At 35.3% G+C, this 72,089-nt stretch overlaps 1 non-coding gene and 1 pseudogene across 1 annotated transcript; both read left to right on the forward strand.

Annotated features, from left to right (window-relative positions):
• Nucleotides 1-10,073: 10,073 nt before the first annotated feature.
• On the forward strand, nt 10,074-23,017 carry LOC122687094 (annotated as a pseudogene).
• An 11,516-nt stretch (nt 23,018-34,533) lies between these two features.
• On the forward strand, nt 34,534-34,697 carry LOC122687157. The gene has a single exon (XR_006339057.1). It is a non-coding gene; the product is annotated as a U1 spliceosomal RNA (small nuclear RNA).
• Nucleotides 34,698-72,089: the final 37,392 nt, after the last annotated feature.

Raw genomic sequence — 72,089 nt, forward strand, 5'->3', positions numbered from 1 at the left:
TGATAGTTCATCAGGCACTCTATCAAATCTAGTCCCTTGAATCTGTTTCTCACTTCCACTGTATAATCATAAGGGATTTGCTTTAAGTCATATCTGAATGGTCTAGTCGTTTTCCCCACTTTCTTCAATTTAAGTCTGAATTTGGCCCACCAAAAAAGAAAAAAAAAAGTGCACCACATCCAAGGACAGAGGAGAAGCTATAAGAAGATGTTAGAAGGTGCACAATAATTCTTAAAATCAACCTTATACTCACCAGAGACCCTTGGAGGGCACAAGCAAAACCTTGGGTGCACCAACAAACAGTGAAAGGAGAGACGGAGCCAAACCTTCCTGTGAGTGTTTGAGGGTCTCCTGCGGAGGCGTGGGTCAGCAGGGGTCTGCCACACAGACGGGAGCATGGGCAGCGGCAATCCTGGGAGGCAAGGTGTCTGCCATAACCACTCTTGGAGGAGGTCACCATCATCTCTACCACATAATCGAAGGAGCACAGCCTCAGTTTTCAGCAGAATAGTGGATTAAAAACACTGGTTGAAATCTTCACTATTTACTAGTTATACAAACTAGGGCAATTTCCTCTTTAGTGCAGTATGTACATCAGTATTAAGCGACTTCAGTTGTGTCTGACTCTTAGCAATCATGTGAACTATAACCTATCAGGCTCCTTTGTCCAGGGGATTCTCCACGCGAGTACACTGGAGTGGGTTGTCATGCCCACCTCCAGGGCATCTTCCCTGAAGGAGTCTTTTGGGCCTAGAAAAGAGAACAACAGTCTCAAAGGCCCCTTGCTGAATCATCTAACTTCGGAGGAAACAAAGCATAACTTTAGTTCCATCCTGATGCTCCAGGCCAGCTGCATCTATCTGAAACTTATCACCCCCTGTCCAAAAACCTACCACCCCCTACACCCGCCCAAAAGACTTATCACCCCCTGCCCACCTACAAGTGTCATCTCAACAAAAGAATACTCAAAATATCCCGCCTGATTGACGCTTCCCTTATCGCTTCCACAAACCTCCCTATAAGTATGAAGCCTCCCTGATCCCTTTCGGTGCTCAGCCTGGTCATTAGGCCGACTGTCGCCCCTCCTTGCCTGAATAAAGGTAACCTACTTCTGTTGAGGTCATCTTTCCTTTTCTGCCTTGCTGGAACTGTACCTTACATTCCCGACTCAGGGGTTGGACCTGCATCTCTTCTGTCTCCTGCATTGGCAGGCAGGTTCTTCACCACTAGTGTCACCCAGGAAGCCCCCTAGTTCAGTACATTCCTCTCTAATATGAAGTTAGATATGTAGAATTCATGGAGACTTAAGAATAAATGTAAGAGGTCTAAAAGGTTCTTTGTTAATAAAGGTCCTATCAATATGTTCATGAACACATCAATATCTTCAATATTCAAAAAAATTTTTTTTCTTTGCTTTGAGATTCATTTTTCCATTTCTTTCTTTTTAATCCCTTAAATATCTTTATCCTGTAGCAGTTGTTTATAAATGTTGTCTAATTGCAACAGTCATACTTCATTTAGAATTTGCTGCTTTCTGCTTTATACTGGCTATACAAATTACCTAAGGTACAGGTATATGTTTTTAAGAAATGGCTGAGAATGTTTTTGTTGAATTGCAATAGGGGTTTTTGCAAAACATATTGTCTTCTATATTATTACAGTAGTTAATGATATGCTATCTAGCTTTTATGTTTTATGCATATTATAAAAACCATACATACTTTCTTCTGCTATCCAATGAGTCTGTCTTTATGCTAATTTTTAGATATTTGCAGAGAAATGATAGAAATTATAGACAAAAACACACAGGAAAGAATCTATTCATGGTGGTGATATTTATGGACTTCTAAATATGTCTATAGCGTGGAATTTCTGAAAGTCAAATTGTAAGGTATCTCCTGTGAGGGGAAGGATGTTGAAATCAGCAATGGATCCAAAATGCCTGAGGCAGGTCACTGAATGTTACAGTGACTTTTGCTGCATGGTTGGCACTGATAGTCTATCTTTTTCTCCTTGTCCTAGCTGTCTTTATAGTCTCAGCTTTGCTGGTCTGTGGGTGGGGTAAAATTTGTGTGGTGCTTCCAAAGTCTGGGAAAATTGTCAGACTCTTTTTGTGTGTGAGATGTATCATTTTTAGCAGGGAAGTTCCCTCTTCAAGTCAAATGATTATGCTAGCAAAACAAAACCATTCTCCCTTCTCCAGTGTGTTTATCCTCAAGTTTTTGTTCCATTGTGTTGTTGAAATTTCTTATGGATTCCAAGGTTCTCCTAGAGCTAATTTTGCTTGTGGATCTAATTGTTAACCTAATTTTATTGTTGTCTAATTTTTTGTCTTCTTGTAGGAATGGAGTCTGGTGTCTCTCACTGAGCTACCTTACTGATATCACACTGCAGATCCCAAATGTGTATATTTTTTTAACAACAACAACAAAACAGACAAATATGCTTTTGGTGATCTAAATCATATAGTTGTCATTCTGCCTAAACCTGAATGTAAACCTCCTATCCAATAAGTTCAAACTGTTTTAAAAATATGTGGCCATGTGAATAGCTCTTCTAATTCACCTTGTGAGGGATGTGCCTAAAAATGGAGGACCCCCAAGATAAAACTCTCAGAATTTAATGCACGGAATTTTAAGGCCAAATTTAAAGCCAAAATTTTAAGGCCCCTCGAAGATAATGCTATTTTATAGAAGCTAAAACTTTATCTCTTTCAGTTGTTCCAGATTAGCTACTTCCTCCCATATAGTAAAAGGAAAAAAAAAAAAAAATGAGAAAAACATTGTCTGAAATCTAGGGCAACTTTCTTCTATATGCAGTCTTTTTCCACACAGCAATTGCAATATGTTGGGTAAATTAAATAATTCCAATTTGCTAGAGGTCTTGTTTAAGATATGTATTACTATTTGGTGTCTATCTATAACAAACAACTTTTCTTCAAAACTTGAAAATTGTCCTTCCCATGGTTGCAATAATTGGAACAGCTTTTTATCTAAACTAACGATGAATTCATCTATCTTCATAGCTCCTAACTAAACTGACTGACTCAGTTACTCAATAGTTAGCCCTTTGTGACCTTTTCTTTCTCTTTGCTCTATGTAGAACATCCCCCTTCCCACCCAATGAAAACGTAATTTATGTATACAGCAGAATCATTTCCTAAAAGCAGTTGTGCCTTTCTTCTTTCTTACGAAGCATTAGCCTGTGTTGAGGTTTGTTTGTCCACCCTTAAATACTTATCAATTACATAACATATTTTTGAAAATTGAACAAAATGGCACATGTGAAAATATTTAGCACATTGCCAGGAATAAGTTATAGTCATGAAATTTGAATGCCTTCACTTATATCCCACTTTTTCACCTCCACGTCATCCACACTTTTTATTTACAAAAGGAGTTTTCTTACTGAAGTTTCTATTTTACATTTTTCTTCATATGTTTACTATTCTTTTTGATTATTTCAGTCAAATTAGGATATTATTGAATTCTGCCAAAAGATAATTCTTTGTGTTCATATAAGATAATTCTATAACACTATTTTTTACCGAAATGGCTATGCTAAATAATGTGTGTTTTCAACCTAGTGTGTTTACTTTCCCTAATTTGTCATTTCAGCCAATTGTTAAGGAAACAAAGGTAATTAACTGAGATACTAGGCTTGTTTGGGATTCCACTGCGAGTTGATGGAAAGATTAAAATTTCAAAGTCTCAGAAATTCAATGTGGAGTTCAGCACATTCTGTTACAATTGCACCAGAAAAGAGAATGGGGAAAATTCTTAAAATAACAAAAAAGGCCTCTGTCCATTATTTACTAAGATTTCAATCATAGCCTTGCAGACTGCAGGTTTAAACCTCCCCACTCTGTCAATCAGAATGATAGAAGCTGATCCTCTCAGAGTGTTTTTTCCGCCTCTTGACTCTTGGGAGAAGCTCTTCCTTATCTCATCAGTAAAACCTACAGATGTTAAGAAAATATATTGTCTGGAGGCATATCCTAACCCAGAAGGGAGATTTACCCTTTCCTACTTCAGCTCAAAGCCTACTCTGAAGCTCCCTTTGGGTGGATTTCTGCCCTGGAGTGTAGGGATTGAAAAAAACAAATAAAAAGGAAAATTTAGTTTCTCAGGAATTTGGCTACCACCCATCAGACTGCATGATTAAGATTAAGAAAACTAAGCAATATGCCAAAGAAAAATTGAGGGAAGGAAAAAAGAAATCAGAAAAAAGTAGCATTCATTTTTCATAGGTTAGACAGAGGCTGCATCTTCAATAATATATCAGCAGAGTAAAAATATCAATAATGTTAGTGGCAACTGCTCTTTGCTAGTCAGAAAATGGGTTGTCTCAAATTGTCATTGAAAGTTAACTATTCCTTTATGAAGTGAAAACTTTACAGTTGAAAAGATAACTCAAGAAAAAATATGAAAACTATCCACCACAACTCTTTAGGTATATTGTAGACTTTTCAAAAACATTAACATACTACAAGTCATAACAAAATAATTCAGAATACAGTTCAATTAACAAAAACAAACAAAGCCTTCTGCTATGAGGATTAACACATGCCAATATAAATATTTGAACTCTTTCCAGCCAGGATGACATTTTCACGTAGTTTCCTAGGAGACAAAAAATGAAAAGAAAGTGAAAATTTTGGTTAATTTTAAGAAAGGGTAAATTGCACAAGGGAAACACCAGAGAGCAATTTAAAAGATATTAATGTGATGAAGTGTATTAAGTGATCAACAGAATCTAATTAGAAGGTGGAAAGAGCTCTCTCAACTAGTATCTGAATAGAGTTCAAAATGACTCATAATACACAGCCTATAAGATCTCAACTAGAATAACAAAGTCCTAATGCATAGCACAGGGAACTATACTCAATATCCTATGACAAGCTATAAAGGAAAAGAATATTTAAAAAAGAATCCTTCCATGTGTATGACTGAATCATTTTGCTGTACAACAGAGGTTGACACAACATTGTAAATCAACTATACTTCAAGAAAAAAGGAAAAAAAAAAAAGAAAGATATTATTTAGAAAGTGATAAACAGTAAAACAAATAGTTTAATAGCATTCTTTATGAACTCCATGCATGTTGAGTAACTTTGGTCATGTCTGACTCTTTGCCACTCTATGGACTGTAGCCTGCCAAGCACCTCTGTCCATGGAATTTTCCAGGCAAGAATACTAGAGTGGGCTGTCATGCTCTGCTCCAGGGGATATCCCTGACCCAGGGATCAAACTCATGTCTCTCACGTCTCCAGCATTGGCAGGTTGGTCCTTTACTGGTAATATCACCCCCAAAGCCCATTCTTTATAAACTACAATGTCGTTATTGGCTTCTTTGTGATGCAGAAATTACTTTTAACTTGGGTCCAAAGAAAATCATTTTAAACACATACTGAAGTACATGAGCAAATAGAAAGAGAAATTAAAGTTCTCAGAGATAATGGAAATAAAAAGCCACTAAGAGAAATGAGTTTTGTAATAATGATTATTGACTTAGAAAACAGACTGCTGAATATTTTCCCAGCAAAGATGGGTTTATTTGGGATTAGCAGAGAATTGCAATTCACATTGTGCAACCATAACAGCCCCATGCAAGTTCTGCCAGAGTGAGGGAAAAAGCATGCTACTAAGGAGGGGAAAAACAAAAAAAAGTTTGGGAGGGCTGTGATAAAGAGTCCAAAACCTGTCATTGGTTGAATTTTTGCCAGGAAAGAACAGAAGTCTTTTTCTTCCTACTGGACTACCATTAAAGGGCATGGGAACTCTCTCTTCTTTCCTCCCAACACTATGTAACTGAAATTCCTGTTTTGTTTTGTTTTTTAACATGACCTCCTTCTGATAGAGATATTAATTTGAAAACATGGCTGATCAGCTTTCCATGACTTTCTGTCCCTCAAGGCCAGAAAAGGCCTTCCTTGCATGTAGTGTCTCATGTTAGAGGGCAAGTGCACAGATTGGAAACACATTGGAGTCACAAGAAGAAGTAAGAGGGAAAACTCTCAGCCCTGTTTTATTTGAAGTCCATATATTATCAAAATCAGAGACATTGGAGATTATCTGAACCATTCTGTCATCATGAAAGATAGGTGACACATTTCCAATAGGGCTGGTCTGGATACCTTGGGAAAACTGTCTTATCATATGTCATGTGTTTCAATTTGGGGAAATCTTGCCCTCAGGTTTGATGCTCTCTTTAGAGATGTCACATAAATCTAAGTCTATTCCCTGGAGTTTAGCTGAGCAACAGTTGCTAGCAGTAGAGTTTAGGGCTCTTTCCATAGAGATTGGAAAGGATTTTCCTGGAGGTGTCTTTTCTAATAGCAAAATCTCCAGTTGCAGGGTGAGATGCTGAAAGTTTTAGTCTTGAGAGTGCAAAATAGAAACATTATGGACATTTTTAATGACAGTAGTTAGGCTTTTACAATATTGGAATATCTCTTCTTTTATCTTCTCAAGAAGTAGGAGGCAAACATATTGGATGCCCTGTAACTCTCTTACAGGGTAAGAATTTAGGGGCTCCAGAAGGTGTGGATCTGAGATTTAGAAGAATCAACAGCAAAAATTTTGTTCAAACTATTTGGAAAGCCTCTATGAATTTTGCTAATACAGCTTTAATAAGGCTGTTAGTTTGACTAACCCAGAAGATCAAGGGTAGTAAGCACAGTGAAGTTGTGGTGAAACAAACCAAACAGCACAAACTTGTTGAAATATTGTTCAATACAATGGTTTTCTCAATCACTATGAAATTCAAGAGGAGTGCCCTAGGTATGAATAAACTTTTTCAAAAGAACTTTAGCCACAGAAGAGGCAGTAGCCTATCTGCAAAGAAAGACTTCAGTCCAGTGTGAAAACATAGAACGTGACTGAAACATTTACCTCAACTAGACAGAGGAAGCTGTATTAAATCTATTGTCCTATGACCCACCTCCCAGAATATTGGAAATAAAAGCAAAAATAAACAAATGGGACCTAATGAAACTTAAAAGCTTTTGCACTACAAAGGAAACTATAAGTAAGGTGAAAAGACAGCCCTCAGATTGGGAGAAAATAATAGCAAATGAAGAAACAGACAAAGGGTTAATCTCAAAAATATACAAGCAACTCCTGCAGCTCAATTCCAGAAAAATAAATGACCCAATCAAAAAATGGGCCAGAGAACTAAACAGACATTTCTCCAAAGAAGACATACAGATGGCTAACAAACACATGAAAAGATGCTCAACATCACTCATTATTAGAGAAATGCAAATCAAAACCACAATGAGGTACCATGACACGCCAGTCAGGATGGCTGCTTTCCAAAAGTCTACAACTAATAAATGCTGGAGAGGGTGTGGAGAAAAGGGAACCCTCTTACACTGTTGGTGGGAATGCAAACTAGTACAGCCGCTATGGAAAACAGTGTGGAGATTTCTTAAAAAACTGGAAATAGAACTGCCATATGACCCAGCAATCCCACTTCTGGGCATACACACTGAGGAAACCAGATCTGAAAGAGACACGTGCACCCCAATGTTCATCGCAGCACTGTTTATAATAGCCAGGACATGGAAGCAACCTAGATGCCCATCAGCAGATGAATGGATAAGGAAGCTGTGGTACATATACACCATGGAATATTACTCAGCCATTAAAAAGAATTCATTTGAATCAGTCCTAATGAGATGGATGAAGCTGGAGCCCCTTATACAGAGTGAAGTAAGCCAGAAAGATAAAGAACATTACAGCATACTAACACATATATATGGAATTTAGAAAGATGGTAACGATAACCCTATATGCAAAACAAAAAAAGAGACACAGAAATACAGAACAGACTTTTGAACTCTGTGGGAGAATGTGAGGGTGGGATGTTTCAAAAGAACAGCATGTATACTATCTGTGGTGAAACAGATCACCAGCCCAGGTGGGATGCATGAGACAAGTGCTCGGGCCTGGTGCACTGGGAAGACCCAGAGGAATCGGGTGGAGAGGGAGGTGGGAGGGGGGATCGGGATGGGGAATACGTGTAAATCTATGGCTGATTCATATCAATGTATGACAAAACCCACTGAAATGTTGTGAAGTAATTAGCCTCCAACTAATAAAAAAAATAAATAAATAAAAATAAATCTATTGTCAAGCTTGAAATGGTCCATTAGGCAGTTTAAAACTGTGGGAGGAGTATGAATAAGCTTTCTTAGGTTGTACTTTGGACAAGTGATACAAGAATGGTAGGCAAATTTGAAGTTTTCTTAATGTTTCCCCACCAATATTGATTTTTGTATGTTATCATTTTCTTAGTAGATCAATGGTTTAATGCAGGCATAGTGGTGAGAAGTGGAAATTTTGAGATCTCTGATAGGACTGAGTTGTTATTTGGTACAAACTAGAGCTTTCTCTTTTCATTAAACCAACAATTGCTAAACTTCCAAACTTTTTTTTTCCCTATTCTAAGGCCTATTGTTGGGTTTTACTGGCAAGTTTTTCTAATTATCACTTGAGGAAATAGCCTTTGTACCATGATTGTGGTTTAGTTGCTGTTGGTTTTCTTAAGTGCACTATTCTTCACAGAAATATTAGCAATATGAGTTCCCTTACCTTCCAGAGAGTCAAGTTTATAATGGCCTAAAATCTTAACAATAGCTAAAGCAGAAGGTATGGTGTTGTATCCAGTAATTCCTGAATATAGGAACTATTTTAATCTTATTTCCATTGGAAGTAAGGAAGTCATGTGTTGCTTACAGAAGATTTCAGAATCATGAGCGACTCAAAATCACGTATAAATATTGCTAGTTTTGCCCTTGGCTGAAGTACAAACCTGTGTACTTCAAACCTACCTGTTGGGCTGAAGTAGCTAAAGCTAAAAATGTAGCCTCAACAGTTTCAAAAAAAGTTGTAATAACATACCCAACATGATACTTGCTATTGCCACTTTTAATTAATAACCGTCAGTGAACTATGAGAAGTAAATTATATCCAATGGAATTTCATGTAGATCATTTAGGAGACAACAGGAGATGAGCTGTCAGCCTTAATCAGACATGAGCAATCAGTCAGTTGACAGAAAGAGTAGTCAGGTTCAAGTTATTACCATATAAGAGAGTTATGTGAGGGGCAGTTAACAAAAGGACTTATAGGAGGTGGGGCAGCTGACTAAGAAAGGTGGAGTTTGATGAGAATTCAGTAGAGCTTCTACTGCCTGAAGTTAAAAAAAAAAATTGTTAAAGTGGGTCCCACAGTGATTTTCTCAATGGTCTTAAGCACCAGGGCAATAGCAGTAACAGGTAAAAGGCAGTGGTGTTATCTCTACTTCACAGGGTCCAGTTATTGCCTTAATAAATTATGGGGTAATAATGACCTCCATAATTTTGGGGGAGTACCCAAAGGGCATTCCTTTCTTCTTCACAGAAGGAAAGGGAATCTGATAATTGGGCTGCCTAAGGGCAGCTGTGTTCTTAGTCACACGGTTGAGTCAGACTCTTTGTGACCCCAGGGAGTGGAGCCCGCCAGGCTCCTCTGTCCATGGAATTTTCCAGGCAAGAATACTGGAATGGGTTGTCATTCCCTTCTCCAGGAGATCTTCCTGACCCAGGGATAGAACTCAGGTCTCCTGCACTGCATGCAGATTCTTTACCATCTGAGGCTTCAGGGAAGCTCAAGAGCAGCAGGGTTCATCAGACTCTTCTTTAAGGCCTTGAAGACAGTTGTTTTTGTCCAGTTCTTCCCATAAAACTGAGTTATGGTTGTCATTATTGAATGACATTGAATAAAATGTAGAGACAGATTTGGACATAAGACAGGTATTTGGAACACAATTTTGGCAGTAATTCAGAGCCCAAGAAAACCTCACAGTTGGCACTTAGTTTGGGTTTTAGGAAATTTAGTATACTGTGATATCTATCTGAATCTAGGTATAGCCTTTTTTTCTGACATCATATGCCCTAAATATCAAACCTGGGTTTGAAAAACCTGTAATTTTTCTTTGCCAAACTTACATCCCTTTAAGGCTATAAGCATTAGTAAGTTGCTGTTTTCCTGTGAGGAGGAGCGCTAAAAAAGCAAATCATTGATACAATGCAACAGAGCATAGCCTTTAGTAAAGTTTATATCAGTCTTCAGAGTTTGGGAGAAATTAAGAAGGATTCTCAGCAAACTCAGAGGTATTACTCTCATGGTAAACTGTTTTTCCAAGTGAAGGCAGAAAATTGGTTAGCTTTATGCACTAAATATTAAAGAATGGACTGCATAACTCAATGACAGTAAAGAGTTTGCTTCCTGTGAAAGTGGATATTAATAGTGTGTGATGGTTAAGAACAACAAAGTGTCAAGGGAAAACAATGTTTTCTGACTGCTGGTCTTGGTTTAACTCTCACCCTTGGCTTGTAGGTTTTCTCACTGGTAAAATGGGAGTGTTAAATATGTTATTGTTGTTGTTCAGTCACTAAGTCATGTCCGACTATTTGTGACCCCACGGACTGTAACCTGCCAGGATTCTCTGTCCATGGGATTTCCCAGGCAAGGATACTGGAGTGAGTGGTCATTTCTTCTCCAGGGAATCTTCCCAACTTAGGGATCGAACCTACATCTCTTGTGTCTCCTGTACTGGCAGGCAGATTCTTACCACTGGGCCACTAGGGAAGGTATGTTACATGGGCTAGTGAAAGGAATAGTGAGACTTTGATCATTATAATCTTTTATTGTATCTTTATATCATGAAGGCCTTCTTTACTTATAGAGCACAGGCTCATTTTGAGAAAATATGTTGAGAGATCTCTTTAAATCTTTATGGGATGTGCATTGTGAAGTTATCAATATCTATTGGCAACCCACTCCAGTGTTCTTGCCTGGAGAATCCCAGAGATGGGGGAGCCTGGTGGGCTGCCACCTCTGGGGTCACACAGAGTCAGACACGACTGAAGCGACTTAGCAGCAGCAGCATTGGAAACTTTTCATAGGAAAAGTGAGAGTGGTACTGATTCAGTTGGGAAAATTGATCAGTGTCTCAGGATCAGTTTTGGCACGTTAGGAGACAGAATGAATGAAAGATATCAGGTTATTTAATTCACCTGATGATTTTCTTTGATCACTATACTCAGTTTCTAAATTATTTTCCTCTTGTGGTACAAAGGGATTCTGGCCTGGGACTGCTGTGTGGTTTGTTGTTGTTGTTCAGTCACTAAATTGTGTCTGATTCTTTGCAACTCCAATGTCACAGTATAATAAATGAATGGAGGTGGAGAAACTGAGGAGAAAAAAGTAGGGATGTCTTGAAGAGCCTTAACAAAATGAAATGGCTTCAGAGAAAGGAGCCTCTTGGGGTTCATTAGAGACCTCTACTATTTGAACTCTTTTAGTGTTCTGAGTCAGGGCCTGCTTAATATCAGTGGGGTTGAACAGCGAGAGTGTGATCTGGTTTCAGTTAAGGCTGGAAGAGACTTGCCCCCAATCTGGAGAAATGTTTCTTCAAGCTGATTAAAAGAAGAATTGAGAAGAGTTTCTGTAGTTTCTTGGAACCCTGCCATTGAGAGTTCAGAAAACCTTGGAAAGGCTGATCAGAAAGTTAAAGTTACCTGGAGCACTTACATGTGTAACTATTTTTTTTTTTACCCAATGCCTTTGCAATAATAGCATAAATTAGAAGAGTTTTAATTTTATTTGGGGCCTTCAGTTGGTGGAGTTGAAGACTACAAATTTTGGTGGTCTTCCTTACAGATGACTCTTAAGTGTGCAACACTGACTTGATGGACATGAGTTTGAGCAAGTTCTGGGAGCTGGTGATGGACAGGGGAGCCTGGCGTGCTGCAGCCCATGGGGTCACAAAGAGTTGGACACAACTGAGTGATAGAACTGAACTGTAAGTGTGCTAAGGGGTGATTTTCCAGATTATCTAAATCTAGTATGGTCATAGCTTCCAATTTCATCTTGGTTCTTTTTACTAGAAGGGAAAAGTCCTGATTTAGTCAATTAAAAAGCATAAACTTAAAAAGCTATTCAATGGGATAAACATCCGAAGGAAGACCAGAATTTTCTCTAAAAATTTTCTGACATTGACAGTTCCTTGGTTGCCTAGCGGTTAGATTCTGGGCTTTCATTGCCAGATTCAATTTTTTTGATAGAGAACTGAGATCCCTCAAGCCTCTTGATGTGATTTAAAAAAAAAAAAAAAAAAAGATCCTGAAGTCAATTGCAATAATCATGCACAGGTGAGCCAGATTTTTATGTAAGAGTCTGACATTTGTTCTAAGCAACAGGTTTTGTTAAAGTCCTAGCAATTACTCAGTAAAGTGCCCAGCAATTTCCCAAGCCTCATCATATAATAAGTTAGCAGGCTGGCTGGCCTTCTTGTTGTGATTCTAGTCATTTTTCAAGATTTTCTCAATTAGTATTATTTATCCAACGTTGGCCCAGGCCTTCACTGACAAGCATATGAACTTGCTGACATATGTCAGAGAAACAAGGTAAAATGTTTGAATAACTATTAAATTCTTCTTCACCAAATCTGTGAGGAAACTTGGTTACTTTGGAAAACAGCTTCACTATGGCTCACAGTTCAGCTTTAGACCAGAGAATATAAGAAATTAAATATTTATACTCTAGATCCTCAATCTTAATTTTAAAAGGACTGGCTATGACAAGTTCAGGGGAAAAGAATGTGTGCCAAGTTTGAGGGAAAACTAGAAATTTAACGAGCAAATTATTAAGGGGGACTAAGTGTAGAGTTGAGGTGCAGGTGGTTCAGAAGGGAATAAGGAAGCTGGAGCTGGAGCCGCAGTCTGGCCATGAGGAGCCAACACAGAGACATGATGGGTTCAGAGGTGGAGCCTGAGGAAGAGAAGGCAAGGAAGAGCTTGAGTTTTTGTGAACAATTTTATCTTTCTACAATTGTTTATTTGGATCAGTTCATCTATTTATTTATTTTTATTTTGCAATGTGGCGATTTTATGCTCTTGATGAAGTTGGGAAGCCTCAAAATGCCAAACAAAATAAGCATTCCACCAAGTTTTGTAAAATTTTGAGCTATTGTATTGCAATTTTGTTTCAAGAAAATTAAGTTTGTGGATATCAAAAGTTCTCCATAACAGCCATTGACATTCCAAAAGATCTGGTATGTCCTTTAAGTTAGAAATCTTTAAACATAAAATCATCCAGAGTCCTTATAGTTATCTAAGAAATATTTAGGTAACTGGGATCCCATTTTTCATGAATTTTCCTCTGGAGCAAAAGAATAATTTGCATGAAGTTCAAACAGCTCAGTTCAACATCTTACGACTCAAACATCCTGCAGCTCAAATAATCTGTGAGCTACTATCAGACAGTTCTAAGGACACAGCTTGGTCCTGGGGCAGCCAGGTAAAAGACTTTTCACCTATTTTCCAGAGAACAGCCCCTATTGCAAATGAATAGGCCAAGGCTAAACTGACATGGTTTCAATAAAGCAGCTGCTATTTCTAAAGGAATTTGTCAATGGCAGCTCAGCCAGCACTTGTGGAAACAGGTTGATCTCTAATTCAGACCAAAATGGCAAACGACTACTTCCAAACAGAACAAGACCTTAACTATAAAGAATAAAACCTTAAGGGAGATCCCAAATAAAGCCTGAAGAACTTAAAAGGCAAAGAGGTTATGAGTTTGAATCCAGAAGGGAGACATAGCTTCAAACTCTAGGATTGGCAAGAAAAGCAGTGAACACAATGGGTTCAATTGTAGTATTGCCGTTGCCTGCTCACCATTCCAGGAGCCTAATGAGATCATCTCTAGTCCCTGCATAAGCCATCAAATGTTTACATAAACAAAAAGATTGTCAGATACTTCTTTAGCAAAGATGGGTTTATCCAGGATCAGCAGGGAATAGCTATTTGCAATGTGCAATCATGGCAAAACATGAGCAACTTCCCACAGGGCAAAGGGAGAATACTTTTATAGAAAGGAAAGGGCGGTTGGCAGGGCTATAATGAACAGAATGCCATGGCTTTTCACTGGCTGAGCTTATCTCAGAAAAGAGGAGGTGTCTTTATTCCTCATGCTGGCTTTGCTATCATGGCGGTGCTTAAGAGTTCCCTATTTTGATCTATTTATTTGAGTTTTTGGTTTATTGGCTTTTTTCCAGACAAGGGCAAGATAGGCATAGAAGAATATAGATGTCTGTCTCAGAAAGCCAAGACAGAAGATGTCAGCCTTGGGGCTACGGTAATTCCAGCAATTCCACATAAAGTAGAAACTAGAAATTTACATATAAAACAAGTGACAATTATTTTATCCTATGAACACATAATTTAAGCTTTAATGACTCTAGATATAGTTGATTATATCATCCCTTATTGTGGATTTTGTTCTTCTCAACTACATATTTTGCCCTTTCATTTTAAAGAGACAATTTCTGCGATTATTGTTATTTGCAAAAGTACTTAGAATGATTTAATGTGCATTTAATGCAATCGCTATTTTTGTTTTACTTTTTGTTTCTTGCAGCAAGTTTTCTAAGCATTTTAACTGGGAAAATGATGGAATATAATGTAAAACATAGGATGCTAGTAGGTAAAGGAGACAAACAAACAAAACCCATAAATTAAACACACACTTTCCTGGTTAGAGAGAAAAAGGATTGGAAATGTAATTACCTATTGATTTTACTTTTAGCTTTTTTAATGCACAGAATTACCAATGGGTTAAATAAATAGTACTTTATTTTCACTATGAACTAGATATAAGTAATTTATATTGGGAATAATGCAAATAAATCCTTGTGCCTCTCCTCCAATTAGGATTTAACCAAAATCAAACAAGATGATAGCTTTATAGAGGGATGTTATTATTCACATTATCTCCAAATAATAGTAATTTCAAGGACTGAAATATCCCTGATTTTGTGACTGTGATAAAGTTTAGATAATTAACACTTGCTGAAAACGAGTCTAATATTTTAACATCACACATTTCTTTCATTTATTCTTAATGATTAGTACTGAAATTGAGTATTAATGAAAAAAGAAAACCACTGACATATTCATATAAAATTAATTTTGAAATCAATTACAGTTATTCAAGCCAACTACATTATGTTTTTTAGTCAGCAGAAACAGACCTCCATCTCAACCCCTTGCTTTCTCTGTGTATATCTATGAGGTAGTTATACTTAGAAGCTTATGTGTAATTTTTTCATGGTAATAATGGACTTTATTGCATTTTCCTCTCTTGCTTCTGAAAAATAAATAGTTGCTATATTCCAATAATCAAATATTTTCTTGACTATCACCATATATGTTTGGAGGAGAAAAACATCCCTCCAGGACACTCTGAAACAAGACAAAAAAAGAGAATTATCATCTCTGAGATTTTTATGACTTGAAGGAAATATGTAGGAAAAAAAATGTATTTCTTAATGCAAATGTCATACTCAGAAGGGAAAATGATTAATCAGAAAAAAGTACATGGTATTTATGAAACCTTTATGAAATGTTATTGAGTATATTTATATGTCTTCATTTTTTTACAGAAGTGGGTAAGAAAAAGTACATTATTTTATTCCACATCATAGTTTTAAAGCTTAAATATATTTAGCAAGTAAAGTATAGAGAAAATGAATATTTCCATTTTAAAGCAAAGATAAATCACATTTGCAAGAATTTGATTCCTAACTAAACTGTAAAGATATAGATGTCTGTATTAACCTTTAGTATATATTTTTAAACTCCACATCATCTAAATAAATATCTTCATATGTCTTAAATATTTTCATAAACATCATTCTTGATATTGAATGATGGCAATAAACTTCAGAGATTACTGAATATCAATAATACTTTGGTTAATTATCTTAGTAATTTCCCCAGATTAAAGAACTTAAAATAAGCTCACAAAAGTTCATTGTATCTTCCATAAACTTTTTTGGAAAAAGTTTTGAAAGTGAGAACAAAAATATAAAATTCTTATTAAGTTCTCAAGATTAAATTAAGCACTTGAATAAAAGAGCATTAAATGTTATATACTCTATACTGTGCATTATTTGGAAATATTTAAGTCATTGATCATAACTATTTTAACTTTACACAATCACTATTTTAAGAAATAAAATATCACTCAGTTAAAATGTGTATTTTTATATACAGGTAAATACATCTTTTATTCATTTTATACTATTAAAATATTGTTGTGGGAGAGAAAGCAAGACTAAAAGGGAATTTTTTTCTGAAAAGGAAAAGGACAGCAGAGAAAAGAGTATAAAGAAAAAGAATGAAAGCTTAAAAAAGAACAAAAAGGTTATATTAAGTTTCTGTCATAAGCCAAGAGCTCTACTAATCACTATTGACACAATATGACAGGAAGGAGATATAAGAGAGAACACAGATATAAAGTGCTTCTCGGGTGGAGCTGGTGGTAAAGAAGCCACCTGTCAGTGCGGGTAGATTTAAGAGACCCAGTTTCAATCCTTGGGTCAGGAAGATCCCCTGGAGGAGGGCATGGCAACCCACTCCAGTATTCTTGCCTGGAGAATCCATGGACAGAGGTGTGTGGTGGGCTACATTCCTGGGGTAACGAAGAGTTGGACATGACTGAAGCAGCTTAGCACATATGCACTCACATAGATATAAACTAATATTATTAGGCTGGCAAATGAAAATACACTATTCTGTACACGTGTGAAGCAAAATAAGAAAAAGAATGAATAACTTTGCTAAAAGAAGCTTCATAGTATGGGTGACATATCTTGCTTTGGAGAAAGAAAAACTTACTGGGTAAACAACTAAAGAAAACTAATTCTGGACAGCAGGGAAAGTATAGTACAGCATGTTCAGGGTTATATAGCAATAATAAATTATAGTAGAAGCATGAAGATTTAGAATTGGAAAGGTATACAGGGGCTTGTTAGGAATGACATTTATTCCAAACTGGACAGCTGGTTTAGTATCTTTCAGATTATGAAGAAATGTTTAATGACTTAAAACTGTGAAAGGAGAGATTCAATTTGTATTTTGAAATGGGTACAATTCCTTGACAGCTGATTACAGGACTGAGAATAGAAAATAAGTCCAGATCTTTTAAAATGGGTAAATTCACTTTGACAAGGGCTTGAATTAAGCTACAGCAATAGAAATAGAGGTTAGAATTGGCACGACTTGATGACTGATCAGCATGGATAGTAATGAGAAACAGAATGTATACAGAAAGATCACCAAAATAATTGGCTTGGGTGATTAGGAGAATGGGGGGCCACCAATAAAGACAGAGAATTGCAAATAATGAGTTCAGCTTTATTTGCTTGCTGTGTTTTAGAGCAAGTTCAATGTGATGGTAAATCTTCAGCAAAATTCAAGGTCAAAGATAAAATTTGTCAGAAATCACCTAGAAAATATTCATAACAAGAAATTAATATGAGAAAAGGAATGAAGTCTAGGCAATGTAACCATTTAAAGCTAATAATAAGAAAGAATAATAATAGTAGAACCAGCGAAAACACATTTGAAAGATTGGAGGAAAAAGTGATATTTCACAAGTCATATAAGTAGAATGGGATGTTTGAAAGAAATAAATAGCCAACAGTGGCAGTTATAGCCAAAAAGATTCAGGAAATAATAATAAAAAAAAGAGCACTAGATGGATATAATATACAGACACTAACTGGTGATTTCTCTCAGTCTAATTTCAGTTAAATGATCTAATTGCAATGAGCTGAGAATGGGAGCTAAAAGCTTTTGAGGAGACACTGCTCAAAATGTTCTCAAATTTGTTGAAAACATACCAGACTCAAGAAGTTTTGCAAAACTCGGCAGAATAAAAAAAGGAAAAACCATATCTAGACATACTATAGTCAAATTGCTGAAAATTAAAATGGAAAAAAAATGAGTGCAGGGGGAAGGGGAAAAACTTACATTAAACAAAAAGGAGAAATAATATGAAAGATGACTTCTTAGCAAAACAACAGGGCAAAGAAAATGTAATAAAAACTAAGATTTTTTTTACAAAAACCTGTAAGTTCACAATTCTACATGTAGCAATATATTTTAAATCAGGAAATAAAGTAAAGATACTTCAACATAAATGAAAGCTTAATGGATTCCTAGCAGATTTACACTACAAGAAATGCTAAAAAAGAATTTTTAGTATGTAAAGGAATGCCATAAAATAAAGCATCAGATCCATAATATGAAACTAATGTCACCTAAAATAGTATTAATCAAAATGTCAACAGGGGAGTGTTCTTTTCTGGAGGGTCCAGAGGAGCATCTGTTTCCTTGCCTTTACCAACTTCTAGTGGCCTGTTGACATTTTGATTATTCCCAGAAGCCTCTATGTTGAAACCCTACCTATAGAATAAAATGATCAATTTATTCTATTTTCAGCCATTAAGTTTGTGTTAATTTATTATAACATTAGGTAGAAAAAAGAAAAAAAAAGTGGAAAGGAAAGGATGAGTAAGGTGAGGAGGAACTAGAGCAAAAGGCAGAAAGATTTGCATATAAAAAAGCTTAATCGAGAAGATGAGATGAGCAAAAACTTGAAGATCTGAAGAGGTAAGTGACTCGTTAAGTAATTATCTGGAGAAGAGGCAAAAAAAAAGCATCCACAAAGGCTTTAAAGCAGGGCTGTTCCTGGCAGATTGGAAAACATCACAGCAGTCAATGTGACTGGAAAAGTGTGGACAAAGCAGAGAATAGTAGGAGAGGATTGGTTGGCTTGTGTTTTAAAGTTGCAAGGTATGAAATGGAAAGAAGAAATCATGTGAGTGTGTATTAATTAAAGGGTTATAAGACAAATGCATTGGATTTCTTAATGGATTGAAAGAATGTTGAATTCGGGAATAGTAGAGTGAATGGGCTTCAAAACTGGGAAAAGGTAGTCAGAATAGGGTGGCACTGGACTTATGAAAATATTGCCCTAACTAGTAATGCCATGGAGAAGGCAATGGCAACTGATTCCAGTACTCTTGCCTGGAAAATCCCATGGTCGGAGGAGCCTGGTGGGCGGCAGTCCATGGGGTCGCTAAGAGTCGGACATGACTGAGCGACGTCACTTTCACTTTTCACTTTCATGCACTGGAGAAGGAAATGGCAACCCACTCCAGTGTTCTTGCCTGGAGAATCCCAGGGACGGGGGAGCCTGGTGGGCTGCCGTCTATGGGGTCGCACAGAGTCGGACACGACTGATGCGACTTAGCAGCAGCAGCAGCAGCAGCATCAGTAATGCCAAGTTATGCTTCCAGGTATAACTAGAAGAGTGAATGTTTGAGATAGGGTTGACACCATCATAAGAGAGTTGTGGATAGAATGGAAAGACCTATGAATTAGGGAGATTGTTTTTTAATGTGTTAGCCAGTCAATTCAATTGCTCAGTCGTGTCCGACTCTGCAATCCCACGGACTGCAACACTCCAGGCTTCCATGCCCGTTACCAACTCCCGGAGCTTGCTCAAACTCAAGTCCATTGAGTCAGTGATGCCATCCAACCATCTCATCCTCTGTTGTCCCCTTCTCCTCCTGCCTGCAACCTTTCCCAGCCTCAGGATCTTTTCCAGTAAGTCAGTTCTTCTCATCAGCTGGTCAAAGAACTGGAGCTTCAACATTAGTCCTTCTAATGAATATTCAGGACTCATTTCCTTTAGGATGAACTGGTTGGATCTCCTTGCTGTCCAAGGGATTCTCAAGAGTCTTCTCCAATACCACAGTTCAAAAGCACCAATTCTTTGGTGCTCATCTTTCTTTATAGTTAAACACTCACATCCATATATGACTACTTGAAAAGACATAACTTTTACTAGATGGACCTTTGTTGGCAAAGTAACATCTCTATTTTTAATTTGCTGTTCAGGTTGGTCATAGCTTTTCTTCCAAGTAGCAAGTGTTTTTTAATTTTATGGCTGCAGTTACTATCTGTAGTGATTTTGGAGTCCAGGAAAATAAAGTGATATTTATGTGTACGTTGGTGTAACCATGCCAGATATGGAATGGATTGGTAGATGCTGGGGAGTAAATAGGGTTTATTAAATGACGAGAGCAAGCAAGGTTATAAAACATATAAGTAAACAACTATCAAAACTGGGGATATAAAGAGCCAGTGAGACTATCTCAAAGCAACAGTGGTAAGTCCAATTATACCAAGCCCAGTGATTACAATTTGAGCTGAAAAAACAGATACCAAGGATACACTGAAGGCAGAGTGTAGCCAGTTCTATATTAAGACGAGAAAATTGATGAATTTGTGGTTGGTACTTTCTAAATGTCACACAAATTCCTTTAGTTTTGAAACTTTTCATATGTAATCTTACCTGTGATCTTATATGGAGTATGTAATTTTCAGCTAAGTTTTGCCACACAGAAAAATTTCTGAGGAGGTGGGAATTATGGCAATAAATTATTTTCAACCTAATTAGGCTATTCTTTTGAGTCTTGCAAGCTTGCTGAATTTAAAGGGACTTAAGCTCTTTCCATCATCTGTTTCACATTTGTGAAATGTTATTTCTATCCTCAAACTCAATCCATAATCTAAGATAGTTGGTACAGCTATCATTGACATGTGCTCATTTTATGAAGAAGGGAAAGGGAAAAGTAGGAAATAGCCCTATTTATACTTCCTAACCAACTGAGCAGACTTCTATCAGATAATGTCTATTTTAAATATCACTGACCACAATTTAGTTAACATGACCATGTTTAGCTACAATGGGGGCTAGGGAGTATACTCTTCTGGCTGGGATTATTGCTTTATTAAATAAAATTAGAAGTTTATTTCTAAAATGGAAGGAATAGAAGATATTTAGAAGGCACCTACATTTCTGCTACTTCAGGGATAGCAGTCAAGCTTTAGGAGGGTTCACATGAAATCATCCTTAAGATCTACATGTTTCTAGGGAGAAATGAGATTGAATAAAGCCATAGTATTATACTTTCCCTTGAAGGGCTTAACATTAGATAATTACATAAGAATACTGGGAAAAAAATGTAACTCACATTGATCAAAAATTAAGAAACATAGATATAAACTAAAAAAAAAAAAAAGATAAACAGATAAATGTGTTAAATATATCAATACTAATAATTCTTCCCAAGTGGTTATGTGTACTTATCTTGCATATATTAATTATTAATTCTCATATCTCCAATTTCAACATTTTCAAAAGTAAGTCATTTATTTTGTGGTTGTTCTTAGATCATTATTCTGTGGTATTAGTAGTAAATTAACCTTCATTAACAATATAATAGAAGCACCTATAATATGTGAAGTATTAGTTTATGTGGTAAAGATACAGTGTTGATCAAGATGAATAGGTCTATATGTTCAAGAAACTTACCCTCCAGTGGTAAGAAGACACCTTTGAAAGTGAGAGGGGATGTGCCCAGTGTTACATAATCTTACCATGGAGGTATCTATGGAGTGAAATATAGGGTACTTATCTATGGAGTGAAATATACAAGCTACTGCTTGTCTCTCTAAAAGATCTGATGGTTAAGTTTAGTTTTAAAGGACAAATTTGAACTAGGGAAGCAAAGATAAATCAAAACAGAATAATAGATATGCTGCTGCTGCTGCTTCTAAGTCACTCAGTCGTGTCCGACTATTCGCAACCCCATGGACTGCAGCCTACCAGGCTCCTCTGTCCATGGGATTTTCCAGGCAAGAGTACTGGAGTGGGTTGCCATTGCCTTCTCCAGTAATAGATATGGGTAGGTACAAACAAAAAGGGCTTGAGGACAAAGAAAGAAATGAAGAAAGTCAACTGCAAAAGATACATCTGCAAGGTTAATGATGTTCTGGTCACAAAGGTATTTTTAGGCCACATAAAATTCTAAACTTTATGCTAAAAGTGATAAAAAAGACATTAATGAGTTTTAAGTAGGAAGAAAAAATGTGATCAGATTTGCATTTCACAATAATTAATATTGTTATTCTAATTCTATTAGAAGAGGAAAATTAGAACCGGAGAAGTTCTGAGGCAAGACACCCTTAGAAGCCTGTTGACTGGTACTTGAATTCAATCAGGTATCCAGGTGAATAGGATGGGTAAATAATGAGCAGGAGACTTGGGGCCATTGATAAGATTTTGTTAAAATTATAGATCATAGGTAGGCAAGTGAAGAGGTGACTGAGCAATAGGAAAAAGTAGAATGGTCCATCTGGTGGAAATTGTAATGATATGAAAGGATATATTTGATGAAAGTACTGAAGTATTTAGAGTGGAAAAGCCTACATTATCTGACTCAGTGATTTCAAAAATAGATTTTCAGGTGATAGCAAGGTAGGTGGAGAAGGGTGCTGAAAAGTGTGCAGAGGGGAAAAAAAAATTGGCGATATATGGGTTATAAAGTAGGGAGGCCAGGATATCAAATGGATAATAAAACCTTTTTGATGTGCAAAGGAAGACTTGAACCAAGTGACAAGTCTTCAAGGAACTGGGGTAGCTAGTTAGTTGAAAATCAACAGAAATAAAGATAGAACAAATAAGAAGCTGGATCTCACTAAACAGTGTAAAAGGCAGAGATTTTTATACATATAATTTTATAAAAATATGGAGTGGCAAAATCACTGAGGATCAAGGAGGTCCTTTTTAACTCTTCACACTTAAATAGGATGAGTGATTGAGAAAGGCGAGAGCTAACAGTGACAGGTTTCAATTAAGTTCAAAGAAAGGAAGGTTTAATGAAATGTTTGAAAGTGTAGTGGCAGGGTCCTTTCCAGTGTGGACCTGGCAGAACAGCTCCTGCCAAGAAGGGTGGTGTGAAGGACCTTCCTGCCATCAGTGAGGTGGGGACCAGAGAACATACCATCAGAGTCCCCAGGCACATCCATGGAGTGAGCTTCAAGTGTGCCCCTTGCACACTCAAAGAGATTTGGAAATTCGCCATGAGGGAGATGGGAATGTTAGATGTGCCCAATAACACCAGGCTGGGTTAATGGAGTAAGCGATATCTCCTAGGCATCTGTATGTAATTGTCCAGAAATGAAGATGGAGATTCAGCAAACTTCCTTACCTATGTGCATGTCACCAACTTAAAAAAGCTAAAGACAGTCAATGTGGATGAGAACTAACTACTGATTGTGAATAAAATTATAGAATTGCACACACAAAAAAAGTGTAGAGGGTATTGTTGATCATATACATGAGGTCTATAATGGGAAGTCTAGCAAGGATCTTGAAAACTGGGTTTTGAGTGAATTTGCATCAATGCAATATGGCAATAACTTGAAGGAAAAACAAGTTATCAAAGGAATTTGCATATTGAATGGTTTAAAAGAAACATAAGGAAATATGTATTATATTTTGCTTTCACAAGCTTGTGAGAGAATTATTTCCAGTTGGAAGTATGTTAAATCATTTAAGTCACTTTAAAACTTAATTCTATGCAATATAATGTGCAGACTCCAATTAATATTGTTTATGATCCTGAAATTTTATTAGGACTTTTTTGGTCATATATTCAGCAAAACTCAAGAAGTTTTTATTCACATTTGCTAAACCACTATATTTAATGAAAAGCCACAAGTTATTTTAATCTGAGAAGATAGCAATACCTTCTTATAGTATCTGTTGAAGCTTAGATCTAAACTAAACCCATCACAGGGTTTTTCTTTTTTCTGGCAGGGGAGAGGGATAGCAAGATCAATCTTTCTTTTCCTATAAATCTGTGAAAAAGTTTTGTCAAGTGCTCTCAGTTTTTAAATCTTGCCCTAGCATGAAGCAGTTTGCCATTTTTTTGATAAATTATAGTGAATAAATTTTTTCAGTTCATACTTTAAATTCTTATTTTGTTAGTAAATAAGGCTTTATTGAGGCACTGCTACATATGTAACAAGTGAAGGGTTTGGGGAATAATGATAGCATATACCCTCTAGGAGAGTAAAGCTTCATTGGCTTTGCATGATCCGTATACATGCATCAGTTTAAAGACAACATGTTGCATTATGAAAAGTTAGTCATATGCTACAGATTATATGCCATTCTTGAAAAGCAGTGAAAACTGAATCACATAATCAAAGTAGATATTTTAGGAAGGAAAATTTGAGAATGATTTTTAAATGTTATTTACAGCTCTTTTTGAAAAGCAGAACTTCTTCATGAGAATATCTCTCATGTTCACATTGAGTTGCAATAACATTCTTTGGTTACTAACACAAGCTTAGTAAGAAAATTAGGTGAATAAACTTTCTATGTTGACCAGGTTGAGACCTCAGTTTATATGTCAGCTCTATTTTTGTCAGCTTGTTAGCTTTTGGCAGCTTCATTCTGTATGAAAATGGGGGTGGTAACTCACTAGTGTAAATGCAAGAATTAAATACTGTGCATTGCTATTAAATGTATGTTAACAAACACATTGCTGAGAATATGAAGATGTGATTCTCATCTCCAGAGTCCGAGGGGCAGCGACATTTTCCACTGTTGTTTGTATTCCAAGTGTGTGTGCTGTTGAATAACTATGTAAAGCAAACTGTCATAGCTGCTTGGAAAAGTAAATGGTGGGAACCATTTTACTGCAAAATCGAGGAGCTGATACCTTTTAATTTGTTTTTATTCATGAACACCTGTTATAAGTATATGTTACCTGCACTATTGCATCTAAAAATATGGAACACCATACGTGAAATACATGAGGAAGTATAAAAGATTGGAAAACAAATGGAGACACAAAAATGGCGGCATGACTTTTGCATTTCTCCTGTTTCCCAGCTTAGGTGAGAAAAAAGGTTATTCAGTTTTGAAAACACACACCAAAATATGGTGTGTCCCTAAATTGCACTCTTAAATGTAGGGCCCACCGGAATGACTACATTTCTGACTTACACTTACACCAGTAAAAATTGGTATCTAAAGTCAGACACCAGTTAAATCAATTTCTTAAATATTTGGTGTGTTCATACAACATTTAAAGATTATTGCTTTAACTGTAGTAATTTCTAATAAGTTCAAGATGGTGTTTATCAAAAATAAAATAAAGGAGTTCCTCATATTCTGAATCGAAATCCAAAAATTTAGCCACAAAATTAAAAGACTCTTGCTCCTTGGAAAAATATCCATGACTAGCCTAGACAGTGCAATAAAAAGCAGAGACATCACTTTGCTAACAAAGGTACATGTAGTCAAAGCCATGGTTTTACCAGTAGTCATGTGTGGGTATGAGAGTTGGACCGTAAGAAGACTGAGCATCAAAGAATCGATGCTTTTGAACTGTGGTGCTGGAGAAGACTTTTTGAGAGTCCCTTGGACAGCAAGGAGATCAAACCAGTCCATCCTAAAAGAAATCAACCCTAAATCTTCATCAGAAGGACTGAAACTGAAGCTCCAATACTTTGGCCACCTGATGTGGAGAGCTGACTCATTGGGAAAGACCCTGATGCTGGGATAGATTGAGGGCAGGAGGAGAGGGGGGCGACAGAGGATGAGATGGTTGGATGGCATCACCGAATCAATATTCATGAGTTTGAGCAAACTCCAGGAGACAGTGAAGGACAGGGAAGCCTGACATGCTATAATCGATGGCATCACAAAGAGTCAGACACAACTTAGTGACTGAACAACAACAGATATAAATGTTCTCTGACCTCCTTGTAAAGTTTAGGTGACATATACCTGATCTGCTACTAAGGGTTCAGTAAGGCTGCCAAGTAGAAGGGCTGCTTGTTAGTTGCCCAATGCCAGCCTCAAGAGTCTGCAGAAATTTGCTATGGCCCACCCACCCTGCACTAAATATCTTCCTGTGGCAATGGAGAAACCTGTATTTTTCTCTTCCAAAAATACACATCTTTCTCTGGAGTCATATTTCTTTACAAAGGCCATATAGTAGATTGGGGGGAAAAGGCCTCTTTTTTTAACTGCAGAGATTTATAGCTTGACCACTTTTGGGTGGACACTACAGTTCTTAATGTGGTGCAGTGGTAAAGAATCTACATGCCAATGCAGAAGAAGTAAGAGATGTGGGTTTGATCCCTGGGTAGGGAAGATGACTTGGAGTAGGAAATTACAACCCACTTTAGTACTTTTACCTGGAAAATTCCATGGACAGGAGAATCTGGTGGGCTACAGTCCATGGGGTCGCAAAGAGTCAGATAGGACTGAGCACGCAGGCAGGCAGGAAAGCTCTTACCTTCTCAGCAACAACCGGTTGGACTTATCACAAAAGAGCAAAACTCATGCACAATCTCTTGGAAACACAGGAACAAACTCTATGTGCTGTCTTACATCCTGTTTCCATTGTATAATCTTGTATACTTTGTGTACAACTGTATACATTGCATAATCTTATATATCTGCAGATATACTTGACTTTGCCAATTCCTTCAATTTATGTCATTACTTTCATTCAGGAAATTCTGAATTTAGGATTTTCCTTGTGGTCAGATGGCTAAGACTCTGTGTTCCCAATGCAGGGGGCCCAGTTTTGATCCCTGGTCAGAGAACTGGTTCCCGCATGCTGCAACTAAAGAGCCTGCCTGCCACAAGGAATGTCAAAATTCCTCATGCTGAAGGTCACAAGGAAGATGGAAGGTCTCACTTGCTGCAACTGACTCAGCCCAGCCAAATAGATAAATAAATATTTTAAAAAAGAGAAATTCTGAATTAAATAGCCAATCATCTTGATAGACTAACCTTTCCTGATTTTAAACATTTGAAAATGTTTTTACATTTTTAAATGAAAGTCATCTTGTATTTGTTGTACAAATTTCATTTCATGTGCCAATAGGAAAATATAAGTGCATGAATTCCTAGCCTAAAACTATTTCTCAATACTCTTCTTTGTATTACTTCTTTGTTTTTTCACTCTGCAATATCTCAATTAGAAACATCTTAGTTTCTTAAGAAAAAGTCTATGCTTTGTGTGTAACATATGATTCCTGATCCATATGATTCAAACTTATTTCACAGCATTATATTTAAGTCTTTTTTGTTGTTGTTTTCTGTTTTTAGGTCTCCAACCAAGGATCTAACTTATGCACCCCCTTCCCCATGCAAATCCTTAACCACTGGACTGCCAGGGAATTCCCTTTAATTCCTTTGTTAAAGCCACAATATGTTATATGCTTTTGTTTACATTTGTAAACTTATGTGACTATTATATGCTTTTACATATGATTAAAACATTATTTGGACACCACAAAGTGTGACTATAACTTTCACTTTCAAAACATTATTCTAGTTTTTAGATTTCAAAAATATGGAGCCATATTTTTGGAATATGGAACCAAAAATATGGAACCAGAAACAATAGAATAGATAAAAATATTTTATTTACATATAGGATTCATATTTTGTCTATATGATATTCTTTCTATATCTTGATAAAGTATGTAATAAATTTATGTTTTACTGTCATATAAAGAACTGGAAAGTAAAGTAAGCATAAAACAAACTGATAAAAATCTGGAAGCATATGATTTCTGGACCCTTGTGATGGGGTTATTTTGTCTCAACTTTCATACTCCCTGAAGTTAAAAGTGAATTATTATCAGCTAAGAAGAAAACAGTTATTCACGGTTAGGCTCAGTCCCTTTCCAGTACTTTTTAGGTTGTAATGTTCAGAAAGGGAAATGATTGCATGCCATAGGACATGGCAATCTTTCCCAGTAAGTGTTGCTTTCTTCTTCTTCTTCTTTTTTTTTTAAGTGTTGCTTTCTTATGTCAATGTTATTATAATGTAGGAAAGACTAATTAAACTGTATCCCAATAATTTAAGCATGGTAATTCAACTTCAATATAAGAAATTAAGCTAAATATAAAAAATAAAGGAACACATTTCATCTTAATAATTAGCCATGTATTTGATAGAACTAGCTCAGGGAAAATTTGTAAATTAAGTGGAATTTGTAAAATAAGTGAATTTTTTTGTAAAATAAGTTTGGTTTGGAAACTTCCCATAATCTCCATTCTAATGCTTTTATTTAGACGTTCATTTACATCTTGAGGCCCTTCTGTTTAGGCTTTATTCTCCCAGGATTTACATCCATATTATTCTATTTACCCTGAAGATTTTTTAGTGCTATTTGCTAGACAATAGTATTGACTTTACAGAGACTCTGGAAGAGTCTAGGGGATGTTAGGAGAAAATACCAGAAAATACTTCCAGGGTGAATATCAAGTCAAAACTACTTTTACAAGATTTTTTGTATTGTTGAGTTTTCCAAAGGATCAATTATTAGAACAGTTTGAATGAAGAGTTGATATGATAATCCAGTTACCTTTTATTAACCCAGGTTTTAAAGACATTTACAAAACTGCAGGCAATGACACTCTTCCCACCAATTCTTTTTGTTTGGGAAAATACAGTTGACCCTTGTGCCACACAAGTTTTGACGCTTGAACCTCACAAGTTAGGCATGTCCACTGTCCAAGAAGTCAAAAATCTCTGTGCAACTTTGCAGTTGGTTTTCCATATCTGAAGTTTCTCATCTGAGGATTCAACCAACCACCAACTGTAATGAAGCATTTGGTTTTCAAAAGATTCTTCAAAAAGAAGACCCTCACAGTTGAAACTTGTATTGCTCAAGTGTCACCTGCATGCTTATAGTGTAAGCACCCAATCATTGGTTTGTTTGATTGCAATATAATGCCTGGCATTAAGCTTTTGATTGTCAAAGCATCCATTCCAAAGATATCCATCTGAAATGAGTATATCACCAACTACACAGCTAGACAAAGTGCCTCGTTGCCCAAGCATACATTTCCCCTTTTGGAAAGCCCTGGTTAATCTAGGTAACTGATCGCTTCAGTGACCCTTTTCTCCTCCTGTACTTTAATTCCTATGCTTATGCTTTAAATTTGGCAATAAAGGATGGGCCTGCTAAATCCTTGGCACCTCACCCTTCACATCCATAAAGGCAGAACTCCAGGGCTACTCTCTCTCATTCTCCCTATGACCTCAGTGTGTGTCCCTGGGTGTGCATGTTTAAGACTTCTGAGTAATAAATCTTGCTTTTCAAAATTTTCTAATGATGGTTGCTAATGGGCCTCTTGGTACTCATAAGGACTACAAGAACTGGTCCAGCCACAATATTGGCTCTGGTTAGGAAACTGCCTGTTTGGGCCCTAGAAGTAGTACAAACCCAGGAGAGTGTTCCAAGCATTCCTATTCCATAGCTTCACTATCAAAATGGTGAGACCAATGCAAAACACGCTTTTTCATTACAAAATGGTATTTATGTTAATAAGGGGTTCTTTTATTATTGCTTTTTGTAAGCTAATCAGTGAATGTTTATGAGACAAAAGTTTCCTGGAGGCCTTAGTAAGTTTTAAGAATGAAAAGGGGTCCTGAGGCTAAAAGTTTGAGAATCACACATGCTAGACAGTCTGAAACACTGAGTAGTAACAAGTGAGTTAACATGTCTAATAATAAATCTGTATTTTACAGGAACCTCCTAGAATGCTGATGTTTTTACCCTAATATAATAAACAAGTATGACTTGTTGTTTGTTTGTTTATAAATTAGGGTAAGGTATTAAAATATTTTTATATTAAAACATTTATAATTGGGGCAAAGTATTAAAACATAGAACTTCCCTCTTGGCTCAGATGGTAAAGCATCTGCCTACAATGCGGGAGACCAGGGTTTGATCCTTGGGTTGGGAAGATCCACTGGAGAAGGAAATGGCAATCCACTCCAGTACTCTTGCCTAGAAAATCCCAAGGACGGAGGAGCCTGGTAAGCTATAGTCCACAGGGTTGCAAAGAGTCGGACATGACTGAGTGACTTCACTTTCATTAAAATATTTCATTGTTAAAGTGCGGGAGAAAGGTGATAAGGAAAGAAAATTCTCATTCTGTAGAGGAATATGTTTACTTTTGTGGGGATGGTAGTGACGGATTTTCAGATTATGAATGCAGCTTACTGACTCTACCATGATATGGGTTTTGCACTTTAAAAGTAGAGCAGGTAGCAGATGGAAACCCATGTGTCTCAAACCATTTTCTGAACTTGTGAATTTTTTTTTTTTTCCTGTTCCTAAAGGATCACTATAATTACATATGCTATTTTGGTTAGTTCTATGAAAAAAAAATTGCAAGTTACATCAAAAAATCTTGTTCTAATTTTGTTCAGTCAGTTATTAAAACCCTATAACATTACTGAAGATACCTGTATACTCACATTTTTAAGTAATTAATTTTTTTATGTCTGAACATTTATTTTCTTGAACTTAAATATTATATCAGTTGAACTGTAAAAACATTAATATCCAATTTAGTTATATTGGATTTTTGTTGAAAATCATGCTGATTATTCATTGAAAATGGCCTTTGAACTGCCCAGATGGAAATATTTAAATACAACATAAACAGGAGAAAAAAATAACATTAGATGAAACTAAGAGGATATTTATACAAATAGCATAAATGTTGACAATTTTAGTTGAAATATGGTTAGCTCATTTTTGCTCAATATTTTTATTTACTTTAATATAGCATGCAAATAGTTCACACAAATTGCCAATGTATTTAGTTTGGCACATTTGGCCCAAATAAATAAAATTAAAATAGCTGAAAATTTATGTAAGTTTAAAGCTATTTTAAATTTATTTATTTCAATATGTTATGTATATGTTATGTATGTTATATTTACATTTAACTAGTATATACATATTTTATATATATCTATGCTGAAACATAAGAAGAATTAAAATGAAGTATTCTAAGTTCTTTAAGGGAGTAAGGTAATATATTTCGTTAGTTTTACCAAATATTTGTTCAGATAAAGTGTTCACATGGAATTTCATACAGGTTCAGCTAAAGAACATTTTTATGAAGTAATTTTGGGAAAACATTGCATACTTGACCTCTCTTGGACATGTACAATGTACATTGCCTTTTTAAATACTCAGAAGTGTTCCAGTAAAGATACATGTTTGTTTTCTGTGTGTGTGTATATGTGTGTTTTTGTATAATTTGATCTTGGAGATACTTGTTTTGGAACATCAGTTTATAATGACAGATTTAAGCATCCAAGAAAGCTGAATTCGAAATGCTCTTTGAAATTATTTCAGTTGCTTTTAATTTCTGTGAAACAAATTCACCATTTCTAAATTTCTTCTTCCTGGAAATTAAAAAAAGAAAAATTGTTTACCTTGTTTAAATGAGAAAAAACTTGATCTTTCAAGTTTCAAGACAAAAAACTTTCATCTAGACAAATATAAAGTATATCAGATACTAGAAATATAAAGTTTATGCATTAAGTATTAATCTATAGCACTTAAACCTTAGCACCTTTATTGCATTTATTTGTTTTTTACCCAGATAAGTTTAGATACAGAACCCATTCACACCCATATTCTATATCTAGCTATCCTTTCAAAACCTGAAATGTTATTACTTGTTTTGATGTTCTATTTCAGTTATCTCTTAGAGATGGATTTTCAGGATCGATTTACATTTTCAAAATGGTAAATGTATATAAGTAGATAATGAGTGAAGGAAGCTGAGTTGAAAATGCTTTATAAGTACAGCGGACCCTTGAAGAACCCCAGGGTTAGGGGCGCCCATCTCCTGCAGTGTTGAAATTATATATATAACTTTTGACTCCCCTAAAACTAAACTATTAATAGCTTAGTGTTGACTGGAAGTCTTACTAATAGCATAGAGTAAATTAATAGATATTTTGTATTTTTATGTGTATTTTCTTACCATAAAGCTCGAGAAAATAAATGTTAATAAGAAAATCACAAGGAACATATATTTACAGTTCTGTACAATATGTATTGGCACCACAAGTTCCCTTCTCTGTTTGCAAGATGAATCATCTGTCTCTCAATACCTACCTCAATAATGTCTTATATGATACAGAACACTGTAGATGTTATATGTATCACTAACACTAGCCATCAAAAATGAAAAGATATTGTGAGAAAGAAATTCATCTTTACTTACAGGTAGAAATATTTGCACACTGATAATGAAGAAGATGTAATGTGATTATTTTATGGTAGCCTAATGTAATCAGTATGATTGCTTCACAGTGGCCTTGTCTATACACTAATGAATGCATCATTATACAATTTTTTTTATGGCATACAGTGTTGCAGTGATATTCATGACACAGTATTGGAAACACTGTTACATCAAAAAGAACACCTATGATGTTACCTATGATGATAAACTGATAGGCAGATTATCAATTACAAGAGAGAAACATACTGTACAGTAATGCAATTCTTTGAATGCTAAATTATAAAACAGAAAGAAAATGAACACATTATTAATTTTATAGTAAATATCACTGACCTTAGGCCTATGTAATCTTTTCACACTGTGTTTTAAATAACAGATACTGAGGCAATGATGATGCTGAGGGCACAAAAATGTCTAGTACATTTTGTGCCTTACTGTTAGATTTTCACATGAAGACATATATATGCATGACAGATTTCTGTACAACATGGTGATTGTTTATTATTCATTGAGTAGAAATGGGTCATCATTAAAGTCTTCATCCTCATCATCTCCAAATTGAGTAGGCTGAGGAGGACGAGAGAGAGGAGGGGTTGATCTTTTTGAAGGATGCAGAGGAGAAGACAGAATAGGCAAGCATACCCACTGTAATCACAGAAAATATTTCTTCACGCCTGCATGTTAGGTCGACCCAGTCATGTCTGACTCTTTGCGACCTCATGGACTGCAGTCTGCCAGGTTCCTCTGTCCATGGGATTCTCCAGACAAGAATAGTGGAGGGGGAGTGCCGCACCCTTCTCCAAGGGATCGTCCTCACCCAGGAGCTAGCCCACATCTCTTGCATCTCCTGCACTGGCAGGCGGGCTTCTACCACTGCCACCTGGGAAGCCAGAAATATTTCTATACAGTACAGATCCTTCCTCCAATTACTTTAGTTGCAACACACATATCACAGAAGAGTCCCGGTCATAAAAGAAGTTAAAAGCAATCTCAAATAATGTTAACCCTTCTGCCTTTTGTCTAATATCAATTTGCTTTCTGTTAAGTACTGCTTCTTCTATGTCTTTTTCCTCTTTCTCATTGGTTTGGAAGTGCTCAGCTCCATCAAGCAGTCTTCTGTTGATTCCTCTGAGAGGGTATCTCTTAGTTTTTTAATTTCCTCAAGATCCACATTTTGAAACTCTTCACCTCATGCCTTATTGTTTTTTGCAATATCCATAAGTCTTTCATAATTTATTAATTGACTCTGTAGTGAATTGTGTGAAGTCATGAGCAGTATCATGCACAGTTTTGTCAGCAGGCATTTAATATCTCAAGCTTGATGACTTTCACAGTTTTTTCTGTAACAATAATGGCATCTTCAATGGTGTAGTCCTTCCAAGCTTTCATAATGTTCTCCCTATGGGAGTTCTCTTCCTTAGAGTCTACAATCCTTTTCTTAGAGTATCACATGTAATGAGCCATAAAGTCCCTTGCGATGCCTGATTGTGAAGCAGAATTTTACAAAGCTGTGTTTCAGGACAAGGGGACCACTTTGGTGCCTTCAGGTTTGAACTCATAGGATTCTGGGTGGCCAGGGACATTGTCCAATATCAAAAGAATTTTAAAAGGCACTTCTAGACAGGCAAGGTACTTCCTGACATCAGGGACAAAGCAGTGATGGGACTAATGTTCTCCTTGTTCAGGCATTGGCAATCCACTCCAGTATTCTTTCCTGAAGGATCCCATAGACCGAGGAGCCTGGTGGGCTATGGTTCATAGGGTCTCAAGGAGTTGGACACAACTGAAGAGATTTAGCACGCATGCACATACTGTTGGTCCTTTAATGGGCCGGAAGCTGGTGGCCCGGAGAGTAAGAGAGAGAAAGAGGCTGACATCCCCTGGTTTCCGCGGAAAGCCAAGAGAGTCCTGTTGTTAGGGCTCGCGCTGCTGCATGTGGGCACGAGGTGCCCTCTGGAGTGGGTGAAGGACCAGTGCGCCTTCTCGAGAGGGGCTCAGAAGCCCGGGCAGGAAAGTGAGCTCAGCGGGCCTCCGCGCTCCAAGGAATTAGCCAGAAATAGAGAGAGAAGGAGAGAATAGAAAGAAAGACACGGGGACCAAAACTCTGATGGAGCAAAGGTGTTTTAATCAACATGGCGTGGGCATATATACTGTCTTACAAGGTGGTTATTCTCAGCAAAGACCACGATTAAAATTCCAGACTTACAACACATCCGATGATCCCTATCAAAGAAAGAGTTGCAAACAATCACCTTTTACTGTTTGGCTCATAAAAAGGAAGAGAGTACTTATCACTGTAATGAGAAATGCCTAGATTCCTCAGCCCCGGGAAAGGCGTGCCTCTCCTCTTAATTCCTGAATATTCAGGAATCAATGAGGGCCAGAGGGTTCCTGATAGATCCAAAACAGCACACAGGAAGCCTCTTGTTAAATGCTTCCTGACACAGACAACCAAAAGACAGGCAGTTGGTTATCATTTCCCTTCAAGGGCTGAAAGTTAGCAGCTTTACAGATAAGGGCAGTTCTTATCATATACTGGACTGCCTTGGCTCAACACTCTAGATTTACCTTCTTTCTTTAAATCATGGTGTTTGTTCACTACTCTTCTTTACTAATAAATGTCCTTCATGACATTTTTCTCTCTGGATAGGGCAATTTCCTCTACATTAAAAACCTGTTCATACTTACCTGGCAGGGGAGATACCATGATCACGAAGGTGGTTTTCCCAGGGCGAGGCTTATCCATTGCACTCCGAATGTGCTGACCCCTGCGATTTCCTCAAATGTGGGAAACTCGACTGCATAATTTGTGGTAGTGGGGGACTGCGTTCGCGCTTTCCCCTGAAAAAAAAAAAAAAAAACCTGTTCATGTAGATATCCTTCCTCCACAGTGATGTTTTTAATGGTGTCTGTGAACACCTCTGCTCTTCTTGGTCAGCAGAAGCTGCTCGCCTATTACCTTAACATTTTTAAAGTCAAACCTCTTTATCAAAGTATCCTTAGTTGGCATTAAATTTCCCTACATCATATTTTTCATTCTGTTTTTTGTAAGTTCTCATATAATGATTTTGATTCTTCTTAAAGCATATTAAATTCAGTAGGTATGCCTTTCTTATGACAATCCTTCATCCACATAAAGGTTGCATTTTCAACACAAGACATAAAGATATTTTCCAAAAAGCATAGGGCTTTTGTGTCTGCTGCCATAGCTGCATTGAAGGCTCCACATATTTCCTTTCCCCTCTTTGTAATGATCATTATAGTGGATTTATTTTTCTTGAAATGGCGGGCAACCACAGCTGCTACAGCCATAGACCCCAATCTATGGTACATTTCAAGCAATCAAACATTTTCTTGCAATGTTGTGACTTTTTTTCTGCTTCTTGGGAGCACTTTCAACATTCCTAGTGGCAATTCACTGTTGTTATTCAAGGTTTGTGCTATTGCACTGAATACAATGAAAAATACAAGAGAACTGAGAGAGATCACTTTTTACTTCCATATGCAACTTACTGGTAAGACAAACTCCTCATCTGAGCTCACCACAGTAGCAAGAGGACGTGGCTATGTGATCATTACAGTACTGCAGTATGTACTACAGCTAATTTTATATAATTATGGTTTGATACTGCCTCTTTATGCTTGCTTACATTTTTTAGGCTGCAAATAGCACAAAGTACAGTTTGTAAGTGTGTGAAAGTCTGATAAATTTTAACTTTAGATAACAATAGATTTGTGTGTATTTTATAGTAGTAGTTATAAAGTGGGCCTCCCTTGTGGCTCAGCTGATAAAGAATCGGCCTGCAATGCAGGAGACCTGGGTTCAATCCCTGGGTTGGCAATATCCCCTGGAGAAGGGAAAGGAATTCCATGGACTGGAAGTCCATGGGGTTGCAAAGAGTTACAGATGACTGAGCATATCATCTGCATATATATATCACTCATGTATGACATGCCTAAATTTTTCTTAAATTTTTGATATTTCTAAACCACGGGTTCATCTTCAAGATTTTTTTTAATTGTCACAGGTGTATTGAATATCCAGTATATTTTTTGAAAAAAATCTATGTATAAATAGAGCCATGCAGTAAATTTGTGTTTTTCAAAAGCCCACTGCATTATTATCTCACCTAGCGTTTTTGTTCACTGATGGCTAAATTGGTAAAGAGTCTGCCCATAATGCTAGAGACCCTAGTTTGATCCCTGGGTCAGGAGCATCCGCTGAAGAAGGGAATGGCTATCTACTGCAGCATTCTTGCCTGGGAAATCCCATAGACAGAGTAGCCTGGCCATCTGTAGCCCATGGGGTCGCAAAGAGTCAGACACAACTGAGCAACTCACACTTTTACTCCACTTCAATCTTTTAACCACATTGTTTAATAGATTCAACATAAAGTCAGAGGAGTCTATAAATCTTTTATCTCATTGATCCACAATTAAAGGTATTTTTTTGAAGTATCATATGATTACTCTATTGCTCTAGAATTTTCCATTTAGATCTGTTAATACTTGCTTTATGTATTTAGATACTTCTATGTTGAGTGAATAAACATTTACAAATGTTATATCTTCTCACTGAATTGAATACCTTATCCTTATGTGGTGCTCATCTTTGTCTTTTATTACCATTTTTGTTTCAAAGTCTATTTTGTCTAATACAAGTGTAGCTACCCCAGCTTCCTTTTGCTGTCTGTTTGCAGGAAACATTCTTTAGTTTTCAGTGTATATCCTTACATCTGAAACAACTCTGTCATAGGCAGTATATAAATGAGTATTGTTTTTTATTCATGAAGCCACTCTATGTCTTTTAAATAGAGAATTTAGTGCATCTTCATGTAAAGCAATTACTGAAAGGTATGCATTTTTACCATTTTGTTGATTGCTTTCTGGTTCATTTCCAGTGTAGCTCTGTTTCTTTTCTTCCTTTGCTCCGCATCCTTGTGGTTTGATGATTTTGAGTTTATTCTTAGATTCAGTCTCATTATTTTTTATGCATCCATCAAAGATTTTTGCTTTGTGCTTAACCATGAGGGTTACTTACATCAGCCTATATGTGTATATAAGTATACAAACACTTGGGTCTATTTTAAATTGATAGCAAGATACTAAACTTTCTTCATTAAATTCTTTTTCATTATGTGATATCTTATTTCCTGCTTTCTGCTTATGATGCTTTTTAAAAAATTAATTTCACATACAAAATGATACATAATTAATGTATAAAGTTTGGTGAACTTGAAGATAAATGTATATGTATATATATATATATACCATAAAACCATTACCACTATCTATGCATTAATCCTATTCATCACTTCTAAAATTTTCCCACTGCTTGCTTCTCTATTATTACTATTATTATTGTGGTTATTTTGTCATAAGGACACATAACATAAGATTTACCTATGTCACAAATTTTTAAGTATATGATGCAATATCATTAATTATATGAGCTGTGCTGTACAGAGGGTCATTAGAATTTATTCATCTTCTATAATTGAGAATGTGTACACTTTGACTAATACCTCTTTATTTTTCCTCATTTGGCAACCATCATTCTACTCATAGAAGAGTTTGACAAGTTTAGACTCATCACGTAAGTGGTATATTGGAGTATTTGTCTTTCTGTGTCTAGCTTAATGCCCTAGACACTTAATATAACATCTTTCAGTTTTATTTGTGTTGTCCTGAATGACAATATTCCCTTCCTTTTTAAAGGATACATACTATCTCTCATGTATATGATACATTTTCTTCAGTCATTCACCCATCAGTGGACATTTAGATTGTTTCTTTGCCTTAACTATTCTGAATACTGCTGCAGTGAACATGAGAGTGTAAGTATTTATTCCAGATTCTGATTTCAATTTCTTTGAATATATAGTGTAAGGGATTTGTTTCTCCACATCCTCGTCAACAATTGTTACCCTTTGGATTTTTGTTAGTAGCCATCCAATTATAAGATAATATCTTCTTGTGATGGTTTTGATTTGCATTCCCCTAATGATTTTAAAATCTTTCATAATCCAGTTAGCCTTTCTTAGTCCTTCTTGGAGATGGTCTATTCAGTTTCTTTGCACTTTTTGAAAATCACGTTGTTTATAGCTATGGAGCTGTATGAATCCCTTATATAATTTGAATATTTGCCCTTTATAAGACATCTAATTTGCAAACGTTTTCTTCCATCTTTCAGGTTTCCTTCTCACTGCAATGATTGCTTTCTGTGTTGTGATGAAGATTTTTGGCTTGAAATAGTCCTACTTGACTATTTTTACTTTATGCTTTTGATGTCATAACAAGCAAATCATTGCCAATACCAATACCATGAAGTTTTTTATCTATGTTTTCTTCTAGGAGTTTAAATTTACAGCTTACATTTATGACTTTAATTCATTTTGAATTGATTTGTACATAGTGCAAGATAATCCAATTTCAATTTTTTGTATGTGAATATCAGTTTTCTCAGTACCAGTTTTTAAAGAGACTATCCCATGTTTATTTTATTTTGTTGGCACTCTTGTCAAAGATTATTTGACTATATACATGTGAAATTGTTTTGGGTCTCTCTACTCTTCCATTGACCTGCATACCAGTTTTAATGCCAGTGTTTTACTGTTTCAATTATTGTAGCTTAGTGATAAAATTTAAAACCGCAAATGTGATGACTCCAACTTCGTTATCTTTTCTAAAGTTTGCTTTGGCTATTAGGGATCTTTTGGGACTTCATGTGCATCTTAACGGTGTTTTCTATTGTTATAAAAAATGCCACTGAGATTTTGATAAGGATTACACTGAATCTGTAGATCACTTTGGGAAATATGTACATTTTAATATTACAAATTATTCTAGTTTATGAGCACTGACTGTCTTTGTATTTATATATTTGCTTTAATTTCTCTTGTCAATATTTTCTATTTTTCAGTATATAAATTTTAACCTCCTTGGTTAAGATTATTCCTAAGCATTTATTATTTTTGATGATGTTGTAAATTGAATTGATTCTTAATAGCTAAGCTTTTAAAGGTGGAATTGAATATTAAATATTTATATCATTTGTTACATAAGGATTCAAAGATGTAAATTTTTTTAAGTAGCATGTGAGTTGTATATAACACATTTTGATACACTGTATTATCAGTATCATTCAATCACACATTTTTGACACATCTTGAGTGATTTTTCTTTGACCTGTGTGAAATTTGCCAGTGTGCTAATTAACTGTCAGATATGTGGAACTCCTTATAGATTGTTGGTTCAATTGCTTGCTAATTTAATTTAGTTTGATTAGGCAAATAACTATATGTTTGTATTTTACTGAGATCCTTTTAATAGCTTTCGCTGTGGTCTGTTATGCTGTATATTCTTTCAAGATCTCATGCATTCAAAAAGAACATGTTCTACAATTATTTCACAATTGTAATATATGTATTTATGTCAGATGTGTTGACATAATTATTTAGATTGCTTTTTTTTGTTGGTTTTGTTGTATTATCAAGTACCGAAAGTAGGGTACTATGTAATTTTTTGTTTTGCCCTTTAATTCTGTCAGTTTTGGCTTTTTGAATTTTAAAACACTTTTATTAAGGGCCCAAATATTTGTGAATGTTACCATTTCTTGGTGAACAAATATCTTATCCAGATATTTCACTTTATCTCAACTTTGTCCAGAAATCTATTTTGTTTGATCTAAAAACACACTCTTAAGTTTATCATGCTTATATATTTTTCAACTCTTTTATTTTCAATTGGTCTGGATCTTTATGTTTAAAGTGAATCTCTTGCTAATGGAAGAAAGTTGAGTTTTTCTTTGTGTCCATTCCAACAGTCATTGCCATTTACTTGGAATATAAATTAATTGGAATAGAAATTCATAGCATATTTAATTCAATTATTGATATGGCTGGGATATTTATACCATTATGCAAATTATTCACTATTTGCCATGCATAGCAATTTTTCTATGTCCCTCCTTTCCTGCCAACATATTGATTAAAATATTATTTATATTTTTGCCATGTTTTTAATGGATAGTATTCCTAAATTTCCCAGTATTATTTTTATTTTATTTTAATATCTTGTTGGTTCTCTCAAATTTAAATATATGTTCTTGATTTCTTACCCAAAAAGAACTGGTGTGGCAATCTTATTATCAGAAAACAGACTTTAAAGTAAGAAAATACTACTACAGATAAAGGATATTTTAAAATTAAAAGAGGATTCATCAGGAAGATACAAAAAATATTTTTAAAAGTACTTCTAAAGACGGAGCCAAAACATGAAGCAAAAACTGTAAACATTGAAAAATATAATAGGCTCTTCAACAATAGGACTTCCCAGGTAGCTCAGTGGATAAAGAATCTGCCTGAAAAGCAGGGGACACAGGACATACAGTTCAATCCTTGGGTCGGAAGATCCCCTGGAGGAAAACATGGCAACCCACTTCAGTATTCTTGCCTGGAACTCCTATGAACAGAGAAGCCTGGCGGGGTACAGTCCATAGGGTCACAAAGACTCAGACATGACTGAAGCAATAGCATGCAAGCATGCAATTCAACAATAATTGACTTTCTAGGTGGCTCAAATGGTAAAAAATCTGCCTGCCAATGTAGAAGATGCAGGAGATGCAAGTTTGATCCCTGGATTGGGAAGAGCCCTTGGAGTAGAAATTGGCAATCTGCTCCAGTATTCTTGCCTGGAAAGTTCTATGGACAGAGGATTTGGCAGGCTATAGTCCGTGGGGTCACAATGAGTCAGATGAAACTGAGCAATTGAGCACACATGAATTCAACAATAATAGTTGGAGTTTTAACCATCCCATTTTCATTTATGGTCAAAATACCTAGGTTGCAGATCAATACAGGAACAGAAAACTTGAACAACACTACAAATTGCCTAATTTAATGGACATCTACCGACTGTTTCACGAACAGCATATGACACATTCTTCTCAGTTACAAGTGAATATTCTGCAGGACAAACCATATGATTTGCCACAAATCAAGCCTCGATAAGTTTAAAGAACTTAAATAATACAAAGTATCTCCTCTGACAACAATATGCTTAAATTAGAAATCAATAATAGAAGAAAATTTGGATAATTCACTTGTATCAGAAAATTAAACAACATGTTTCTAAATAACCAATGGAGCAAGAAATAAATCACAAGAAAAAAAGTAGAATATATATCAAGATGAAATAAAACAAACAAACAAAAATATGATACCAAATCTTATTAGATGTAGCTGAAAGCAGTCCTAAATGGAAATTTAAAGCTGTAAATTTCCATATTATGGTAGAATATTGATGTCAAATTAATAAGCTAAACCTTTCCTTTTAAAATTATAAATAGAGGGGAAATTAAACCCAGACAATACAAGGAAGAAAATAATAAATTTAAAGTAGATATAAAGGAAAGGAAGAATAGGAAAATAGAAATACTGAATGATACCAAATGATTATTCTCAGGAGAAAAATCAATCAATATAATAAAATGTTAGTTAAGCTGTCTAAAAAAAAAGGCATATGCAGATAAAATCAGAATTGAGAGTGAAGAAATTACTAATAGCATTAAAGAAATTTAAAAGATTATAAAACTATAGTATTCACAGTGGTTCAACAAATTAGATAATTCAGATGATATGAAAAAAATTCCTAGAAACACATAAATTACAAAAACTGACCGAGAAGAAATAGAAAATTTCAACAGACCTACAAGAAGAGATTAAACACTAATTTAGAAAATTACCAATAAATAAAAGTCCAGAACCAGATGGCTTCATTCTTGAATTCTACCAAATAAGTAAAGAATAATTAGTCATACTCTAGAAATTACAAAAGGTATAAAGGAAACACTTCTCAATGCATTTTATGAAGCCAGTGTTACCTTGATAACAAAGCCAGAAACAAATCACAAAAATAAATAAAAGTACTTTTTATGAATACAGAAACAAACAAACAAACAAAAAAACAAGCAACTAGCAAACTGAAACTGATGGTTTATTAAAAGGGCTACACATGACCAAATGTGATTTATGTCAGGAACATAGGTTGCTTCATAAAAAGGAAATCAATAACCACACTAAGAGAAAAGGGTGGGGGTGGGAAAAAGCCTGATCATTACAATACATGCCAAAAATATTTTGAAAAATGTCAACACTATTTCATAATTACAGCACACAGCATATTAGGAATAGAAGGACACTTTCTTAACATGATAAAGGGTCCACATGAAAAGCCCATTGCCAGCATTATTTTTTAACGGTGAAAGACTAAACACTTTAACCTTGTGATCTGACACTGCTTTCATGACTGCTATTCATTGTTCTGAAGTTTTAGCCAGAGAGATTAAGGAAGAATTATATATAAGGCACCCAAATTGAAAAAGATGAAGTAAAACTGTCTCTACTTACAAGCGACATGATTATGTATATTGAAAATCACAGATAAACAGGAAAAAACTACCAGTGCTAATAAACAAATTGAGCGAAGCTTGAGATTATATCAGTGTACAAAAATCACTTGTGTTTCACTGCAGTGAAAAATTTGGAAAGGAAATTAAAAAGACAATTTTACTGACAAGAGTATTAAATAAGAAGATAGACATGAACAACAAAGGATGACCTAGACAAAATGGATGCAAGATCATCTCTAAACCCCACTTCAGACATGCCCAATGTGGCCCAAGAGAGCTCACGTACTTGCTACAAAAATTATCACAGAGATTTTTTCCATCTCCTGCATACATGCTTTAGGCAATCAGTGGATACAAACTAACCACAGGGGCTTCTCCAAGTTCTAGCACATACACCCTTGATGCACAGCTGTGTCCTCAAGTGACTTTAGGTAGCTAGTAATCCATTAATAATAATAGCAATAATAGTAATCCTGGTGTATATTGTCACCCTGCTTATTTAACTTATATGCAGAGTACATCATGAGAAACGCTGGGCTAGATAAACACAAGCTGGAATCAAGATTGCTGGGAGAAATATCAATAACCTCAGATATGCAGATGACACCACCCTTATGGCAGAAAGTGAAGAAGAACTAAAGGGCCTCTTGATGAAAGTGAAAGAGGAGAGTGAAAAAGTTAGCTTAAAGCTCAACATTCAGAAAACTAAATCATGGCATTCAGTCCCATCACTTCAGGCAAATAGATGGAGAAACAGTGGAAACAGTGGCTGACTTTATTTTTGGGGGGCTGCAAAATCACTGCAGATGGTGATTGCAGCCATGAAATTAAAAGATGCTTACTCCTTGGAAAGAAAGTATGACCAAACTAGATAGCATATTAAAAAGCAGAGACATTACTTTGTCAACAAAGGTCTATCTAGTCAAGGCTATGGTTTTTCCAGTAGTCATGTATGGATGTGAAAGTTGGACTATAAAGAAAGTTTAGTGCCAAAGAATTGATGCTTTTGAACTGTGGTGTTGGAGAAGACTCTAGAGAGTCCCTTGGACTGCAAAGAGATCCACCCAGTCCATCCTATAGGAGATCAGTCCTGGGTGTTCATTGGAAGGACTGATGCTGAAGCTGAAACTCCAATACTTTGGCCATCTGATGTGAAGAGTTGACTCATCTGAAAAGAGCCTGATGCTGGGAAAGATTGAAGGGGGGAGGAGAAGGGGAATGACAGAGGAGGAGATGGTTGGATGGCATCACCGACTCAATGGGCATGAGTTTGGGTGGACTCCAGTAGATAATAAAGGGCAGGGAGGCCTGGTGTGTTGCAGTCCACGGGCTTGCAATGAGTTGGACACGACTGAGCAACTGAACTGAACTGAATCCATTAAGGGTTCATAAATATTCTATACATACATACATCTGATTATAACAGACTAAATTATGGGAAGGACATGCCCAGTAGAGCCTGTTGTTGTGTAACTGTCAATTAAAACTCTCAGTCCATGATCACTTAGATTAATATGTAAAAGTCCTATTTTGCATGTGCCCAGACAATTCCCTGATTGGTCTTGAGCATATGCCTACTTGCATTTTTCAAAAGGCAGAACCAAGAAGAGAAGACAAAGATCATTAAAAGGGAAGCCAGCAGGGATTGTACCACTCCTTTGGGGTCAGCTCACTCCCACATCTTGGGAGTGTACTATCTGCTGACTGTCTAATAGAAGATCTATCTGCTTGAGCTGTAACTGAGCTGTAACCAGTCTCTTGTTTGGAATCATTTCTACAAAAGAGACAGGAGCCAAGCAATCCTATACATTGGAGCTGTAACTAATACATCATTGCAAATCTTTGTTGCAACAAGACAAGAACCAAGGGAGAGAAATAAACTGACCTGAAAATAGCACCTAAAAGAATAAAATTCCTAGTAATAAATTTAAGTAAAAAGGAAAGATCTGCCATTGAATACCACAAAACATTTTTGAAAAAACAAAAAACAAAAGCTCCTAAATAAGTGCAAAGGCATCTCATGTTCATGTACAGGAGATTTAGAGTACTATGATGGCAATATTCCTGAAGCAGGCTACAGATCCAGTTTAATCACTATCACAATTTTAGATTTGTTTTTTTCCAGAAAGACAAATCATGATCCTAAAATTTACATGAAACTCCAAGGGACCTAAAATAACCAATTGTTTTTTTAATAACCAAAATTATATTTATAAATGAAAACAAAGTAGCAGCATGCACATTTCTTGTTTACAAAACTTGCTACAAGTTTAAGTAATTAATCAGTTCTGGTACTAACATAAAATACTAACTTAAGCATAGGTATATTAAGACATGGAATAGAATAAAGCATCTAAAAAATAAACCCAAATATTTGTGAACAAATGATTTTCAGCAATGGTGCCCGAACTAGTCAACAGGAAAAAGATAGTGTTTTCAACAAGTAATTTTAAAATAATTTGGTAACAATAAGAAAAAAAAAAAAAAAGTTGGACACCTACTTCTCTCTATATGCAAACAAAATAAAATGAAAACAATAGCAAAATTAAAAAAAAAAACCTTAAAATAGATTAATAACTTAAACATAAGTGCTAAAATTATTAAATTCAGAAGAAAATGTGGAGATAAACCCTTATAACATCAGATTTGACAATGAATTTTATTATTTGACATGAAAAGCATAAATATAAAATTGGACTCTATAAAAATTTAAAAAAATATATATGCATCAAAGGATATTATCAAGAATGTGAAGACATACATTCTAGAATGGGAGACAATAATTCAAAATCATATATCTGGTAAGGGTTTAACACCCAGAATACACAAAGAACTGTTACAAGTTGACAGCTAAAAAGACCAAAACAAGAAGAAAGAAAAAAGAAAACAATTAAATTTGGGCAAAGAACTTAAACAAACATTTCTTCAAAGAAGACATTAAAATGGCCAACATGCATGGGAAAAGACTGACATCATTGGCCATGAAAGATTCATCATCAAATCACAACTATCATAGTCTCCATTTGTCAGAAGAAAATGAAACTTTTAAATTTATGTTTTGTGTTCAAAACCAGAGTGTAATATTTATATTTTACCACTAATATAATACATTTTTTTTTTTAAGAATTGAAGTACCTAGCATTTTACTCTTAATAATAATATATCATTATGTAGCTGAACTTTTCAGTTGTGGTACTATTATTTGCCCCCTTCAAAAGACAGGGACAAACTTCATTAAACTGGCTATAAAACATAAGCAAAATATTAAAATAGTATTACTTATAAGTAAACCCCCTGGAGAAGAGAATGGAAACCCACTCCAGTATTTTTGCCTGGAAAATCCAATGGACAGAGGAATCTGGCAGGCTATTGTCCACAGGGTCACAAAGAGTTAGACATGACTTAGAGATTGGGCATGTACACACATAAAACACTATTTTGGTGTTGCTAAATTTCACACAGACGTTCAATATATATTGTATAATGCATATCTTACTCAGGTTTAGGAGAGTTAGTGATAAAATAAGTACAGAAATATTCATACATAGTAAAATAACCTAGACTGCAGTTGGATTTATTTACTGAATCAGCACAGTTCAGTCAGAGACCCCAAGAATCATAGCACGCCAGGCCTCCCCATCCATCACCAACCCAAACTCAAGTCCACTGAGTCCGTGTTGCCATCTAACCATCTCATCCTCGGTCGTCCCTTTCTCCTCCCGCCTTAAATCTTTCCCAACATCAGGGTCTTTTCAAATGAGTCAGCTCTTTGCATTAGGTGGCCAAAACATTGGAGTTTCAGCTTCAACATCAGTCCTTCCAATGAACACCCAGGACTGATCTCCTTTAGGATGGACTGGGTGGATCTCCTTGCAGTCCAAGGGACTCTCCAGAGTCTTCTCCAACACCACAGTTCAAAAGCATCAATTCTTCTGGGCTCAGCTTTCTTTATAGTCCAACTCTCACATCCATACATGACTACTGGAAAAACCATAGCCTTGACTAGATGGACCTTTGTTGGCAAAGTAATGTCTCTGCTTTTTAATATGCTATCTAGTTTGGTCATACTTTCTTTCCAAGGAGTAAGCATCTTTTAATTTCATGGCTGCAATCACCATCTGCAGTGATTTTGCAGCCCCCCAAAAATAAAGTCAGCCACTGTTTCCACTGTTTCCCCATCTATTTGCCATGAAGTAATGGGACCGGATGCCATGATCTTAGTTTTCTGAATGTTGAGCTTTAAGCCAACTTTCTCACTCTCCTCATTCACTTTCATTAAGAGGCTCTTTAGATTTTCACTTTCTGCCATAAGGGTGGTGTATTCTGCATATCTGAGGTTATTGATATTTCTCCCGGCAATCTTGATTCCAGCTTATGTTTCTTCTAGCTCAGCATTTCTCATGATGTACTCTGCATATAAATTAAACAAACAGGGTGACAATATACAGCCTTGATGTACTCCTTTTCCTATCTAGAACCAGTCTGTTGCTCCATGTCCAGTTCTAACTGTTGCTTCCTGACCTGCATACAGATTTCTCAAGAGACATGTCACGTGGTCTGGTATTCCCATCTCTTTCAGAATTTTCCACAGTTTATTGTGATCCACACAGTCAAAGGCAAATAGTTGAATACAAATCATAATGAACTGTAGAAAATTTTGCAATTGTTTTACTTTAGAATTAAGAAAACTAGAGGTAGCAGAAATATTCTTTATATGATTATTATATCATTTTTGCAAGATTCTTTTTCAATTCATTATTTAGAAAATTTAGGAACTAATTACATACCATATTAAAATTGCTTTTCTCTTTTCACCATAAAAGGACACAGTAGGAATTACACTGTAAGAATTACATTGTAATTTAACTATAATATCTACTTCAACTTAACTGACACAAGTTTTTTTCCTGAATTCTACAGGAAGCTAGTAAGGAAATAGGTTAAGATTTAGCATGTTTTGTGTTTCAGGAACTGAATGCTATTGCCTCAGTTGTCATTTTTCTATGACATTGATATCCTTAACAGAGTCATCATGTATACTGTGAATTCACCTGTTAATTTTGTGATATATTTCTGGCAAGATGAACCTAAGAACAGAGTTATTTTTACTGTATAAGTTATCACTGTTCAATGAAAAGAAAAAAAAAGAAAGAAAGAAACCCAAATCAACCTACCTTTAAGGAATAAAATAATTTATTGTCTTGTACAACCAGGAAGTCCAGAGGTTGTTTTGGCTTCAGGAACAATTGGATCCAGGGACTGAAAGAATTTTATGAGGAATCAATCTTTCTTAATCTTATGACTCTGCTTACCTACCTTTGGCATGATTCCCAGACAGATTCTTTGCAAACACTTTTGTTATCTACTGCCATCAGCAAGATTCCACCTTTGCATTTTGGCAACTTCAGTGGAAAAGTGAACTTTTCAAATATTTCAAATAATAGTCCCTAAAGATTCTCCTTGGCTTGATTGATTTGTACCTGTACCTTATCCTAGCACTGATCACTATAGCCAACCACTTGGTACTCTGATGGACCAGGTCTGTGTCTTGTGCTCCAAGAATTTGGATGTGAGTCAACCATAAGAGTAGACATATACTGAGAGGAAGGAAGAAAGATTCACCAGAGGGATATTACAGAGACTTCACCAGAAGAAAGGTGGGAAAATGTTAGGCTAAAAACACACATATCCATATAATTTAATAACAAATGTTATAGATTTTATGCAACTGAAAAACTGTACATTCATGTGCATTAGCCACTAGACACTAATAGCATTATAAATTAATTTGTGCACATACACATTGAAAAATAAGTTTTATAAGCAACATACTTTTCTATAGAAACACATGCCAGGTTTAATAGGAGCTATATTCCCATCTTAGAAGAATTTTGTGCAACTGGAGTCAGCAGTTTGAATCTGTCAATTGTTCATATAGAATAGAGGGTGCACATTTTGAAGATTTGTTTAATGCTTTTAATTGTATGGTAAATGGTAATAAGGATCAACTAGCAGCCATTTTAGAATTACTACTGCAGAAATTAATGAGGTAGCATATTGCATATTAATATCCAGAGACATGTATTTTTAAGAAGTCAACATATTACTTATCACAAAACCAAATTATGGTTACTATTGCCTAAAAATTAAAGAAAATGGAAGGAAGGTGTTGACATTCTTTAATGTTAAGCCATGTTATAATCTAAACTATTCTCTTATTACTCAAATTTCAATATATCCTAATTTTAAAAATGTATTTTTTTATTTTTCAGATAAATATTAATACAAAATCAAAATTTTAGGATTTACCAAAAAAACTCAGTAGTTTTATCTAGCATGCTAGCTATCCTAGCATAGGTTAAGAAGTAAACCCGAGTAAAGGACAGCAAAGTTGGTTTTCAAAAGCCTCACAGTGTACTGATATGTATCAACAAAAAGTCACTGAAAACTATGATGCAATTTAAAATATATAATGATTGATGTACTACGCGCTACTGAGGGAACATATGTGAGTAGGAAATCATTCTGTAGTTGGTTGGGTAGAGGAAACAGTATGAATAAATAATGTTTGAATAATTTTTGTAACATAAATGGAAATATGCCAGGAGGAAGGGGAGCATTACAAGGTGGAGGAATATTTTGAAAGATTGCACAGATGTATGCAGGAATATGGCATTTCACCGGATTATGAAATGTCTATTGTTCTGAAGGAGTCACTCATGAAACTTCTGGAAAAGGAAGCTTGTGCTGATATTCATGTATAATGATCTAAGTGAAAGTCGCTCAGTCTTGTCCGATTCTTTGCTACCCCCTGAACTCTAGGGTGCCAGGTTCCTCTGTCCGTGGAATTCCCCAGGCCAGAATACTGGAGTGGTTAGCTGTTCCCTTTTCCAGGGCATCTTCCAAATCCAGGGATGGAACCCAGATCTCCCACATTACAGGTGGATTCTTTACCATCTGAACTACCAGGGAAGCCAGTAACAATCTAAGGAGCTTGAATTTTATCATGTACAAAATCAGTCCTCAAACATTTTGGCTTCAAGAATTCTTCACACACACACAAAAACCTGTTGACTCCAAAGAGCTTTAGTCTATCTAGTTGGATATTTAAAGTATGTAGTCTCTGTAGTGAAAATTAAAACTGAAAAAATGTTAAAGTAATAATTTAATCTTATTTAACTGAATCATGCAGATTTTAAATGCATTGACATTTCCATTTATAGCAAAAATTAGTATCATTAACAATCATTTCTGTAAAGTTTGTAAGTATTTAGAAGCTGTGACAGATACAAGTTTTTGAAAACTCTAATTTTCATTTAAAAGCATGCTTGTTAATATTGATGTCGGATAGTGTCATTTGCCTTCCTTGGAGTGACTATTTTAGATCATTTTTGAAAAAAAAAAAAAAAGATGTCTACAAAATACCCAAGTCTGCATAGTTTCACTGTTCGTATTTTTGGTAATGAAGTTCAATGAAAATGCAGGAAATTCAGCTCATACTACAATCACTGTATGTTTTCCTCAAAACAACTATTACATGATACAATTGAAGCTATTTGTGTTAACTTCCCATTTTCCATGCAGTGTAATGCAAACAGATGTACTCAGGGTTGAGATTTAATGCTATTAACGATTTCTACTAACTTACCATGGGCGTTCTTAAATGAACCTATGCAACAGTTATTAGAAAAAAAGAAAGAGTGTGTAGCAGTGAAGAATGGTTCCTAGAGAACTCTAGCTCTGTTGGCTTGATTTCATGCCAAAGTGCAGTTTTATCCAACATTACTTTGCAACAATAGTGCAAAATATCAATACAATGGAAAGGTGTGATCACTTTTAATATTACTATGAACAAGATTTTAACCCTATAAATCCTTTAAAAGTGTCTTAGGGATGTCCAGCATCTGTAGAACACTTTGAGAACTGTTGTCATAAGTAATGAGAAGTAAAGCAAATTTCAGTTTATATTTAAAATTTTCAAATATCTAGGAGATTTAGTATTTGTGTGTTTCTCAATTTTTGCTGAATATGATGACTTTGCTATGTTTGAGTTCCAGAAATGTAGTTGGTTTCATATTCTGAATGGAAAGTGTTGGTGAGAAGTAAATTACAGAGTTTTCAATACAATATTATTCAATAGTCAAGCAATAAGTGACTGAAATGAACTACAATGTCAATGAAAAAAAACAAGAATGTGATTATTTTAGGAGTTAATAAAAATAAATGGAAATTGATTAAATGAATGGATTGAGCCAAAATAGAGTGTTCAATAATGCTTCAGATATCACATTTGATTGACCAAGTGAGTAATGATGCTATTACTCAAGATGGAGTTGGCTGGCTAAATGTGTATTTAGTTAATTTTGAGACGATAGTATCATGCATTTCACATGTTTCTTAAAATATGTCAACATTATGGTACCTATCATAATGAGAGTTAATAAACACATAATGAAATTTTAATTAATATTAAATATGCTTTGGAGAGCAAAGGATTCTATAAAAACTGACTGAAGCATCAGTTATACAGATGAATTTATGAGAAGTCGCTATGAGAACTGTTCCTCTAGCTGTGCCTGTCATAGCTCTAGTGCCTGAAGCCTTCATCTATTACCTAGTACTCAACACAGTACCTGGTATAGAGTAGGTACTTAAAAATGGATGGGAACATGAGTGAATCAATGAAAATCATCAAGTGACAAAGGCAAGAACAAAACTCCAGAGACAATAACATTTCTTGGGATAGCAGAATGATTATATAAAAATAAATGGCAATAGTGCTAAGTCAGAGATAGACTGAATAGTACAATATAATCTCTTAAAAACTTGATTCAAAGAAATATTTAATAATATAATAAATCATGGAGGCAGAATTACAAATGAAAGATGAAAAGATTATATGCAACTGTTGATATAATTAGAATTTAAAATAATAAATTGTACACAGCATAAAACATATAATAATATTAACAGCAATCTAGTAGAAGAAAGTACTTGCAAATATGTACATATAGTTAAGCAAGGAGTTTCTAAGCACAGAAAAAGTAGAAGCCAATAAGAAAATGATGATAAATTTTACAAAATAAAAATGTACAAGATTTAAGATAAAATAAGACATAATATATTTAAGATATAATTTCCCTTTACCCATTCCTACTTTCATGCTCAGGACCCTGGAAAGAGTGAACAAATTAATTAGGATGTGCTACAAGAAAGAGTAAATTTCCCAGTTTCCATATTGGAAAAATAACATCTATTTTGTGTTTATTTAGTCGCATTGTTCTAAACATTTTATATTTATTTTCTTGTTAAATATTACTTTGTTGAAATAAAAAAGAAAGGTATTTTGCTAGCAAGATTTGAAGTCAACTTTGTTAATAAACATATTTGAAAAAAAAAAATAAACATATTTGAATGAAAGCTCAAGGAGACAATTTTTTCCTGTCTAACTGAAAAAAATGTCAAAAACAGACCCACTCAATGTGAATGTGTTGAAAAAATGCTCCAATTTTAAACTCTTATGAGGGTAATTGGTGCAATTTTTCCTTATTTGTAAATTTTTGTATGCTATAGCTACAAACAAATATTAGTACTTTGTATTTATTATGGGGTATAGATGATCAGAGGAATGAGGGGAATGGATAAAATTAGAATTTAGGGAAAAAATGTAAAATAAATGTTAGACAAGCCCATTTAGTCAATTAACATTGTCAAGTGCTAACAGAGAGAGGAGTGAGATTCAAGCACCTAGTATGTGCTTATTAGTGATATTTTCAGGGCAACTTCCGGATTACCAACGATCTCTGTTCTTTATGCAATAGAATAGTGTGTGTGTGTGTGTGTGTGTGTGTGTGTGTGTGTGTATGTGTGTGTGCATGCATACGTGTGATCCTGTGTTTTGAAGGCCGGAGAAAGAGAGAGAGAGACGGGAAGGGAGATTGAGTTTAGTTGGGAAGGAGGGAATTAGATCAGCCAATAAATATAAACAAGTTCCCCACATAGGTAAAGTTCCTGACGGCCTCTTGCTTAGAAAATTCAAGGACATTCTTCTGTACTATTCAAAGTAATGCCTGACCATCCCCCTGTCCATGACTTATCTGCTTCAGAGTTAGCCATACTAATTTTCCTCCTGAATAATTTTGATACCATTATATTTGTACTTATTTTCACATCAGTGTTTATAATTGACTGCTTAATATTATTTCTGAGTATGTATTTGTTAAAATAATATACCTGATGAATATTAATTGAAGAAAAGATAAATATTTGTTTAGTGGAACAAATTTGACTGCCTTCATTGATTTTATTGTGAAATAAACTGTAATATGAACCAGAGACCTATGTCCAGTAATATTAAATTTCTACACTCTTCCTATTATTCCTCATTTTTCTTCATCTATGTTTCTTTTCCTTCCTTAGTACTTTTGCAATATAAAAGTCAAAATGTAACATATTTGTTAGCAGTAAGGATATTAACAGGGAAGCATTTCTTTACAGGAATAATAAAAAGACTACAATTCTAATAATTCATCAACTAAAATAAAAAGTTCTCTACAGGTAATTAAGAATGATCAGCTGGATTCTTCCATCTGTTCTGGGATCATAAATTCCCTACTCTCCAAGAAATTGTTATTTTGCTCTTACTCCTCATGGAGCCTGGATTTTATTCAATGAAAGACAACATTAAAAGTGTAATTTGGGAAGCTTTGATACATTTCAAATATTCCCCTTCAGTCACTCATCTTCAGTTCAGTTCAGTTCAGTCGCTCAGTCCTGTTTGACTCTTTGCGACCCCGTGAACCGCAGCACGCCAGGCCTCCCTGTCCATCACCAACTCCCGGAGCTTACTCAAACTCATGTCCATCGAGTAAGTGATGCCATCCGGCCATCTCATCCTCTGTCATCCCCTTCCCCTCCTGCCCCCAATCCCTCCCAGCATCAGGGTCTTTTCCAATGAGTCAACTCTTCGCATGAGGCGGCCAAAGTATTGGAATTTCAGCTTCAGCATCAGTCCTTCCAATTAACACCTAGGACTGATTTTCTTTAGGATGGACTGGGTGGATCTCCTTGCAGTCCAACAGACTCTCAAGAGTCTTCTCCAGCACCACAGTTCAAAGGCATCAATTCTTTGGCGCTCAGCTTTCTTCACAGTCCAACTCTCACATCCATACATGACCACTGAAAATACCATAGCCTTGACTAGATGGACATTTTTTGGCAAAATAATGTCTCTGCTTTTTAATATGCTATCTAGGTTGGTCATAACTTTCCTTCCAAGGAGGAAGAGTCTTTTAATTTCATGGCTGCAATCACCATCTGCAGTGATTTTGGAGTCCCCAAAAATAAAGTCTGACACTGTTTCCACTGTCTCCCCATCTATTTCCCATGAAGTAATGGGACCAGATGATCTTAGTTTTCTGAATGTTGAGCTGTAAGCCAACTTTTTCACTCTCCTCTTTCACTTTCATCAAGAGACTTTTTAGTTCCTCTTCACTTTCTGCCATAAGGGTGGTGTCATCTGTATATCTGAGGTTATTGATATTTCTCCTGGCAATCTTGATTCCAGCTTGTGCTTCTTCCAGCCCAGCATTTCTCATGATGTACTCTGCATATAAGTTAAATAAGCAGGGTGACAATATTATATGTATGTAAATAATTAAGTGCCTGCTTCTATTGGCACTTAAATATCTTGAGTAATGAACAAACATACAATAACAGTTTGTCAGCAAATTAGTGCAGGCCAAATATGTCCATTTTCTCTTTTTCAATACCACAAGCCTATTTCAAACCATTATATTTCTCCTAATGGAAACATCCAATTTCACCTTGCAGTCCCAAATCTAGAAGATAATATAGGAGAAAAGCTAGGCAACCGTGGGTTTTTAAATGAGTGTTTAGATAAACACGAAAAGCACAACCCTCAGAAAAAAATGCAAATTGGACTTAATTTTGACAAATATACCATCCTAATATAACATGCTGAAAATAGGGGGAATGGGTATGAGTTATATAAGAAATTTCTATATTATATTCAAAATTTTTTGGATATATAAATCTAGTCTAAAACATTTATTTTGAAAAAATTCAGAAAAATATTTTAGAAAAAAAACTTTATCATTTTTGTTGAAATTATTACTTGTGCTATGTTTTAGATCAAAAGTCCGTTAATATGATTTGTAAGATCCTTTAATTTATCTGATAATTTATCTAGAGATATATTCCTGATCCCGCTTTACAGCTTCTTCTTGAACTGTTCACTACTTTAATGCACACCATGACTCTGCTTTCCCGTTATCCAATCTTTCATTTTCTAGAAAGTTATTTACATATTGGGGTGTAATTGGAAGCAATATGTGCCACTTCTAGATCTAGGCAATGACCTTTTCTAATGTTGCTTTATTTCACTTCTGTCTTCTGGATGAATGGAATGAAAATGACAGTAGCATTATTGCAAATTATCAGTTGAGGATGATAACGTTTTCATCAGCCCAAGTCCCTGAATAATCCTATGAAGTAAGTCCTTCATTGACTTGAAATGTTACACGCATAAACAAATTAATTTCTTCTACTCTAAGTCTTGAAATGTTAAGAGTCTCTGATTTTGTAGTTTAACCTTTCAAAATTAATACAAGGTTATAGCAAATGCTAAATGATGGGATAGATATAAAGTTTGTGGAACCAAGACTGGCACTAATAAATGTTATAAAACTCATTAAAACTGTTTTAATGGTTTATATTTTTATAGTGCTAATTTTTATTGAAATACAGTTGGTCTACAATATTATGTTAGTTTTTGGTGCACTGCATAATGATATGATATTTATCTTTCTGATTACTTGTTAATACATAAAAACACAACAGATTTAAAAGTATTGATTTTGTATCTTGAAATTTTGTCAAATATATTGATGTTTTGGTGGTGCTGTTAGCATTTTCTGTCTGTAGGATCATGTCCTCTATAAATAGTTGCAGTTTTACTTCCTTTTGATTTGGCTTCCATTTATTTATCTCTTCATTTGTTCTTGTCTGATTGCTGTGGCAAGGACTTCTAATACTTAGCTGAATAAAATGGTGATAGGGAATGAGCATCCTTGTCTTGTTCCTGATTCTAGAGAAAATGGTTTCAGCATTTCATCATTGGCTATGACATTGCCTGTAGGTTTGTCATATATTGTCTTTTTCAATTACTGATTTGATTTTATTATTGGTGACTTATCTGTCATATTTTGTTTTTCTTACTGATTCAATTTTGAGAAATTGTACTTTTCTAGAAATTTACCCATTTTTTTTTCTGTGTTGTCCATTTTATTAGCACATATATATTCATGTTTCTCAGTTTCCAAATTGTGTCCAATTCTTCATGACCCCATGGACTGCAGCAAAGTCAGCCTCCCTGTCCCACACCATCTCCTGGAGTTTGCCCAAGTTCATGTCCATTGCATCAATGATGACATCCAACCATCTCATCATCTGTCTCCCTCTTCTCCTTCTACCATCAATCTTTCCCAGCATCAGGCTCATTTCCAGTGAGTCAGCTCTTCACATTAGGTGTCCAAAGTAATGGAGATTCAGCTTCAGCATCAGTCTTTACAATGAATATTCAGGGTTGTTTTCCTTTAGGAATGACTGGTTTTATCTCCTTATTGTCCAAAGGACTATATATCATAGCAATCCCTTAACTTTAGAATTATCTTTTGTTGGTTGTAACTTCTCTCTCTCTCTTTTTTTCTTGATGAGTCTGGCTAAAAGTTTATCAATTTTGCTTATCTTTTCAAAGAACCAGTTCTTAGTTCCACTGACTTTTTTTTTCCCCCTAATATATTGATTTCCAGTCTCTACTTCATTTTTTTCTGCTCTGACATTTATTTTTTCTTTTCTTCTACAAACTTTGGCTTTGTCTCCTCTTTTTCTAGTTTACTGGCTTATAAAGTTAGATTGCATAAGATTTTTCTTATTTCTTTAGGTAAGTTTGTGTAAATATAAACTTCCTTTACAGAACTACTTTTGTAATGTCCAATAGATTTTCAATTTTAATTTTAGTTTAATTTTAAATAGAAATTTTAAATTTCAATTTAAAATTTAATTTCAATTTTCAATTTTAATTTCCAATACATTTCTATTTTAATCTGCTTTCTGGTACATTTTGACGTCCTTATTGATTTTTTGGTGACCCATTTGTTTTTCAGTGGAATATTGTATAGTCCCCATATTTTTGCATTTTTTGCAGTTTATTTCTTATACTTGGTCTCTAGTTTCATAATCTTGTGATCGGAAAAGATGCTTGATAACATTTCAATCTTCTTAAATTCATTCAGACTTGTTTTATGGCCTAGCATGTGATCTCTCCTGGAGAATATTTTGTGTGAGTTTACAAAGAATGTGTTTCTGCTGCTTTTGGGTGGAATATTCACTATATGTTGATTTTTTTCTGGTTGATCTGTCTGTGATGTAAATGGGATGTTAAAATTCCCTACTATAAATGTGTCACTACAGGCTTTTCCCTTTATTTTTGTCAATATTTGCATTATATATTTAAGTGCTCCCATGTTGAGTGCAAATATATTTACAATGGGTCCATTGATTACTGTGCAATGATTTTCTTTGTCTCTTGTTACAGTCTTTAATTTAAAGTCTAACTTTTTCTGACATAGGTTTTTCTCTACCAACTTTCTTTTTATTTCCCTTTGAATGGAATATATATATATATATATATATATATATATACATATATATATATATATTTTTTTCTCCTATTTCTTTACTTTCAGTCTGCATGTGTCTTTGGATGTGAATGAGTCTCTTAAAGGCAGCACATATGTGAATCTTGTTCTTCTTGCCCATTACGTCTCTGTCTTTTTTTTTTTTTTTGTCTTTTGATTTAAGCATTTAGACTACTTACAGTTAATTATTGGTAGATACATACTTATTGACATTTTTATTTATTTATTTTTCTTATTGACATTTTGTTAAACATTTTCTTGCTTTTCTATTTGTTTATTGTTCTTTTCTTTTCTTTTGTTTGATTCCCTACTGATCTGATGACTATCTTTAGGTTTATGTTTTAATTTCTTCCATTTTTCTATGTGTGTGCCTGTCATTGGTTTTTCATTTGTAGTTACCATGACGTCCATATATAATTACCTATATACATACATATATAAGCACTTTAACTTGATGATTTCTTAAGTGTAATGGCATACCAGAAACTCTAGTGTTTTAATTCCACATGCCTCCACTCATAATATTTTTAACATAATATTTTATGACTTTTTTTGCACTTTGTATATTTCTTAAATAGCTATTGAGTATATAGAGAATTTTATTACTTTTTTAAAATATTTCTTCTATATGTTAAGTGGTTAATCTACTACCTTTACCAATCAGACTTTTGCCTGTATGTTTGTCCTTACTTATGATATTTTTCCTTTTGTAATTTTTTAATTTCTACTTCAGGACTCTTTTGCTTAAAGAAATCCATTTAATATTTCTTGTAAAACAAGTTTAGTGATGATTATCTCTTAACTTACACACACACACACACACACACACACACACAAACACACAAGCACAAAACTCCTTATCTTCAAATCTGGATGATAAGCTTGTTGGGTAGGGTATCCTTGATTGTAAGATTTTTTTTTTTCCTTTCATCACTTTAAATACATAATTCCACTCTCTTCTAGTCTGTGAAATTTCTGCTGAAAAATTGGCTAACCGCCATACAAAAATTCTCTTGTGTATAATTGGTTGCATTTGCTCTTTCTTCTTTTAAAATTATCTTTATCCTTATTTCTTCTCACTTTAATTATAATGTGATTTGTGTGGATCTCTTTGAGTTTTCATGTTGTTTGCAATTCTCTCTGTTTCCTAGACCTGGATATTTATCTTCTTTCCCAGGTAAGGGACATTTTCATTATTATGTCCTCAAATAATTTCTTAACCCTTTCTCTGTTCTGGGGCCCCTATAATACAAATGTTAGTATACTTGTTTGTCTTAGAGGTCTCTTAAGGTGTCTCATCTTTTAAAATCCTTTTTTCAGCTTGAGTGGCTTCCACTACTTTCTCTTATAGTTACTGATACATTCCTCTCTAATCTACTGTTAATTCTTTCTAGGGTAATTTTTTTTATCTCAGTGATTGCATACTTCAGCTCTTCTTTATATTTTCTTATTGTTGTAATTCTCACCGTGTTCATACATTCTTGCTCTAAGTTTGATAAACATCTTTGATTGTCAGCTTTAAATCTTTATCAGGTAGTTTACTTATCTCTATTTTGTTTAGTTCTTTTTCTGAGGTTTTGTCTTTTTCCTTAATGTGTAATATATTCCTCTGTATCCTCATTTTACCTATTTACAGTTTTTTTTTTTTTTTCTGTGTTTTAGAAATGTCAGTTATGTGTCCCAAACTTGGGGTAGTCTTATATAGAAAATGTCCTATAGGGCCCAGTGTATGTTTGCTTCTGATCATCAGAGTTATGTGTTATTTGAGTACTCCTATGTGGGGTTGTTGGGAGCTTTCTGTTGTATCACAATTGAGCACTGTGGGTGCACAAGTATGCATGATTGGGCCTGGTCCAGTTTGCTGTGTGGCCTGGGAGATCTGGTGCTCTACTGGCCTACTAGTGGGTCAGGTTGGGTCTGATCCAAGGGTGGCTGGATGCAGGGGCTAGGATAGCCTGGGACTGTGCTGGCCTGTTGACAGGTAGGTAATTTCCAGTTCTAATATGTTAAAGGAAGAACTTCAAAAATATTACTTGCTAAGAGCAGTGTCTTAGTGGTAGAAAAAGCTCCCAAAATGCCTGTTGCCAGCACCTTTGTCCCCAGGAGTAATTGCAGTTGCTTCCTGCTTCTTCAGGAGGCTCTCTCAAGATAAGCAAGTAGATCAGTTCTGACTGAGGCGGTTTTCAAATTCCCTCCTCTGAGCTGGGACCTGAAGCATGTAAGATTATGTTTACACCTTTGAAAAATGGAGTCTCTCTCTTTTTTTTTTTTTATAGTGCTCTGACTCTCCTGAATGCAAGCCCCACTGACTTTCAAAACCAGACATAAAATCTGGTGGTTCATTTTCCTGATATAGAACCTCGGCATTAAGCAACCTAATGTGGGGTTTATAGCTCTCACTCCTTGGAAATTTGGAGATTGTTTGTAAAAGGGACTCAGTTCAGTTCAGTTAAGTTCAGTCACTCAGTCGTGTCCAACTCTTTGCGACCACATGAATCGAAGCACGCCAGGCCTCCCTGTCCATCACCAACTCCCAGAGCTTACTCAAACTCATGTCCATCGAGTCAGTGATGCCATCCAGCCATCTCATCCTCTGTCGTCCCCTTCTCCTCCTGCCCCCAATCCCTCCCAGCATCAGGGTCTTTTCCAATGAGTCAACTCTTCTCATGAGGTGGCCAAAGTATTGGAATTTCAGCTTCAGCATCAGTCCTTCCAATGAACACCAGGACTGATCTCCTTTAGGATGGACTGGTTGGATCTCCTTGCAGTCCAAGGGACTCTCAAGAGTCTTCACCAACACCACAGTTCAAAAGCATCAATTCTTCTGTGCTCAGGTTTCTTTATAGTCCAACTCTCACATCCATACATAAACACTGGAAAAACCATAGCCTTGACTAGGCAGACCTTTGTTGGCAAAGTAATGTCTCTCTGCTTTTTAATATGCTATCCAGGTTGGTCATAACTTTCCTTTCAAGGAGCAAGCGTCTTTTAATTTCATGGCTGCAATCACCATCTGAAGTGATTTTGGAGCCCAGAAAAATAAAGTCTGACACTGCTACCACTGTCTCCCCATCTATTTCCCATGAAGTGATGGGACCAGATGCCATGATCTTAGTTTTCTGAATGTTGAGCTTTAAGCCAACTTTTTCATTTTCCTCTTCACTTTCTGCCATAAGAGTGGTGTCATCTGCATATCTGAGGTTATTGATATTTCTCCCGGCAATCTTGATTCCAGCTTGTGCTTCTTCCAGCCCAGCGTTGCTCATGATGTACTCTGCATATAAGTTAAATAAGCAGGGTGACAATATACAGCCTTGACGTACCCCTTTTCCTATTTGGAACCAGTCTGTTGTTCCATGTCCAGTTCTAACTGTTGCTTCCTGACCTGCATACAGGTTTCTCAAGAGGCAAGTCAGGTGGTCTGGTATTCCCATATCTTTCAGAATTTTCCACAGTTTATTGTGATCCACACAGTCAAAGGCATTGGCGTAGTCAATAAAGCAGAAATAGATGTTTTTCTGGAACACTCTTGCTTTTTTTGATGATCCAGCGGATGTTGCCAATTTGATCTCTGGTTCCTCTGCCTTTTCTAAAACCAGCTTGAACATCTGGAAGTTCATGGTTCACATATTGCTGAAGCCTGGCTTGGAGAATTTTGAGGATTACTTTACTAGCATGTGAGATGAGTGCAATTGTGCAGTAGTTTGAGCATTCTTTGGCATTGCCTTTCTTTGGGATTGGAATGAAAACTGGTCTTTTCCAGAACTGTGGCCACTGCTGGGTTTTCCAAATTTGTTGACATATTGAGTGCACCACTTTCACAGCATCATCTTTCAGGATTTGAAATAGCTCAACTGGAATTCCATCACCTCCACTAGCTTTGTTGATAGTGATGCTTTCTAAGGCCCACCTGACTTCACATTCCAGGATGTCTGGCTCTAGGTGAGTGATCACACCATCATGCTTATCTGCATCATGAAGATCTTTTTTGTACAGTTCTTCTGTGTATTCTTGCCACCTCTTCTTAATATCTTCTGCTTCTGCTAGGTCCATACCATTTCTGTCCTTTATCAAACCCATCTTTGCATGAAATGTTTCCTTGGTATCTCTAATTTTCTTGAAGAGATCTCTAGTCTTTCCCATTCTGTTGTTTTCTTCTATTTCTTTGCATTGATCGCTGAGGAAGGCTTTCTTATCTCTCCTTACTATTCTTTGGATCTCTGCATTCAAAGGGGAATATCTTTCCTTTTCTCCTTTGCTTTTCGTTTCTCTTCTTTTCACAGATTACCTTCCCATTTTTAAATGGCCTACCAAGGGTATGGGTCTTGAATGTTGTGTGCCTTTGCCCCTTACCCATCTCATTGTGATTCTTACTTTTAACCTTTAGTTTTAGAAAATATTTTCTGCTAGTCCTCAAGTTGTTCTCATAGATTGTTGTTCTATAAATAGTTTTAATTTTGGTGTGCTCATGGGAGGTGATTTAGTGTCTTTCTGTTGTGTCATCTTTCTTTATTGTTATTTTTTTTCTTTATTGTTATTTTTATGTGTACTGCATTATTTTACTTATTATAGTTATCTGTACTGTACTTGTACTTACCTTATAAATCTAATAATTTAGTTCAGTTCAGTCTCTCAGTTGTGTCCATGGATTGCAGCACTCCAGGCTTCCCTGTTCTTCACAAACTCCCAGAGCTTGCTCAAAGTCATGTCCATCGAGTTGGTGATGCTATCCAACTACCCATCTCATCCTCATTCATCCCCTTCTCCACCTGCCTTCAATCTTGCCCAGGATCAGGGTCTTTTCCAATGAATTAATACTAATCAGGTGGTCAAAGTATTGGAATTTCAGCTTCAGCATAGGTCCTTCCAGTGAATATTCAGGACTAATTTCCTTTAGGATTGACTGGTTAGATCTCCCTGCTGCCCAAGGGACTCTCAATAGTCTTCTCCAACACCACAGTTCATAAGCATCAATTCTTTGGTGCTCAGCTTTCTTTATGTTTCAACTCTCATATCCATACATGACTACTGGAAAAACCATAGTTTTTACTCTATGGACATTTGCTGGCAAAGTAATGTCTCTGTTTTTTAATATGCTATCTAGGTTGGTCATAGCTTTTCTTCCAAGGAGCAAGCATCTTTTAACAGTCACCATCTGCAGTGATTTTGGAGCCCAAGAAAATAGTCTGTCACTGTTTCCCCATCTATTTGCCATGAAGTTATGGGACCAGATGCCATGATCTCAGTTTTCTGAATATTGGTTTTAAGCCAACTTTTTCACTCTCCTCTTTCACTTTCATCAAGAGGCACTTCAGTTCTTCTTCACTTTCTGCCATAGGGTGGTGTCATCTGCATATCTGAGGTTATTGATATCTCTCCCGGCAATCTTGATTCCTGCTTGTGCTTCATCCAGCCCAGCATTTCTCATTATGTACTCTGCATATAGGTTAAATAAGCAGGGTGACTATATACAGCCTTGATATACTCCTTTCCCAATAAAATCTAATGATTAAAACCTGATATATTGTAAGGACTTGACTTCAGAATCTATCTCTGACTTATCCTTTAATTTTCTGCATTTATTCTTAATAAAATTTAACACATAGGTACAGTTTCTACTGATGCTTTCAAAGTTGGACTATCTCTGAATATGTATTAATGCATAATTTGCAAGTTATTTTCTTGAACCCAACTTATTTATATGTGCATTTCTTTCAAACTACACTATTAATTTTTGAACTTTTTATATGATTTCATTTTTTCTTCTTTATTTGTGGACTCTCCAACATTTGTAAATCAGAATCAGACATTGTATTTTTTCAGGTATCAGATTTTCTAAATATATAACACTAATACATTTATTCCTATATATTTATACTTCATTCTTCTAACCCAATAATCACTTATGTTTTCTACTACTGTTGTTAAAAGGACAAGAATGGAGTTGAAAATGAAGCCATCATAAACTGACATCAAAATGGGGCTTAGAAAAGGTCTCAACAGAATTAGGAATATTATACAGTTACATTGTTTCTAGAGTAGAGACTTTTCTTTTTGTTGTAGGTTAATCCTCATGCCAGTATGAACTGTTTAAGTCCTTCCCTAAACATCTGTCAATTATCATGGATACAAGTCCAGAGAGAGGAGTGAGGAAAAAAATGCCTTTGTAAACTGATTGGTGTCAGAATAGGCAACAAATCACTGCATTATCAAGAATACTCTGATCAGTCTTTTCTTTAGTCTATATCCAGGTGCAAACGGGCCAATAAAACCTTATTCATTTTTGTTTGAGCAATATGGACACTTATCTCAAGTAGTCTACTTACACTATCTGTGGAGAAATGACTTGCAAAGCACTTTAATAGTATGGAAATGGGACTTTTTTTAGATAGTGGGCCTGAAGCCCCATATTGTTGCTAGCCAAATGTTATGACGAGGTGAAACACTAACAAAAGACAATGATTAATTTTTATTGTGTCAATAACTTGATGGTTATAATTTTTTAAATATAGCTCCCACTATGTGCTCAATTTTTTTCAAGTATTTGCATTTAAAAATGTATTTCTATAATAAGCTTTCTACATGAGACATTTAACTGTATTATTCTGATTCAGTGAAAATTAGGAAAATGAGGACTATATTAGCATTGTTTGATGATGAAATAGATTTTAACTAATATGATCTCTTTTATTATATTTTTTAACTTTAACTTTTTATAATATCTTGAAATTTTTCTATATGGTTTCATGTACATTTTATAATTGAACTTTCAAGAAGTCACATAGTTAATAAATGAAACATGATGTTCATTTATGTGATTATGGCAAAGTAATATGTGGGTAGTCATTAAATTATCAAATGAAGTTTGTTAGGTTACACATTGCTTCTGTATTTTAGATTGGAGACATTATATCATACAGAGTAAAATTAATAGAGGTAATTAATATTAAAATTTTAAATGAGAAATTTTGAAAATATAAGTTAGAAATCAGATTAGTGTTATAAAGTAGAATAAGAAATAATGACCAATCTTAGCAGATTGTCAATCAAGTTAAATCACTTAAGGCATCATGATTGTATTATGACTATCAACAATAGTACCACCATCAACATCATCATCACCAATAATAATTATTACCTAAAGGTGAGAGAATGTTTCAGATGGAAATATATGAAATTACAGGAAGGTAAATTTGAAACAATTTAATGAGAGGCTCGCAGTTTGTGTAACTATTATCAAAAGTCAAATGTAACAATTAAATTTTCTCTTAACTGTGGGATCAAAAAAAAAAAAAGGAATATGAACTTGGTTTGACTTGAAAGAATATGTTAACCACTAGAATCATTATTCATGAAATTTATAATATATGAAGTAATATGATTGTGCTTAGAGACAAATGAATTAAAGAGATGCTGCTGCATTCATGAAAAGTTTGGTATTTTTAGGTAGAAAAAAAAAAAAAGATAGTACAGAATTCTAGCTACTTTAGAATGTGACAGAGTTAAAATTTTCCTTTCTCTGACTTCACTCTTGACTATACACCTCTGCTATGTAAATAATACATATTTTTACAGTAAAGTCTAGCATGATACAGTGTAGTCACTTAAAGGTAGACAGAAACTCCTCAGTATGGATTATTAAAGAAGTTTGAACCCATTCATAAAATGTTTCAAATATATAAAATACTAAGGGCTTTTCCTTTTGACAATATTTGTGCAGCTGGTATAGCCTGACATACTGCCTGTGGAAACTGTGAAATGCAGGAGCTATCAATGATGAGTGTGGAGGATGGGCTTCTTAGTTCATGTAACCCAGGGAGCATTATATATTTTGACTCACTAAAGGTATAAGAAAAAACATCCAAATATGAATAATCTTTTCTATTCAGAGTCCTTAAATATTACTCTAATTTAATGAAATTACAAAATATCACAACACATTTTTAAGGTGAACTGTGGTTTTGGTGTTGCTATTCACTTGATTATTAGGTCTGTGTGTAAGATGAGGAACTATTATCCTTAATGAGGAAGCACTGGGTTTGAGGTGGCAAAATCAAACTGTCCTATGACAGAAGTCTTGTCAAAGCTATAGCTTTTCCAGTAATCATGTATAGATGTGAGAGTTGGATCATGAAGAAAGTTGAGCATCAAAGAATTGATACTTTTGAACTGTGGTGTTGGAGAAGACTCTTGAGAGTTCCTTGGACAGCAAGGAAATCCAACCAGTCCCTCCTAAAGAAAATCAGTCCTGAATGTTCTTTGGAAGGACTGATGTTGAAGCTGAAGTTCCAATACTTTGGCCACCTGATGCAAAGAGCTGACCCATTAGAAAAGACCCTGACCCTGAGCAAGACTGAAGGCAGGAGGAGAAGGGGATGACAGAGGATGAGATGGTTGGATGGCGTGAACTGATGACAGAAATGGCATGTAGACAATTTTTTTTTCTTTTCCCTGGGGAAAGTCCAATGGCTTTTTTGACTACAATCTTGAAGAATTTGGTGGATTTTTCCTTACTTTAACAATAAAAACAGAAAGAGGAAGCTTAGATTTTCTACATGATATCCATTAATTTAGCTATTTGTATTATAAAGTTCCAAGTATCCTAAACCAAAAATCTTGAACAAAATGTTTTTATCTTTAAATAATGCATGGCAAAAGAAGTATAATTTTTACCAACTTTCAGTCACCCCAAGTTTTAGTTAATTCTCAACTGAAAAATAATCCAAAGTCTATGAAAACTCTAAACCTGTTTGGATTTTCTTAAGATTTCCACTGTTCTTTAGATTTACCAGAAACTTAAGAACTATGACATTTCCTAAACTTGATTTCATTAAAAAAAAAGGGGGGGGGGCAAACAAGTGGAGAAATAATAATATCACTTTGCCAGCTAAGTTACTTCAATCTTGTCTGAATCTTTGTGACCTTATGGACCATAGCCCACCAAGCTCCTCTGTCCATAGGATTCTCCAGGCAAGAAACCTGGGATGGGTTGCCAGGCCTTCCTGCAGGGAATCTTCCTAACCTAAGGATTGAACCAGCATCTGTCTACCTGCATTGGGAGACAGATTCTTTATTACTGGAGCTACTTGGGAAGACCTTGTCACTTTAGCTGTAATAAATTATTACCTCACCTGAAAGAGATACCTCAATTATTATACTGTTGACTTTAAAATTGGAAATTACTAATGTGGTTTTTGTAGAACTTTGATGAGATCAGATTCATAAGTTATAATATGCCATCTTCATGTAAGTAGATTTAACTTATGACTATTTGAGTGCTATTGCAAGCATATGGGCAACATTGAGAAATGATAACAAATAAGTATATTTTTTTGCTTGCTTTTGTTTTGTAGAAGCAGATGTCCATAAGAAAGAAAGATCACAAGTGACTTGGCATTAAGTGATTCAAAAAAGAAGTGATCTATCTAAGAATGCAGTCCAAAAAAAAGAGAGAGAGAGATTCTCAAAACAGTGTGGTTTCTACACTTCAGTAATCTTCAATAGCCAATAAATTTTTGTTTTTCTTGATTCTAAGCATTATTTACTTTTCTTATGTTAAATTTCCCAAGTAATAGAAAAATGCATGCATAATGTTTATTTAATTATTTAATGATAAATGTTTTATTCAGAAAAGAAAAGGTAATACATTTCTATATCTGTTTTCCAAAATGTTTACTGTATATTCAATAATAAAATGGATTTTTTTTTACACTCTTTTATTCCATATTCAGGTGATTCTGGTGGAAAAAAAAAAAAAAAAAATCTGTCTGTCAACGCAGAAGGAAATAACAGGTTCCCTAGGTTGGGAAGACCCCCTGGAGGACAGCACAGCAACTCACTCCAGTGTTCTTGCTGGAGAGTTATATGCCCAGAGGGGCCTGGTGGGGTGTAGTCCATGGGGTCACAAAGAAGCAGACAAGACTGAAGCTACTTATCAAGCATGTGCATCTCATTTCCAAATCTATGTCTTGTTTCTAAGACAGTATATGGTTTAGTGAACTTTTTATAATTAAAATAGCATCAAGATAAAAATATTAAAGGGTTATTTTTTCACATTTTAAGCTTATAAATAGCATTATTTTTTAACACTGAGGTAGGGCTTTCCTGATGGCTCAGTGGTTAAGAATCTGCCTGCCAATGTCAATGACGGCTCAATCCCTGCATCGGGAAGGCCTCCTGGAGAAGGAAATTGCAAACCATTCCAGTATTTTTGCCTGGGAAATCCCGTGGACAGAGGAACCCGAAATGTGTATATATATGTATGTATATATCACATCTTTTTTTTTTTTTTTTTTATATCACATCTTTATCCATGCATCTGTTGATGGACACAGGTTGCTTCCATACCTTGGCAATTGTAAATATGAACATTAAGGTACATTAAATTACTGTGTTTGGTTTCTTTGTATATAAACCCAATAATGACATTTCTGAATCATTTGGTAGTTATATTTTTAGCTTTTCAAGAAACTCCATACTGTTTTCCAGTTTCTGCACTAATTTACATTCTCATAAATACTGCATGTGAGTGTACTCTTTTCTCTACATCCTCACCAACATTTACTGTATTATTTCTGTTGATAACAGTCTGAGAATTGTTAGATGATATCTCAATGTGTTTTAATTTGCATTTCTCTGATGGCTATCTTTTTATATGTCTGATATATATAATATATATTTATATATATATATATATATATAAATAAAACATCTTTTTATATGTCTGTTGGCCATCTGTATGTCTTCTTTGAAAAATGTTTATTCAGGTCTTCTGCCCATTTTTAATCAGGTTGTTGTTTGATGTTGAGTTGAATGGGCTCTTCATATGTGTTGAATATTAATCCCTTATCAGTCATATTATTTGGAAATATATTCCCCTTAATAGGTTGTCTTTTGCCTGTAGTTTCCTTTGCTGTGCAAAAGTTTTAAAGTTTAAATAGGTGTATGTGTCCATTTTTTCCCTTTAATTTCCCATGCTTTAAGGTGACAGATTCAAAAAATTATTGCTCCAATTTATGTGAAAGAGTGTTATGCCCATGTTTCCATCTAAGAAATTTATAGTATCTGGTCTTTAATACATTTATAACTTTAATACTTTTTATTTTATTTTTGTATGTAGTGTTAGAGATTATTCTTTAATAGTAATTGAGTCTTATAGAAAGATATTATACTTCAGCATGTAAATCTTATCTCTGTACAAGTAGATGGCATATTCAAATTTTCTAAATATTATATTATAGAAAACTGATAGAAATAAGATTAAAGATAAGTGGAAGGGTATAAAATTTAAAATACACATTATTTTAATTACCTAGCTATGTGATACAGATTTCAGATAATTAGGACATTTCCTGAGATTCATAACTATAAGTTCCCATGTGAAGCAAGGGTCTAAATTCTAAGTGACTTTAAAAAGTCATGATTGACATGTGTAAATATATAAGATAATATATTGCATTGACAGAAAGAAGGACAAAACAATATGATCATCTCAAGTAATGCATAAAAAGCATTTAACAAAGTCTTCTATCCCTTCGTTACATATTAGAAAAAAAATCCAACAAACTAGAGATAGGTGAAAATTACCTTAACATTATGAAGGCCATAATGAAAAATCCCCCAACTAAAACTGTGACTTTAACAGTGAAAAACTGAAAGTTTTTCATCTCACATTGGGAACAGGACAAGGATGCCGCTCTTAGCACTTCTGTTTGGTACAGTACTGGAAGGATGTCCTAGCCAGAACAACTGGACAGCTGAAATAGAGAGCCTTCAGATGGTAAAGGGAGAAAACAGCATCTCAGTTTACAGGTGACATAATTTCATACGTAGGAAATTTTAAAAAATTCTAGAAGAAGCTTTTATAACTTATAAACAAATGCAACAAAGTTGAAAAACAGCATGTCACCGCACACAAATATCAGTTGCATATCTATACACTTGCAATGGACAATTTGAAAGCAAATTAATAAAATAGCCCCCTTTACAATAACATGCACACAAAGAATAAAATACTTCAGAAAAAAGCTTAGCTAAGGAAGTGAATAAATTGTACACTGAAAATTACAAAACGTTACTGAAAGAAATTTTAAAAAGACACAAGTAAATGGAAAGACATCCCAGGCTGATAGACTGGAAGACAATATTATTAAAATGTTTACACTACCCAAAGTAATCTGTAGATTCACTGAACTCCCTATCAAAAGCCCAATGTCATTTTTTGAGAAATACAAAAAAACCATCCTAAAACACCTACAGAATCACAGGGACCCTGGTCAGCCAAAAAAAAAAAACTGGAAGAAGAAAACAACACTAGAGGCCACACATGTTCTGATTTCCAAACATATTACAGAGCTAATATTTAAATATAATGAATTGAAATATAGCAGCACACATTTAAAACAGCTATCATTAAAATATAATGAGCTTCCAATTGATCTATTCTATTTATTTACTACAAAATAGGTCCTTAATAAATTTCAGAAGATATAAATTCTTCAAAAAAATTATTGATCATCCTATTCTATTCATCTATTTTCTTGTTTAGTTTCTTGCATATTGGGTGCCAGAGATAACACTATGAATTATTACAGCAACATTACAAGGCACTACTTTATAAAGCCTTGTTAAAGAAAGCAGAGTATGATAAAAGGTCTTAAATATTCAAAATATTGTATATTAATCTCACAAATTGTTAAACTTTACTTAAACTTACCAATTCTGAAACACTATTTTTTATCTGCAAAAATGTCTGTAGTTTTTAATTACTGAATTTCTCTAGCATCTCCAAAACTAAAATTACACTCAGAAATTGGGTTAGATACTTGGGAATTGGTTTAACTCTTTCATTATCCTAGATGACGATTTAGTATAGCAAAGGGACTTAAAAAAAGAATAATAAGCACATTGATTATGGACTCCCTGGTTATGTCCCTTTTTTTAGGGGCCAACTAGGGATTAAGAAGGCAGAGTAGGAGGAAGTGAAATTTGCCTCCCCTACAAACACAATAAAAATACATACACATGTGGAACAACACTCATGGAAAATTAACTAAAGCCTGGAAAAAAGACTCCTATACAACTAAGGCTGTGAAAAAAGTCTATACAAAATTAGGTAGGATGGGAAAAGAAGCAGTAAGGTGGGGACCTCTGACTCTAGGAAGGGACTCAGAAGAGAGGGAAGATTACATAGGTGGAGATCGTCCATGGGGAAAGAACCATTGACACCTATATTAAGTATTCCCACCCTGAGATCCTGGGTTCGGTCCCAGGGTTGGGACGATCCCCTGGAGAAGGGAAAGGTTGCCCACTCCAGTATTCTGGCCAAAAGAATTCCATGGACTGTATAGTCCGAGGGGTCACAAAGGGTCAGACACAACTGAGCGACTTTCACTTTCACTTTTCACCCTGGGATCCAACATGAGGAAGACAAATCCTCTTAATTGTTTGGAGGACTGGTGGGACTACAAGAGGGTTGTGAGAAGCCAGGATTTTACTGGGGAGGTTTGCAAATATGCTTTATTACTCCAAAACAGGGCAGAGAGGGTGGATCATAACTTCACAGAGGTGACTGGCCAGCTTCCCATGATTGCCCCGCCTAAGTTCAGCTGAATCAAGTGACCATTCCTGCAGCACTTGCTTCACAAAGCATTTCCACACTGGAGCAAAGGCTGCTACAGTCAAGAAGAACTCTAGTTTGAGACAAGTAGCTCAGGCTGAGGCAGCGTCTGCACAGAGCAAGAGCAGCCACTACTGGCTCTTACACGGGTAGTGCTTAGGACACAGTCCGTCAGTGGATGAGAGCTATTGTTCATGCCCTAACTGGGGCTTCCCTGGTTGCTCAGCTGGTCAAGAATCTGCCTGCAATGCAGGAGACCCTGGTTAGATTCCTGGGTCGGGAAGAGCCCCTGGAGAAGGGATAGGCTACCCACTCCAGTATTCCTGCACTCCCCTGGTGGATCAGACAGTAAAATAATCCGCCTGCAATGCAGGAGAACTTGGTTGGATCCCAAGGTTGGTAAGATCCCCTGAAGAATGGATAGAACTGCCTGGAGAATTCCATGGACAGAGGAGCCTGACAGGCTACGGTCCATGGGGTCAGACGGGACTGGGCGACTTTCACTTTCATGCCCTAACCCATGCTAAGTGATTGCACAAGCCTATCTTGCTGCAGTCCTACTCCCCTCTGGGATAAGAGTGCTGATGATAAGAGGGGAAGAAGCACATGTTTAAGGGAGCAGACCTGGCTTGAACCAAGCCTAAGGACTTCTGCTCCGGCCATGTGGGAACCAACTCAGACCCCAATAGGGCAATGACAGCCAGTTTAGAAGAGAATCCCAGCTCACACCTGAATCTGATCCTAGTTCCTGCATCTCCAGCCCTACCTCCTATCAAAAAGACAGCTGCTATCACACCTGGAGGAAAGGCTTGACTCCCTGTTCATGTCAGATGCAGCTCATCAAAGGCAGTGGACATTTGCAGATGGTATAGGGACACTCCTACATGAGGACTCTTTTTTAAGACCACTGTTTTACCTAACTTCAGAGATAAGGAACGTTAACCAAAATGAGAAGACAGGTATTACTTTCAATTTAAAAAGCAAGAGAAAATCCCTGAAAAATTACCTAATGAAACAAGAATAAACAATTCACCAGATAAAGAGTTCAAAGTATTTGTAATAAGAATGTTAACTGAGTTAGGGACAAGAATAGATGTACATAGTGAGAATTTTAACAAGAAACTAAGAATTATATAAAAAAAGAACCACTCAGAACTGACAAATACAATAACTAAAATTAAAAAAAAAAAAACACTGAAATGAATGAGCAGCATACTAGATAATACAAAATATCACAGGTGATTTGGTGATTTGAAAGATAGAATATTAAAAATTATACAATCAGATATAAACACCATGGTAACCACAAATCAAAAAACTGTAATTGATACAAAAAAAACAGAGACAAAGGAATACAGGTATACCACTGAGAAAATCATCAAACCACATGGGAAGAAATTTAAAAAAAACTAAAACAAAGAACTTCAAAAACAGTGGGATATCAAGCAATAAAATGGCAATAGGACATACCTATCACTAATTATTTT

This window comes from Cervus elaphus, chromosome 30, assembly GCF_910594005.1.
Source record: "Cervus elaphus chromosome 30, mCerEla1.1, whole genome shotgun sequence".
NCBI lineage: Eukaryota > Metazoa > Chordata > Mammalia > Artiodactyla > Cervidae > Cervus > Cervus elaphus.